This window comes from Diceros bicornis, chromosome 4 (assembly GCF_020826845.1).
Source record: "Diceros bicornis minor isolate mBicDic1 chromosome 4, mDicBic1.mat.cur, whole genome shotgun sequence".
NCBI classification, from domain to species: domain Eukaryota; kingdom Metazoa; phylum Chordata; class Mammalia; order Perissodactyla; family Rhinocerotidae; genus Diceros; species Diceros bicornis.
This window is the reverse complement of record NC_080743.1, coordinates 22,831,658-22,903,746: the sequence shown is the minus strand read 5'-3', so window position 1 is coordinate 22,903,746 and position 72,089 is coordinate 22,831,658. Positions and strand designations below refer to the sequence as shown.

At 35.7% G+C, this 72,089-nt stretch overlaps 1 protein-coding gene across 1 annotated transcript; it reads right to left on the bottom strand.

Moving 5' to 3' along the window:
• Positions 1-20,662: 20,662 nt before the first annotated feature.
• LOC131402265 (calcium-activated chloride channel regulator 1-like) lies at positions 20,663-46,282 on the bottom strand. The gene is given in 14 exon segments (XM_058537120.1): positions 20,663-21,000; positions 24,329-24,569; positions 25,110-25,279; positions 25,845-26,115; positions 26,405-26,629; positions 27,216-27,316; positions 28,289-28,499; positions 30,650-30,841; positions 31,683-31,907; positions 41,532-41,712; positions 43,741-43,843; positions 44,208-44,355; positions 44,554-44,694; positions 46,124-46,282. Coding segments are annotated over 14 exon segments (2,706 nt in total).
• Between the last annotated feature and the right edge of the window lie 25,807 nt (positions 46,283-72,089).

Here is a 72,089-nt window from a genome sequence, read left to right as displayed (position 1 = left end):
TATTTTCTCTGACATAAGTCTAGCTACCCCAGCTTTCTTTTGTTTTCCGTTTGCATAGAATATATTTTTCCATCCCTTCACTTTTAGTCTGTGTTTCCTTACATCTGAAATGAGTCTCTTGTAGGCAGCATATAGATAGGTCTTGTGTTTTTTTTAAATCAATTTAGCCACTCTGTCTTTTGATTGGAGAATTTAGTCCATTTACATTTAAAGTGATTATTGATATGTATATACTTATTGCCATTTTGTTAATTGTTTTCTGGCTGTTTTGTAGTTCCTCTCTGTTTCTTTCTTCTTCTCTGGCTCTCTTCTGTTGTGGTTTGATGACTTTCTTTATTAGTATGCTTAGATTCCTTTCTTTGTCTCTTTTGTGTACCTCCTATAGGATTTTGCTTTGTGGTTACCATGAGGTTTACATATAACAACTTATGTCTATAACTGTCTATTTTAAGTCAATAACAACTTAAATTTGATCACATTCTAAAGCTCTACATTTTTACTCCCCCTCCCAAAGTTTTATGTTTTTGATGTCACATGTTGCATCTTTTTATTTTGTGTATCCCTTAAGTAATTATTATAGTTATAGTTATATTTACTACTTTTGTCTTTAACCTTCATACTAGTGTTATAAGTGATTAATCCACTACCTTTGCTATACGTTTACCTTTCCAGTGAGATTTATTCTTTTATAAAAGAATATATTTTCTTGTCACTAATTAGTGCCCTTTCTTTTCAGCTTAAAGAAGTCCCTTTAACATTTCATGTAAAGCTGGTTTAGTGATGATGAACTCCTTTAGCTTTTGCTTCTCTGGAAAATTCTTTTATCTCTCCTTCAATTCTGAATGATAACTTTGCTGTGTCGAGTGTTCTTGGTTGGAAGTTTTTTCTTTGAGCACTTTGAATAGATCATGCCACTCTCTTCTAGCCTGCAAAGTTTCTATTGAAAAATCTGCTGATGGTCTTATGGGGATTTCCTTGTATGTAACAAGTTGTTTTTCTCCTGCTGCTTTTAAGATTCTCTCCTTATCTTTAACTTTTAACATTTTAATTATAATGTATCTTGGTATGGGTCTCTTTGGGTTCACCTTATTTGGAACTCTCTGGGATTCCTGCAACTTGATGTCTGTCTCCTTCCTCAGGTTAGGGAAATTTTCAGCCATTATTTCTTCAAATAATTTTTCTGCCTTTTTATCTCTCTTTTCTTCTTTTGAGGCCCCTATAGTGCAAATTTAGCCTGCTTGCTGTTTTCCCGTAAGTCCCTCAAGCTATCTTTACTTTTTCAAATTCTTTTTTCTTTTTGCTGCTCTGATTGGGTGAGTTCACTGCCTTGTCTTTGAGTTCACTGATCCTTTCTTCTGCTTCATCTAGTCTGCTGTTGAATCCCTTTGGTGTATTTTTTTCAGTTTAGTTATTGTATTTTTCACCTCTGTGACGTCTGTTTGGTGCTTTCTTATATTTTCTATCTGTTTGTTGAAGTTCTCCCTGTGTTCATCCATTCTTCTCCTAAGTTTGGTGAGCATCTTTATGACCATTACTTTGAACTCCTTATCAGGTAAATTACTTATTTCTGTTTCATTAAAGTTTTTTTTTTTCTGAGGTTTTATCTTGTTCTTTCATTTGGAACATACTTCTTTGTTTTTTCATTTTGCTTGACTCTATGTGTTGGTTTCTGTGTATTCAATGAAACAACCATCTCTCCTAGTCTTGAAGTAGTTGCCTTGTGTAGGAGATGAACCTTGTCATTCAACCCTGTCCTAGCTCTTGGTTGTCTCTCAAACCTTTGTGATTGTCCAAGCAGCCTATTATATTTTTAATACCTCCCAGTAGTTGAGGGTGTGCCAACACCTGTCAGTGTCCCAAAGAGGAGGATCTCATCAGCAGCTGGATTTGGGCTGATTGAAAGCTAGACTTTCAGGCAGAAACTTTTAAAGCAGGCAAATATATACAGTTCTGTGAGACTGCAAGCATCAGCCCTGTTGGCACCAGAGCCAGGTGATCTGGAGGTGTCCCCTGGGTGGCAGTCACAAAAATTGGGGCTTCAGACAAGTGTATAAATTCTTTTCTGGGAGATACCAGCAAGCTGTAGCAAGGCAGAGGGAGAGCATAAAGATGGCTTCCACTGGCCTATGTGCCCTGAGAGGAACTCCATAGGCCCTTTAGGTATGTGCCAAACCTGAAGCCTGCCCCTCCGGCTGAAGCTCCGGAATAAGCAAATAGGCCTCTTTCACAGAAGGGCTGGGGGAGTGTTTCAGTCTGTTGTCTGTGCAGTGCCTTGGGGGTAGTAGCCTGCCAAGAACTGTCTCTCTGGTTGTTATAGTCCTGTGGGACCCAGGAATGTAAGCCCCCCTGGCCACCAGAGCCAGGTGGTCAAGAGGTGTCCCCTAGACAGCAGCTGCAAAAACCAGGGCACCAGATGTAAAAACCAGGGCACCATACGTGTGTAAGAGTTTCCCTCCAGGAGATACTGGCAGTCTGGAGAGCTAAGATAGCACCTGCCCTCTGAGATCTGTGGAAAGGTTTACAGTTAGCCTCAGATGTGTGTTTAATTAGAAGCCTGCCTCTTGGACTACATCTGTGATGATAAGGTAATGGCCTATTTCACAGAGAGACTGAGCTCCTGAGTCTATTGCCTCTTGCTGTGTGCTGGGAGTGGTAGCTGTTTAAGAACTTTTTCTTTGTTGGTTATAGTCTTGTGGGACCTCTGAGTGTAAGCCCCACTGGCCACCAGAATCAGGCCATGTAGAGGTGTCCCCTGGTGGCAGCCACAAAAATCAAGGCACCAGACAGGTTAAGCTCCTTTTTGGAAGATACTGGCAAGCTGGAATGAGGCAGAGGGAGAGTGCAAAGATGGCATCCACTGGCTCTTTTTTCCCTGAGAGCACCTCCATAGGCCCCTATAAATGTGCTAAACCAAAAGCCTGTCCCTCAGACCAAAGCTCCTGGGCCAGCAAATAGGCCTCTTTCGCAGATAGACTGGGAGTGTGTTTCAGTCTGCTGTCTGTGCAGTGCCCTGGGGGTGGTAGCCTGCTAAGAACTGTATCTCCAATTGTTACTGTCCCATGGGACCCAGGAATGCAAGCTTCCCTGGCCTGCAGAGCCAGACAATCAAGGGGTGTTCCCTGGGTGGTAGCTGCACAAATCAGGGCACCAGACATGTGTAGAAACTCCCTTCCAGGAGATACTGGTGCTCTGGAGTGTGGCAGAGGGACAGCATGTAGATGGTGCCTGCTGGCTGTAGTGAGGCAGAGGGGGAGGATAAAGATGGTGCCCAGTGGGAAAAGAAAAAAAAAAAAACAGATTGCACCTGCTGACTAGAGCAAGGCAGAAGGAGAGCGTGAAGGTGGCACCTGCCAGCTCAAGTGAGGCAGAGTTGGAGTGTAAAGATGGCTCCCATAGGAAAATAAAAGAAAGTACCTGCTGGCTAGAGCAAGACAGAGAGAGAGTGTGACGATGGTGCCCACCGGTCTCTGTCCCCAGAGAGTGTTCCAGCAGGCTCTTAGATGTGTGTGTTAAATTAGATGTCTGCCCATCAGTCCAATGCTTTAATATACACAAATGAGCTTCTTTCACTTAAAGTCTCTGAGTGCTATGGGCTGCCTCTGAGCTGGGCCCTGGGGTGGGCGAGTCCAAATACGTGAGCCCTTTAAGAGCTATTTCTCAGATTGCTACAGTGTTGTGGGTCTTGTGGACATGAGCCTGTTGGTTTCCAAAGCTAGATATTTTGGGGGCTTGTCTCTCAGGTGCAGGTCTTAAAAGTTGGGATGCCCAATGTGGGGTTCAACCTTTGCTCCTCAGGGTGAAGCTCAAGGTTTTGAGTTCCTTCTTGATTGCGGGTCACTGCCCTGGGGGTGGGGTTTATAGTGAGATTGTGTCAAGCCTCTCCTACCCTCTTTGATGTGGTTTTCTTCTTGTTTGCTCGATGTATAGTTGTTGCTCAGCCAGCGTTTAGGTTTTTTTCAGAGGTAGTTTTTCCATCTGTAGCTGTAGACTTGGTGTGTCTCGGGGAGGAGGTAAGGTTAGGATCTTCCTATGTCACCATCTTGAACCGAAATCCATCCTCTTCTTTTTATTTATTTATTTATTTTTTATTTTTTTTTGTGAGGAGATCAGCCCTGTGCTAACATCAGCCAATCCTCCTCTTTTTCTGCTGAGGAAGACTGGCCCTGGGCTAATATCTGTGTCCATCTTCCTCCACTTTATATGGGACGCCGCCACAGCATGGCTTGCCAAGCAGTACGGTGTGTGCCCGGGATCCGAACTGGTGAACCCCGGGCCGCAGCAGCGGAGCGTGCACACTTAACCACTTGCGCCACCGGGCTGGCCCCCATTCTCTTCTTTTTAAAAACAATATTTTTATATTGAAACAATTTCAAACTAACAAAAAATTGCAAGAATATTACACAACTTCTGTGTATCCTTTGCCTAGAAACTTCATTCAAGCTGTGCCGATTATTTCAATAATCTCTTTATAGCGAAAGTAACAAAGCCAAGATCAAATGTTGCACCCAAATGTCATGCTGCGCAGTCCTCCTTGAATCAGGATCAGTTCTTCATTCTTTTTTGACACTCTATTCCTTTCTCTTGCTTTCTGAGAGTCAACCACTATTCTTAAGTTGGTATGATCAATTTCTAATATATTTTTGTACTTTCACTGATTATATATGTATCTATAAATGACACTATTTTATATTTTTAAACTACATAGAGGGTATTGTACAATGTATCCTTTTGTGGTTAGGAGTCTAATGCTTTTGTTTGTTGTGTCTCCTCTCTCATTGTGGATTGATTCATTTTGTATTTTGTAGCTTTTTTTTTTTTAAAATGAACTCAGTTTTAGTGATTTTAAAAGAATGTTGCTTCTATCAGAGATCTGTAAGGTTATCACTGACCAGTGACCAATTTTTATGTGAATTTCTTTCTGGGCTTGGAAGTACCAAGATCATTCAGGTATTGTAAATTTGAAACCATAGTCAGCAGGAGCACAAATCATGATTACAAATTCTCTTGGGAGGCCATTTTTTTTTTCCCTTTTCAGAGCTTTATACTTTAGTTAGTGATATTACTTTGTGACTTGAGATGAAGACTAAAAGGAAGAGTAAAAGAACAGGTTGGCCTACATTGTTGTAATTTAGGTTAATATGATTCATACTAGCAATAAACCTTCTATACTCAAAGGTACATATCAGTCATTTACTGATGCTTTGAGGGATGGGAGTAAGGAGACAATATCATCAAAGTGGTATAAGTTTATACTCTTATGTTCTCAAGGAAAATTTCACAAGGACTCACTTATTTATTGGTTACCAATCAGAGCAACTAACAAACACCTATGATAAGCAATCCCTATGATAAACTCGATGGAGGCCACCAACCTATATAAGATTGTCCTTTTCTGTCAAAGGACAGTCACACAAGACATAGTGAAAAGACAAATCTAAGAAAGTCTAGTTTTGAAGTCAAGTGGTTGTGGTGGAGTTAAGGGTATCCAGAATTCTTGCTAAGAAGCACAAAACATGATACTTGTGCTCTGAGGGCATATCTAGTTTTATTCACATGCAAAGAAAGCCTACACTGTGAGGCTGTGTATTGCCAAGTATTAATTGAGCAGAACAGATAAGTGCTATAGAAAGTCACAGAAAGGACACGTTATTACTCCACTACACAGGTAGTCAGGTAAACCTCACAGTGTGAGATATGAGACACTTAATAATGTCTAGAAGGCAAGTAGAAATAGGCAATTAAGGCTTGGGAGAGAACACTGGGTTAAAGATACAGACTTTGAAGTCATTTGCATAGATGCAATAGATAAGATTTCCATTAGCAGATATACAGAGTGAGAAGGAAAAGAAGATTAAAACTTGAAGAAAATAGTAAGACACTGTGAAAATAACAGACCAAAAAAAAAAATAAATAAATAAAAAAGAACATCCACAATTTAAAATATAGTCATTAAAATAAAAATCTAATGGGCTGATTAATAGCTTATTAGCTACAGATGAAGAGATATTAGTAAATGGATAATAGTTCTGAGGAAATTATATGGAAGGCAGCATGAAGAAATAGACAATGAAAAGTATGAATTAAGAAAAATGAGGATAGAGTGAGAAAGTTCAATATATTATCCAACAAGAGTTGGGCAATAGTTCAGTAATATCCAACAATATATTATCCAGAAAGCAAGATAAGAAAGAGAGAAAAATTTGATGAGATAATAGATGATAATTTCCCAGAATTGATGAAATAATGTGTCAAAGTCAATAATCAGGAGTCTAAAGCAGAACAAATAAAAAGTACACCCTAGGCATATCACAGTGAAATTGAAGTACTGCAAAGACAATGATAAAATCTAGAAAGGAATCAGACATAAAAGACAGATTAGACTATTAGATCAGCAACAGAGCAGCAAAAGATTTCTCAAGAACAATAGTAGAAGCCAGAAGTTAATTGAACAATATCTTCAAAAAGCTGAGGAAAAACCATCAAATTAGAATTTAATATGCAACTAAACTACCAAGAGTGCCAAATAATGACACTTTTCAGACAAAGACTGAGAAAGTTTACCTCTCACAGACTGTCACTGAAAGACTAAAATATTCACATCAATATTATCTATACATTGTTTAAAGATATATACATGTGTATTATGCATGTATTCATATATATTATATACATATGATACATATGTGGTAAATGTAAGTGGTAAAATTGTTACTGCCCAAAAAGGGGGTTTATCTGCCTGCTGCAAGACATGCCAATAGTCAAGAGGCAAGGTGGTAGGAGAAAAAGGACTTTTTATTACAGCTTGCTAGCAAGAGGGAAGATGACTGACTAATGTCTGAAAAAAACCATCTTACAGAACAAAGACCACAGGACAGTTATATAGGGGGGCTGGTCTCCAAGTGGGGAAGGCATCCATCTGATTACTGGGTGGAGGCATCTGGTCTCAGGGTGGGGGCATCCATCTGGTTTTAGTTCCTGGCAGTCTTTTGTTTTACTTGATATGCATCAGAGACTGGAGCAACTGCCCTATACCCTGATCTTTCAGTTGTTTTTGATGATGGCTATCAGCATAGACTCTCTGCCTGGGGGTCATCACGTTCCTAAGGGTCTCACAAGAACAAAGTTATCAACTTATCATGGCTGGGAGGGGCCACAAAGTCCAGAGTTAGTTGGATGTCATTCCAAGTCACAATATGGTTTCCCCTCTACAATATGGCTTTCCTTATGTCAGCCCTGTATTGAGCTGGTATGTTACTGCAATAAACAAAAAACTAAAAAAAAAAAAAAAAAAAAGAAAAGACAGAACAATTTTTCCATACCATGGATCAGATATTTAGAACCCTCTAGCAAATCAAGGGTTTTAAAAGTGCGATCTTAGTGAAATATTGTCTGGCATTATTAAGGGAAGTACATATTTCCATCATGTAACTATTGCAGTGTGAGAACTGGAAATAATAAAGTCCTGCTAGTGCCTCAAAAAAAAAAAAAAGTATAAAAACAAGCATGGGATTGAGAAACACCAAATTCAAAATGGTGATAATCTGTGGGAGAAGGGAAGAGAATGAAACTGCAGCTTCCTTTGTATTTCTTAAGCTAGTGTACAAGGGCATTCATATATTGTTTTTTAGACTTTTAAATATATTTAATATATTTTAAATATATTTAAAAAGGGAGGAGACAGTTTTAAGAAAAGAATGATCTACAATATCAAATATTGCACCAGAAAATGAGAACAAGAAATTCCACAGATTTGGATACTAAAAGGCCACTGAATATGTTCCAGAGAATTGTTTTCCTAGAGAAGGGAGAGTAGAAACATCCTTTCCAGCTTGCCTACAACTGTTCCTATCATTTCTCCTTCTCTCATGTTACAATAAAAGAGATGTCTTTCTGCCTATCAAAGATCAGTCCTTTCCCTTTGTGTTCTGGATCCTACCTCTCCCACCTTTTTAGGACCTATATATTTATATCCCTTTTATATCCTATATTTTCATTTTCTTCCTTTCTACAAGTTCCTTACTGTCATTTAAACATGCTTAAGTCTCTCCTATTTTTAAACTCCTCTTCCCCAATTGCTAAAAAACCAAATACTGCCTCTATTCATTCTCACAACCTTATTATGCCTTATTTCTCTCCTTCTCGTGTCAGTCAAACATCTTAAAAGGATTATCTCCAATTACAGTCTCAATGTCTATACCTCCCATTTACCTCTGAAACCACTCTAACGTAGCTCCTTCCCCCTGACTCCAGAAAAATTATCCTCCTTAAGGTCACCAGTGATTTCTCTGTCTTGACCTCTTACCATTACTTGGTATTCAGCACCACTTCCTTCTCATCCTAATAAGTCATAATAAATGCACTATTTATTGAACATTTACTGTATGCCAGGCACTGTGTTAAGTACTTTATGAGCATTATTTCCTTCTTGAAACCTCTCTTCCTTTGGCTTCCATGACATAACACTCCTCTGATTTTCCTGCTACTCTCAAGTAGATATTCTTTGGTTTCTTTGCTCTTCCTCGTGTCTCTGGCCTTTAGTAGATGAAGTTCCTCAAGGCATAATCCTTATTCCTCTACCCATCTCACTTTATACCACAGATAATTGCCTTCATTCATATACATCTATCTATACACAGAGACTCCCAATGTTATTTTCATTTCATCCATTAGTATTTCAGCATGTAAATCTTTAAAAGATAAGAACTCTTTTTTTGGTTAAACATAATCACGATACCATTCTCACACCTAAAACAAAATTAATAATAATTCCTTAATATTGGCAAATATCTAGTCAGTGAGTAACTTTTGAATTGTCTTGTAAATATCACAAAATTTTCTAAATTTTAAAAATTCAGATTCTAATCAAGTTACTCTCTTGGTTTCAAACCTTTAGTGGTTTCTCACTAGTCTTAGAATAAAGAATAAATTCTGTAACCTGTCCTACAGACTTTGCAAGATTTGTCCTGGCTTATCTAGTCAACCAGATCAATAGAATCAAATATGGAGATCTAAAATGTTTCACATCCATTATCTTGAATTGACATCCAACTGGTAATAAATCAAAAAAGGAACCGAAACCCTCATGGTGAAATTTGCATCTTTTGGAGTTTGTTTTGACCAGAAGGAGGGAGTGAGAAATATTGATGAAGGAAATGGTGTAGGCCTGGCTCAGCTAAGGAGGAGGTGCTAATGGAAGAGTCTTGAAAGACATTACCCTTGGTCAGCCCCAGATGAATGCTCTACAGCAAACTCTCAGGTTTGAGGATAATCCAATACAATTGAAATTGTTTTCTTTGTTATTCCTGGACAACCTTGACAAGGATAGACCGCCTAGACTGATCTTTTTGCTGTCAGCTCACTAGTTTACCTCTAAAGATATGCAACCAAGACTCAGTCTTCCCAGACTACCTGCAGTTTTCTTTTTCTCATAAGTGCAGTTTTTGCCCGTGTTCCCTGACAACACTCTAATGACTGTTTCCCTATGAGCGAAACCTATTGTTTGCAGATAAATAACTAAATGTCTCTGAGTTATTCTTTGATAATAAAAGCTTGGTCTTACGCTCCAATCTGTTCTTTCTCCACGCTTTCTCACCTTAATACCTCCACCTGCTCAGTTGTTGAAGATGGAAATCTGGGAGTATTTTCAGTGCTTTCTTGTCCCTCACCCCTAGCTCCCTTCCAATATCCAATTCATCACCAAGATCTGCATCTACTTTCAAAATATGTCTTAACAGCAACCACTGTAATCTGAGCCAGAACCATTTATTGTTTGGACTATTGAAATACTCTCCCAATTGGTCCTAATTGTTCTTCCTACATTCACATTCATCTCCTTCCATTTCATTTCCCACTAGGAGCCAGAGTGTTCTTTTAAAATCATATATTTCATTATATATCTCTCCCTGTTTAAATACTTCAAATGGCTTCCATTGTACCTATGATAAAATGATAAATCCTGAATCCTTAACATGGCCTACTCTTTCACAAGGCCCTGCATGATCTGACCCCCATTAACTTCTCTGAGCTCGTCTGGTACTACTGTCTTCCTTACAACTATAGCCACACTGCCCTTCTTTCAATTCTTTTGGCAGCAAACCTTTTCCCAGCCCAGGACCTTCACACATGCTATTCCCTCTGTCTTAAATTCCCATTGCTACTTATTTAGAAGTTGGCTCACACACCACTTCCTCAGAAAGGCCCTTTCTGAACTCCCTATTAAATTAAGGATTCTCTTCTAAAGTCCTTCATTGCTTTAAACACAATTTATAATTTTATTAATTTATATAATGATTTGTTTAATAACTTATTCTCAACTAATTTATGAACTCCCAAAGGACAGGGATCATATCTGCTTTTTAAAAATGCTGTATAATAAGTGCCTAGCACATAGCAGGCACTAAATACTTATTTTGAACAAATGAATGAGTGATACAAGGTATGTGGAAGCATTTCATACAGCGCCTGAAACATAGACAGTACTCAAGTTGATTTTCCTTTTTTATTTTAAACATTTACATTAGATATTGGTCTTTTATTTAATGGAATGTTATTAGGTTTTAAAAAAAAAGTATGTATTTGAAATCTTTTGGATAGCTACGGTCATTCCACTAGATGTCAGACTAACCTAAAAAATTAACTGCTATAAAATTAAAGTAGTGTATGATTTCACTGTCCAGCTGAGCTGTTAGATGATTCTCATATTTTTAATTTAATGAAGAGATAATGCTTTTGTAGATACCTTTGAAATTATGATTGTGGTTGGTCCATGATTGTATATTGAGTACCAAGGATATAATTCTCTTGTGCTGTAAAAGGTGATAGAGATTTTGGGTTCTTTTTAGAAGAATTGAACTCAATCAATAATAGAATATTTATGAGATATAATAATAAGATAATAGCTGCTAATATTTTTTAGCACTAACTACATGCCAGACACTTTACTAAATGTTTTATCTCATTTAATCTCAATTAATTAATGAATTAGGACAGTAACTAGAAGCATCTCAATTAATAAAATAATTCTGTGAGATAAATAGTGTTATTAACCCCATTTCAAAAACTGTAGTTTAAAGAAGTTAAATAGTTGTTCTTAAAAACTCTGAAAGAGATAGCATAACATATCATAATTACTTATTTATAAAAAATAAGTTAAAGATGTTTTATTAACGGGGGACTTATCAAAATTCATTGCCACTTGGAACTCAGGATTTTGTTCATGTGACAGCTAAATAAATGATGCTGTTTAGTGGAAGAAATTAGGATACTAGTGGAAAGAGCATAGATTTAGAATTAGGCATACCTTGGTTTGCATCTCAGTATCACCATTTACTAGCTTTAGTCTGATTTTGGGCAAATTATTTCATATCTTTGAGCCTCAGGTCCCTTATCAGTTAAGTGGGGATACAATATAATGCCTGCCTTACAGTGCTGAAGTAAAGGTTAAATAGGAAAATATATGGAAACTGCCTACCCCAGTGACCGGCATGTAATAAGTTATAGTTCAATAAATCATAGTTTTTATTACTTTTGTTAGAAATGTCTCAATCTGAGAACAACAGATATTAATTTTGTGGATTCTGTGGGTAAAAAAAAAAAACCCTCATATTTTGGTCATGGTAGATGAATATGCAGAATTGCAATGTCAAGGTCATACCTGAATGACTTAAAATTGATCTGTGGACAGCTTACATACAAAGATTAATTATTTAACTTTCAAAATTATTAAGAATATTTCCATTGAGGATTTAAGAATTAAGATCATATATTTTATACTCAGTCAACATTTTTCAAGTACCTTTGGTGCTTGGGTGTGATAATAAAGGGGATGGAGAAATAAGATTCACTATCTTCTTTCGATGTTTATTACTACTTACCAATAATGTGTTAATACTAACACGTACTAACACATTATTGCCTCTTGCTTAGATTCCTTTAATAGCCTCCAAAATCATCTCCCCATTTCAGTCTCCCTTACACCAGTTTGAAAGATGAATACTGCTAAAAGTACAGCTCAAACCGTATCACAACTTGCTCAAGCATCTTCACTTTCCATTGCCTACCAAAGTAAGTATACTAATCTTGATTAGAGTCATGTTGTAGACTATTTTCCTTATTTTTGCTATATGGTATGCCCCTGTATGCATCCAGAGCTGGATCAAGATATGTAGGTACACAAACTAATGTCCCTAATGCAAGTTTATGTATTAAAAATATTTGTAAATTTGTTTAATGGGGCTGGAGTGAAATTGATCTTTCTTTTATACTTTAAGAAATTTTTAAAATTCAGAAAAATACAAAGAATAGTATAACAACACTCTTATTCCTCTGATATAGAATTAACCATTGTTAAATTTTTTATCATATCTTAGATTTATTTTTAAAGGGCTAAAACCTTACTGTTTATGCTTAAGCCCTAGGGAACTAAACCAACACTCCTAGTCCCATTTATCTTTCTAGCCCTGCTGAAGCTTCCTCTATGAAAAGTGTCTCTTGCCCAAACAATTTTTAAGATACTTTTGCTTATCTATGCTTTCAAACAAATTAGTATGTTTTGGGTGGTTTTAATTTATGTACATGATATCATACTGTACCTATCATTCTCTAGTTTTCCTTAATATTATATATTTGAAATCTGTTTAATATAGATTAGAGATAGATAGATATAATCTATTTCTTTTAGCTGTTGTATAGGCTCATATCATGAATACACCACATTTTATTTGTCTAGTCCCCTACTGCTGGACACTGAGATTGTTTCCTGTTTTCACTCTTAAAAACCATGCTGTAGCGAATGTCTTCATGTATTCTGGAACACAAATATCAAATATGAGAGTTTCTATAAGGGATCTACCTATCAGTGTGTGCATATTTTTTATTTTACTAAATACAACCGAACTGCCTTCAACAGAAAGTCTCAATTTCTCCCATTTTCCCCAAAACTTGATGGATATTATTATTGAGTGGAAATAGTATCTTTTTGGTTTTTGTTTTAAACATGCATTTTTCTGGTTACCTTTGAGATTGAACTCTTTTCCTAAGGTGATTGGCCTTTTAATTGTCCTTCCCTGTAAATTGACTGTTCATGACTTTTGCCCATTTTTTTCTGTTGAGTTGTTGATATTTTTCTTTCTTTTTTCCCCGTCTTTTTTATTGTCTGAAAATATCTGCTTCCAATTTGTCATAAACTTTTAGTGTCTTTAAATTGTTTTTTTCATTAAGCTATCTTAAATTTATATGTAATCCAAATTCAAAGAATTGAAATCTTAATATGGAGTATTTTAATACATGAATGTCATGTATTTTCTTCATTTATTCAGATCTTTTAAGATGTTATTCAGTAATAGGTTACAGTTTTCTGCATAAATTTATGCATTTTGGGTTAGATTTTTTTCTTAGATATTTTATGGTTTTATTCCTATTGTGAATAAGCATTTAAAAAATTACTATTTCTAATTGATTTGTTTATAAATAGGAACATTATTGAATTTCACACGTTGAATTTTCATATTCATATAGTTGTGGTTGCATCTCTTAGGATTTTCTATAAAATGATTATGGTTTTCAGATAATGACAATTTTGTCACTTTATAATACTCATACTTATTCATTATTTTGTCTTTTTGCATTGGTTAGGGCCTCCAGCATAATATTGACTAGTAGCAATGCTAGCAGGTATCTTGGTGCATTCCTGACTATAATGGGAATGCTTCTAATGTTTCCTATAAATTATGATGCTTTGTATACAATTGTCTACATACTCGTTAAAGTTCCTTTCAAATTCCAGTTCTCCAAGTTTTTCTTTTTAAAAAATCATGAATAGGTAGTTGAATATGTCAAATGCCTTTTCTGTATCTATTGAGATACTCGTGATTTTTTTCCTTTAATCTGTTAAAATGAGGAATTGCATCGATAGTTTCTTTTTATTTTAGTTTATTATTATTAGTTTGTTCATTTCACTTGGAACTCAGGTATAGAATTCAATTAGTAATTTTCCTCAATTGATAATACACTATCATCATTGGTCCATGGCTCCTCTATTGTTTGTCTCATTTTACTTATTTTTATTTTCACTATCCACAACCATATTCCATTTCTCCTACCCCCAAAGGCTTGTACTTTAATGTATTTGTTATATATCCCAGTAAAATAAAGTGTTATTTTTGTGTGTGTGTCTTTGTGTTAATTTATATAAATGGCATTGTCTTATAGGTCTTACCTTGTTTCAACTTTTTTCACTCAACACTATATGTTAAAGATCTATTTTGTTGCTGTACATGTATCTACTGTATTGTTTCTAAGTGTGGTATAGTATTTCAGGTTATGTACCCACTGCATTTACTTATCTTTAAAGGATAGACACCTAAAGTAACTTTCAACTTTCTGCAACTACAAAATAACACTGTCATAAACATCCTCATGTAAATTGCATTTTGATTTGTGTGCCAGTTTCTTTGATGTTTATACCCAGGTGTGTGATTGTTGGAGGGTCAGATAATGTGTATGTTGAATTCATTATGTACTATCAGATTATTTTCCATAATACTGCTTCAGTTAGGCTCTTGCCAGTAAAGAATGAGAAATCTTATTTCTCTACTTTCTTACCTACAATTGGTGTTATCTGATTTTTAATTTTTATTCATCTGATGGATGGTAAGCTCCATCTCAATGTTATTGCAATTGGCGTTTCTCTGATTCTAGTGCATTTCTCTGATTTCTAGCCTTATTTGCCACTGGGCTTCCCTTTAAATGATTTGCCTACTTACATTATTTGCCTATTTTTCTATTGAGGTTTCCTGTCTTTTTCTTATTCATTTGCAGCTGTTCCTTATACATGCCATATTTTAATTCCTTAGCAGGTTTTACATTGCAAATATCTTCTCTGATCTGTCAACTGTTTTTGCCTATGATGTCCTTTGTGAACAGAAGTTCTCAATTTTGATGTATATAAACCCATATATATATTTTTTCTTAATGTTTTGTGCTTTTAGGTCTTGCTTAAGAAGTCCTTCCAACCCTAAGGTTACCCAGATATTTTCATCCATTTTCTTCTATTAGCTTTTAAAATTTTCCTTTTACATTTGAGACTTTATTCCGATGGAATTCCCTTATGCATGTGGTGTGAACAAGGGAATACTATTTTATTCTTCCGGATGTATTGAGCTAGTTTTCCTAACATGATCTGGAAAGTAGTCTATCTTTTCTCTATTGATTTATGGTGCTACCTTTGTCAGACAGCAATTTCTGTTTCTGAGCTTTCTATTCTGTTGTATTGTGTATTTGTTTGTTTATGTGCAATTGCACACTACATTTCTTACTATAGCTTTGTAGATTGTATTAATATCTGGGAAGGAAGTTCTTCCATTTTACTTATCTTTTTCAAAATTAGATTAGTTTTTCATGAATCTTTATGTAATATAATGTGGATGATATGCTTGTTAAATTTTCTGGAGTTTTTATTGAAATCTGAATTAGTTATCTATTGCTGTATAACTAATTAGTCCATAACTTAATGGCTTAAAACAACAGTAAACATTTATTATCTCTCAGCTTCTGTGGATCAGGAATTCAGAAGCAGCTTAGTTGAGTGGTTCTGGATTGGGGTCTCTCATGATGTTGTAGTCAAGATGTCAGCTGGTGTCACAGTCATCTAAAGGTTTAACTAGGGCTGGGGAATTTTTCTCTGAGGTGGTTCACTCACATGGCTAGCAAGTTGATGCTAGCATTTGGCAGCACCAGCTCCTGCCATATGAATCGCATGGTAGAGATTCTTGAATATCCTCGCAACATGGAGGCTGGTATCTGCTAGAGCAAGTGATCCAGGAGACTGCAAGGCAGAAGCTGCAATGTTATTTATGACCTAATCTTAGGAGTCACACTCCAACATTCCTGCAATATCCTTTTGATTGCACAAGTCAGCTTTCCTCAGTGTGGGAGGGGACTACACCAGGAAGTGAGTATCGTTGAAGGTCATCTTGGAGACTAACTACCTCAGTCCACCCTCTGGCTGCCAATAATTAATGTCCCTCCCACATGCAAAATACACTCACCCTTCTCACAAGGTTACCTCAAATCTCATCCCACTACAGCGTCAGTTTGGAGTTCAGAATCTCATCTAAATTAGGTCCAGGACTGGATGAGGGTCCTTGGATATAGTTTCTTAAGTACAGTTCTTTGAGTACAGTTTCTTTTGATCTGAAGACCTATGGACTTAAGAGAGGGGGCCACTCGATGCCATGTATACCAGGAAGCAAGAATCATTGTGGGCCAATCTTAAAGGATGGCTACCACAAAATTTCATTTAACATTTTTGAAAGGCAGGTCTATTGGGGGAAAATTCTTTCAATTTTTATTTGTCTGAGGAAGTATTTCTCCTTCACTTTTGAAGGATAATTTTTCTGGGTACAGAATTCTAGGTTAATGGTTTTTCTTTCAACACTTTAAATGTGTCACTCCACCCTCTTCTGGCTTGCATAGTTTCTGAAGAGGACTCTGATGTAATTCTTATCCTTGTTTCTCCATAGCTAAGGTTTTGTAAATTTCTGGCTTCTTTTGAGAATTTTTGTCTTTTTTTTTTTTTTTGTGCGAGGAAGATTAGCCCTGAGCTAACATCTGTTGCGAATCCTCCTCTTTTTTTTTGCTGAGGAAGATGGGCCCTGGGCTAACATCCGTGCCCATCTTCCTCTACTTTATATGGGACACTGCCACAGCATGGCCTGACAAGCAGTGTATCAGTCTGTGCCCAGGATCAGAACTGGCAAACCCCAGGCTGCCAAAATGTAGCATGCAAACTTAATTGCTATGCCATGGGGCCAGCCCCGAGAGTTTTTGTCTTTATTTTCTGCAGTTTGAATATGATATACCTAGGTATAGATTTCTTGGAATTTATTATGCTTGGTGTTCTTTGAACTTCCTGGATCTGTGGCTGATGTCTGTTATTGATTTTGGAAAATTCTCAGCCATTATTCAAATATTTCTTTTTTTTCCTTTCTCTTTCTCCTCCTGCTACTCCCATTGAATGTATATTACACTTTTTATAATTGTCCCACGTTTCTTGGATATTCTATCTCTTCCTTCTTTTTTCTCTTTGTTTTTCAGTTTGGGAAGTTTTTATTGACATATCTTCAAGCTTACTGATTCTTTTCTCGGCAATGTCCAGTCTTCTCACGAGTCCATCAAAGGCATTATTCACTTCTGTTACAGTGTTTTTGATTTTTACCATTTCATTTTGATTCTTTTTTAGGATTTCCATGTCTCTGCTTAAATTACCCACCTGCTCTTGCATCTTGTTCACTTTTTATATTAGAGCCCTTAGGATATTAATCATAGTTACTTTAAAGTTTTGTCCTGATAATTCCAAAAATTCTGCAATATCTTAGTCTAGTCCTGATGCTTTTTTTTGTCTCTTCAGACTGTGTTTTTTTTTCGCTTTTAGCATGCCTTGTAATTTTTGGTTCAAAGCCAGACATGATGTATTAGGTATAAGGATCTGGAGTAAATAGACCTTTAGTCTGAGGTTTTATGTTATCTGGCTAGCAGTTAAAGTATATTTACTGTTTGCTATAGCTTTAGGGGTCAGAGGCAAAATTTCCTCTAGCGTCTTTGTTTCTTCTTTTGTTTTTTCTTCTTGGCTGTCTTTAGGCTTCCCTAGAGACTCCTTTTTAAATTGGGTCTGAGGCTTCCAGTTCTTTCATCTATAATCCCCTATTATGATACAGCAGCCTTATTAATGTGGTGGTAAGGCATCGGGGGAGGGGAAGCATCTTATAGTCCTATGATAGGTCTTAGTCTTTTAGCGTAATTGTTACCCTGGGCTGTGACTTTCGCAAGTGTTTTACAGATTCTTTTCTCCTTTGACAACACAGGAACACTAGAGGGCTCTGGAGCTGGGTATTTCCCTTCCCTCAGGTGGAAGGCTACTGGGGGCTGGAGTTGAGTATTTTTCTCTTTCCACATGGAAGACTAGGGGAGACTGGATTTAGGTATTTCTCTTCCTCAAAGTTGGTTAGGCTCTTGTAAAACTCAAGTTGGTTAGGCTCTGGTAAAATAGCTTCAATTGAGACAGTCTTTTATTAAGGAGAACAAAATGTTCTGGCCATATTTCAAATGATTACCTTTCCCTCTTCCCCTGCTAAAAGTCTGAAGGATATTTTTTCTCCATTCCTCATTCTGAGAACCTGGTGGGACTCCTGGAGGAAAAGCTCGGGAAAGTGTGGAGGCTCCTCCAATGCCCCATGGAGTTTTTAACTCTCAAGCTCAACCACACTGAGCCTCTGGCAATTCATCATTTATAGTTTAAATATTCCTACTGGTACTAGCTTCAGTGACAGGTGTCTGCTCCTGGGCTTCTGCTCCTGGTAAGCTGTGATTCTCTGTATTTGCCTGTCTCTCCAATTTTTGGGGCAGCAGGTTGTGGTGTGACCTTAGTTCTCTGATGGATCTGAGAAGAATTGTTGATTTTCAGTTATTCAGCTTTTTTCTTGTTGTGAGGATGGGAGTGATGACCTCTAAGCTCTTTGCACATCAGAACGGCGCTATTGATTTTTATAAATTGATCTTGTGTCTGGTAACTTTGCAGAACTCTCTTATTGGTTTTAATTATTTGTTAATTCTATTGGATTTTCTGGGTCACCTGCAAGTAATTATAGTTTTGTATCTTTCTTTCCAATTATTGTATCTTCTATTCTGTTTTTTTCTTATTATATAAGAATCTTATTTTCCTCAGTGACTGCTAAAGCTCTATAATTCATTTCTCAGTACAGTGGCCATGTAGATGAGAATAAATTATCTCCTGACCCTTTGAGACTTTCATAATCAACAGTAATTTTTTTTAAGACTTGTAGACTCTTAAGTGATTTATTTTCCCAGAAATTTAGAATTCTCCCTTTCTGGTGTCTAATTTCTCATCCCTACTTGAAGATTTAACGCCCTTCTTTAGTTTTAAATGATCAGGGTTTGGACATTAAGGTTCATAATATCAGATTAATAAAGTTTTCAAAAGTTTCATTTTTAGTGAAGAATGGTAGTTGAATTATAATATACTTTTATGCATGTATTAAGATAATATAATTTTTCTTTTTAATCTGTTAAGGCAATGAATTACATTGATTTTCTGATATTAAACCATCTTTGGATTCCTGGGATAAATTCAACTTGGTCACAATATATTATTATTTTTTTATATATTCTTCTGGATTTGGTTTGCTAATATTTTATGATTTTTTCCCTGACTTTTCCAGATATATCATATAGCTTTCTCCTTTCAGACATTCAAAGATTTTTTGAAAACTTCCTCCCTGTAAACAAAGAATTTGCCCCTAATGTAACTGTGACTCTCTGTCTTTCAGGAAAAAAAATCACACTATTGCTATATTAATAACTTAATTTTCATTTTATTAGATAGTTTATAAATTCTATTGACATGATACAGTTAATTTCCTGAAACGCTATATGTTGATTCAGATCACTATTATTAAGTGGTTAGTTTTCATTATATTAAGTCCTCACAATACCATGTGCATATCATATTTTGTGGATTTTTTTTGACGTAATGGGTCAAATGTGGATTTCTTGGATGGTATGAAAATATTCATTAATTTGTTTAACAAATATTTATTGAATATCTACTGTGTGTCAAGTACTATTCTAGATACTGAGGATACAGCAGTGAAAAAAAAAATCCCTATGCTGATGGAGCATCTTGGTGATACTCTTAGGATCTAGTACTGGTCTCAGAATATAAATAGGACTTTATTGGGATGTTCCATAGTTCATACATAAAAATATTCTTGTTCTCTAATAGTCATTTCATGCTTAGGGTCAAAACTTTGATATACCACATTTTTTTTTTTTTTGTGAGGAAGATCAGCCCTGAGGTAACATCCATGCTAATCCACCTCTTTTTGCTGTTCCAGCTCTGAGCTAACATCTATTGCCAATCCTCCTCCTTTTTTCCCCCAAAGCCCCAATAGATAGCTGTATGTCATAGTTGCACATCCTTCTAGTTGCTATATGTGGGACGTGGCCTCAGCATGGCCGGAGAAGCTGTGCAGCGGTGCGCGCCCGGGATCCGAACCTGGGCCAGCAGTAGCAGAGTGCTCGCACTTAATCACTAAGCCCTAGGCCCTGATATAACACTTTTAATCAATGATAAAAAACAAATTTGACCTCCTTACTGCTTTAGACCATTTCTCATTGAAAAATTATCTTTATAGTCCTTTTTGATTACAGTTTATGTAAACGAAGTATTCATTTGTAATCAAGAATGAAACCTAAATGATTCTACCATAAAATTATTTCTATTGTGGATACACAACATTTTTCAAATGGTTTCGGTAAATTCTGATTTTGTGAATATACCAAATGAATTTGTAGGACACTCTGAAAATGTTTCTTAAAAAACCTATAAGTACAAATATGCAACCTCTGTTTATATTGAGTTAATAAATGGATTTTCCAAAGATATGAAATGGTATACTCATTTTGATTTACATTTGGCAACTAGTTAGTATTAATCAACTCAAGGAATTAGCAAATTTACAAGTTTTATACATTCACTTTTATCTTACAAAGTTTTATAATAGAGAATATTACAAATTAAATTCTAAATAAATGTTTACCAAATATGTATAACATTGAATTTTCCAGTTCTAGTACAATTCCTAGTTTAAAATATAGATAAAATCACAGCTACTCCAAAAATTACCAAATTGGTTGCAGAAATCTTGGTACCCAGACCAGAGGTACTGGGTTCCTGCGGAGGAATAAACTTGGTTGCTTGTGCAATGTTAGAAACCTGCGAGGTGAGATTGGCTTCATGGATGGCTTTGATTGCAATATAGAATTTGGTGCCATTTTCTATTTTGAAAGGTTCTGGTTTAAATTCAAAATTTTCTATTGAGCCAGACTCCTTAGGTATTAGACTAGAAGTATTCACTAAAGCAGCATTGTCAAAATCTTGGAGATCCAGGAAACACTTACTTATTCTTATAACGTAGCTGTTGGCTGGAAAACAAATAGACACTTCATGTATATTAAAATCACTAGGATGCCTTATTGCCACCACACTGCCTTACATTTAGGGGCCTATCAGAAATGCACACTAGGTTTTGGTTATGGAAATCCCAGATATAGTTTTTGTCTGGTTATTCCATCTTCTTTATTTTAAGAACAAATATGTGAACAGTTTTTTTATCTAGTTATCTAATCACAATAAATTTAATTCAAAATCATATAGTACTAAAAAAACAGAATCTTTAGATTTCTTTTTAGAAGCAAAAATATAAAGAGCTGAATCCACTCAATTTAGAACAAGGAACACAATGATGTCTGAGCAAACACATTCAGTACCCCATTTCATATTAGTTCTCATTAAGTAGAGAGAGGGAGTAATAGGAGGGGGCGGTAAGAGAGCAGATAAATAGAGTGGGAGACAGGAGTAAGGAGAAAGAACAATAGGAGGCAGAGAGGCTGGAATGTGTAACTAATTAAAACGTGCTTAGGAGGTAGGCAGACTGATCAGCACCTTAATTCTGCTGCTTTCTAGCTGTATAACAAAAATTTATTTATGCTTTTCTACATTCAATTTTTTTATCTGTAAAACAGAGATTCAGTCATTCAATTCATTCAACAAATATTTATTGAATGCATATTATTCTAATGGTGAGACTGATATATGATAATGCATGAAAAGCGTTTAGCACAATGTCTGGGACTTAATGTTTGAAGTATTAGCTATCATAACTGTTATTTTATCAAGAAAGGAAAGGAAGATGCTGACATAAATATTTCGTTCCAAAATGTTTTAGAAATCTACCAGAACCATCAATAGAAAAATATATTCTCACATTCTGAAATGCCATGAACAATCAAACATCAAATGTCTTTTTTTGAAGTGAAGACTATTTTTTTCATGAAATGTTGAAGGTGTTTTAAGTGTGTGGTAAATAACTTTGATTTAGTGGTTTTTAAAAAAATTCAGGCCCTCTGCCTTAACATTCTAGTCTTTCAGTATATAGGCCTTATCAATCCATTCTACTCCTCTTCACATACACCCTGTGTTCCATTTAGGTGTGTCGGTCTGTCCATCTATCTTTCTTTCTATCTCTCTCTCTCTCTCTCTCTCTCTCTATCCATCCATCTATCCATCCATCCCTTATTTTAATTCAATTATTGCATTGTGAAATTTTGCTTTCTTGACTTTGGTCATATTATTTGGTTCCTTCTCTTTCTGTCATGACTCCCTGGAATGTGCCTTCCTTTCCCTATCTATGCAAATTGTGCTCATTCTTTAAGGCCCAACAGGTGGCCTGCCTTCTTGGGAAGTCTTATCCAGGTATTTCATCCACCCCATGACTCTCTTCCATGAACTCTTATTGCACGGAATAGAGTTTTCCAGATTGTTTTATGGAGGTTCAATTTATCTTTTCAGTTAGATCATATTATTCTTGAGAGCAAAGACTATGTTTTACACTCCTTTTGTATCAACTAGAGTATCTGGAACTGTGTTGGGCATGTATTTGACCTCCTTAATTACGTGTTGGCCAATAATACAGTTTTTAAGTTGATGCCCCAAATGATGGAATTAGAAAATCATAAAATATTAGAATTACATCTACTTGTTTTAGTAATTCTAGGTCATCTAGTCTAATTTGCCTATTTGACAGGTATGGAAATTGGGTCCCAGAGAATTTAAGTAGTTCATTTGAGATTATATAGATATTAATTTATTCTTTGAGATACTGCTACTACCTTTTGCAATACCTGAGGGTAACATCTGATAGCAACTACGTCTTCCTATTTGTCACATGGAAAGAGGCAAATTAGATCCCACCTATTTTAGGCATTCGTGGTTAAGCACAGTGAAGTTCCTTCTCTCCCAGTGTCTCTATGTAATGCATTCCTTCTTTTAGCATGAGGGACATTTATTGTGAACCCATTCTTGAACTGAAGGCTTGGTCTTGACTGAACTGAATTTAGAACTAAACATTTGATCAGGTAGTTTCATTTGTGGCTTTTTCAGTGGAAGTATTGGTATGTTTTTTTTTTGATTCTGCCGTATCTTTGAGGGTCATAGCATGGAAAAATAATGTATTTCAGAAGCTGTCATGATAAGAATTTTCAACATTGAAGTACAAAGGAGCTCTTTGTGGGCATTTTGTTTCCTTTGGCTTTAGAATGATTGTTTCTTGCATAATGATGATAAAAAGAAATATAGTTTTGAAAAAGGCTATATAGAAAATGAAAGACTAGAAAGCATCTTTTCTTTTGAAAGTATACAGTAAGGGGTTTATTGTAGCCCAGGAGAAAGAGTACTGAACACGTGGCTTTTCAGCACTGACAACCCCTGAGATATTGTGTATATCGATATTACATGTTGCTTTCATTTTCCCACCTTTAAGGGAAAATAGCAAGATTGGCTTTATATCATAAGAATCTACTAGTCTAACACAATACTGGAATATGGTAGGCATTCAATAAATACTATTGAATTCAGTTAAATTTAAAGCAAAGATAAAAGTCATTTAAACTTTCTGGATTGAAGGCAATTTATTATAAGGAACTTTGAATAAATGAGATATTTTGGCCTTAAACTTGATTCAAACTCAATGGCTAAATCTCTCCCACTAATGAGTTTCTCTGCGTGTGATCTTCTCTCTCTGTGGGACACCTTCACTTAACTTGGCTAACTTCTCTCATTCTTCAAGGCTTAGGTCAGGAATAGTCTTCCCTGGGAAGCCTTTTAAGATATACCTTGTGGTTTTAATCCCCAACCAGGATTTTGTGGCCTTCCAATGGGCTACCATATCATTCTGTGCTTACAGCAGCATATCTGTTATCACATTCTGTAAAATTATCTGTTTACTTGCAGAAAGTGTCTTCTGTTCTCAACTGACGATTAAGAGTACGGATTATTTCTTAGGAACCTAATAGTGTTAGAAAATTCAACAAAAGGTCAATGAATGAATGAAATTGTGCAAGTACAGAAATACTTACAAAAACTTTTCCCTGTTAGTGAGAAAAGAGTGCAACAGAAAGCTGTTAACTGTCTTCTCAAAGTAATTTCTAAGATGGTTCATATTGTGAGAGGCAGTTTGGCACAACAGAATCTGACAAGAGTGGGTTAGACTTCCAAGTTATTAAATATAGAAATAATTTGGGCCGGTTCATTATCTCTTGGAACTTCAGTTTTCATATCTGAAAATAGGTAACTAATGGCTCATGGTAGACACTCTATGCATGTTATTTATAAATAGGACATTAGAAAATTCTTAGCACATGAAAGCCAATCTGATTTCTTTTAGCGTGTTTTAAAATCTAATATCAAACTTACCTTTTCCTTTATCAAGGACATTGCCAGGGGCAGTCCATGAAAGTTGAATATGATCTTCTTTAAACTTAGCCTGGAGGTCTGTAATTTTACCTGGTGGGAACACATGAGTATGATTTCCAGGAGGCGGAGCTCCTGTTACAGTAAACGGTCCTCCAGAGGTTAGCCTGCTGAAGTCTTCTACTTCAGCTTCTGCCATGTCATCTTTGACTTCAGGTCTGGGTGGGTTCAGTATAATTTTACCTACCAAAAAAAGTAAATTTGTAATGTTTCATGTTACAATGTCTATTCTTTATCTTGTAATCTCATCTTGCACCTATAGAGGGTTAATATTGACTGATAGCAGACATTAAAAAAGTAAAAGCTTTTAGTGAACAAAAGCTTGTTTTATTCGTGTCATTTTAAAATTGAACAGGAGACATTATGCAATGTTAGAACTATTTTTTAAGCTATCTATCTTTACTACTTGACTGGAAATTCTTTGAGGACAAGGATGGTGTCCCACTTATCTTCGTAGCCCAGCATCTAGCACAGTGCTTGCCACACAGGAGTTACTCAGTAAAGTTTTTTTTCAATGTAAATGAAATGAACTGAGGGGGATGTAAACAAAACATATTGGAAACATAGTCTTATGCTAGGTCTATTAATATAAATATGGGTTTGAAACATGCAAATGACTATATAACTATAAACTTAGGTTTTCCATAGTACATTATATTTTCAATGCTTGCCACATGTAGTTTACCTAAATAAATGACACATTTCTATTTTAACATCACTTATCATTTTCAACGTAGCCTGGTATATATAGAGCTTTGTTCTGTCGTTCTCTTAAACTTAGCCTAGCCATGTTTTTTCTTGCCTGGGCATGCACTTTTAAGCTGTATCTACCATTTCCATGGTAATCTGTAAAATATCTCGAGTAGATGCCATCATTCTTGACAGTATCAGCACCTTGATATTGAAATGTAATAATTGTCCATCCAACAGAGTAAAAACGACAATCCCAACTGTTCATGAGCACCACTGATGGCAACCATTTTGGGAGATAGTATAGCACAGTGTTTTAAGTACATGAACCCTGGAATCAGACTGCTTGGGTTCAAAGCCTGGCTTGGCCTCTTGCTAACTCTTGACTTCGGAAAAGCTTAATTCATGGTAAGTATTCAATTAATAATAGTGATTATTATTTCATAAAGGAATCTTAACAAAATAAGAAAAATGTAAGGAAACTGGAGATAGCAATGCAGAACACTGACACTAATGAAAATAGAGAAAAATTAGATTCCTAAGTTCCCTGGGAAAAGTATAATTGTTTACAAAATTTAAAGAAAATAAATGTGCTCATGTCCATGCCTCATGTCAAGATAACTGAGTAAAAAGTTCGAAAAATATTAAAATTAAACTTAATTCAGTTAAAAATATGATTCATTAGTATACATAGGAAATATTGACTTCTAAGTCATGTGACTGTAGTAGGATTTTAAATTCAGTGGAGGTTGATGCAGATTTTTATTACCTGCACCATTGTCCCAGAGCTCCAATATTACTCGATGTCCATCTTCAGTTTCTATAATGGCTGTTATGTTGATTCCCAGAACAGGTAAAAACCCTTGACTGACTTGTGCATTAACAATCATTGGGCTAGGGTAATGTGCTGTATTTTGACTCATGTGAGCAGTTGCAATTACTGGGAGTGTGGTAGGACTTCTTGCTCGAGTAGTCATTATCACTGTTAACATTTGAGAGTTGGCATGATTATTTAGAAGGCTGTAAGTCCAAGTACCTGTCTGAAAATCAAAAATGTCTATTTGAGAGCTTTTGTAATATTTTCCTACTCCTATTTGGAATATAAGATTATTTAGAAATTTAAGCAGAGTAATAGTAATGATTTTTAATGTGCAATTTTATAAACTAGTATAGTAAATGAATATGAATCCCCAATTATTCTATTTGGCTTCTTTTCTATGACAGATGATCTGTTACTGTTTTAATATTGATAACGTATAAGATGTTATCTTCCTTTTTTTCCTCAAAATTGATTGATAAAGCATGGAGAAAATATAAGAATATTCTTACCTCTGCAATACCTGGTATTCAAAGATGAGTAGACCGAATATTTAGTTTATCTTCTTGGAAATCTGAGGTTTTATATTTCTTTCCTTTTGGATCTTGGAGAATAATTTCTGGCTTTTTTATTGTCCATGTGACAACAAAGTAAGTGTCGTTTCCAATTGTACTATCCACAGGCACTGTACCATTTACCCATTTCCTCTCTCTAATATTGATGACTTTACTTTCCAACTGTTACATAAATAAAAACAACAAACACTTGAAACCAATTTGTTATTATAGTTAATAAAATTTCAAAGTTTAGTCAGTTCAGAGTAATTCTAAATTTATTTTTAAGATTTCAAAATAACTAAGAATTATTTTGAATAATTTTGCAAATAAAAAGCACTTATAAAGAACAGAAGAGGGGCCGGCCCTGTGGTGTAGCGGTTAAGTGTGCGCGCTCCGCTGCTGGCGGCACCGAGGCACCGCTTGTCAGGCCATGCTATGGCGGCGTCCCACATAAAGTGGAGGAAGATTGGCCTGGATGTTAGCTCAGGGCCAGTCTTCCTCAGCAAAAAGAGGAAGATTGGCATGGATATTAGCTCAGGGCTGATCTTCCTCACACACACACACACACACAAAAGAATAGAAGAATCAAAAGCAGAAGTGGCTATAAGTGTCACAGAAAAGCAAATTCAGTGAGGGTGTTTTTCTTCTGCACACTTGAAATGTTTTCAGGCAAAAGAATTCTTTATTAGGGAAAGAAATTACTATTTAGGGTAATAGAAATTTATTACAAATGTAAAAAGTCAAGGAATTTTTCTGAGATACTGACCTGAATAGCCTGTTGAGTGATGCTGCCACTTCTAGATGAAATTCTACTGAAAGCATCAATAAGGCCATTTATGTCTTTATTGGCAGAAAAACGAAGTCCTCCTAAAATGGAATTTTATTTACTTTTATAACACTAATTTTAAATGGGAAAATCATATTTGTTATTGTACTTTATAAATTTACTTTAAAATATATTTTAAAATTTCTTTTTGAACTTACAAAATATGACTTTCCCAGAACCTTAGAAACTTTTAGTATATCACTATCCCAGATGTAATCCTACAAAAATTAAAACTTTCCTCAAAATAAGTTAGAATGGAGAAAACTTAAAGAACTGGCCAAATAATATTGTTTTCATATCAGATTAGATGTAAGTGCCTGCCACATTAGTAAAGCTGATCTAATCACTAAGTAACGTTATAAAAATAAAATTTAAGACAATTTTTTTGAACCAACTGCTTATTTTCTAGTTGCATCTAAGATATACCAAGACAATTAGAGAATGACAGTTTAGAATAAAGTAAAAATTGATTAAATGTGGAAAGTAAATGATACAGGAGTTAATGAAGAGAGAGATTACTTAGGTGTGAAGAGTTGGAAAAGAACAGATTGCAGAGGGCAAGAATTGGTAATTAGGACTCTAACTCCAGCTGCTGGCAAATCATTTGACTCTCTAGGTTTCCATTTCTTCCTCTGGGAACTCGGGCTATCTGAATGTCTACTGTAGGGTTGAGCAGAACACATACTAAGAAGAATTTTGGAATTGCAGTTGAGTAAGTCATTAGTAACCATGGAGAAAGAAGTTTCAATTTGGTAGTAGAAAGTGGTGAGAAATGAATGAAGACAACAAATGTTAACTAATAGTAGAAGAAGATAGTATAGGTAGAAATGGAGAGAGGTGGTGGAGGGTGATAGAGGAAAGATATTAACTTGAAGGATAAGGACAAGGAAGGGGCAAAGATTAATTTTTAGGATAGGAAATTTTTGAGCAGTTTTATAGTTTAAGGGGAAAGAGCCCAGAATAGCAGAGACATTTTCAGTAATTTCTATTCAAACTATATTCCAAAGCTTTACCTGTCATATTTGACAAGGTCTCCAGTTCTTCGGCAGCAGAAGGGCCCAGAGCAATGGTATGGATGATCGCACCACTTTGTTTTACCTCCTCAAAGCATGAGCTTACTTCATTATCTTCCCCATCTGTTAGTAATATGATTTCAGAACCAAAAGTACTCTGGTTACTGTAGACAATTGCCTGATAGTGAAAAACCAGATTATTAATTACAGAATATAATATCTAAATAAATTTAAACTAAGAACAAACCTGTTCATTAGTCTTGGAGAAGTCTTTAGGCTTACGTATCAGAGTAGGCAAAAGGAAACTTTTTTGTTTTTCCTGGTGAGGAAGATTGGCCCTGAGCTAACATCTGTTGCCAATCTTCTGCTTTTTGCTTGAGGAAGATTGTCACTGAGATAATATCTGTGCCAATCTTCCTCTATTGTTTTGTATGTGGGATGCTGCCACAGCATGGCTTGATGAGCGGTGTGTAGGTCCACAACCTGAATCCGAACTTGTTAACCCCAGGCTGGGGAAGCAGAGCACAGGAACTCAACCACTACGCTACCGGGCCAGCCGCAAAAGGAAACTTTTTGCATTATCACTCCAGGTTGAGTTGGTGTGGAAATGAGTGTGATGTACAATGTTCTTGTAGGTTTGCAAAGATAGAGTGTTAATAATTCATCTAATCCTTTCAGATATACTCAAGCTGCCCAAGAGAGGAAGAATAAAACACTAAGAACAATGCCTAGCACATAGTACGTACTCAGTGAATGTTAGCTATTATTATTATCCCAGGAGGTACTTGAGGTGGCGTCAAAGGACCGGCCATCTTGGAAGGCTGCAGCCTAGACAGCATTTGAAAAGTCATGACTAAAAGTAGGTGTGCAAGGTTAAATGATGTAGCATGTGTCTTTTCACACATTTTAGTTGATCATTGAAGAATCTCAGGATTTCTTGGATAAAACATTGACCTGCCGTGAAGAAGGAAGTTCATAAATTTATCAAGTATTACAATTTTTTTTGGTCTTTTCCTGACTTCTACCAAGAGTATTGGCTAAGATCTTTAGTCAGACAAATTGAGATTAATTCTGGCTCTGCCATTTGCTAAATAGAATAGCTACTGTTTAGTCTCTCTCTCTCTGTCTTTCTCTCTCTCTCATATATATAATAGACTTCTATAAATAGCTCAGTGTAGTGATTAACTTTTTGGACTTAGGAGTAAGAAAGACCAGGTTTTGAATCCTAGGTTTGCCAATTACTGACTCTGTATTCTTTTTTTCGAGAAAAGCTTTTTTTTTTTATTTTTTTGTGAGGAAGATTAGCCCTGAGCTAACATCTGTTGCCAATCCTCCTCTTTTTGCTGAGAAAGATTGGTCCTGGGCTAACATCCATGCCCATCTTCCTCTATATTATATGGGACGCCACCACAGCACAGCTTGATAAGCGGTGAGTCAGTTCCTGCTGGGGATCTGAACCTGTGAACCCAGGCCACTGAAGCGGAGTGTGTGAAATTAACCGCTGTGCCGTGGGGCCAGCCCCAACTCTGTATTCTTAAGAAAGATATTTAATTACTCTGAACCTCAGTTTCTTTATGTGCAAAATAGGCATAATAATAGTACCTGACTAAAAAAGTAATGGTAGGGACAAAATAAGATTATGCATGTAAAACATTTAACATAGGCAATAATATAGTATATGCTCAATAAATTTTAGCTATTATTATTTTGATTATATAAGTAAAATTCTTATATATTTATATGGTTTCATTGCATAAATAATTAAGAGGTATGTATAGCTTTGAATGTGATTTGACATAATCTATTTAGCAATAGATTCTATGGTCAAAATATCATAAGATATATATCAAAATATATTAAGAAAAACATATAGGAATCAGTATGTGCAAACATTATGATATATTCCCAATATATAGTAGTGTCATATTTTAGAAGTGAACAGACATATATAACAAGAATTACGATTATTATAGTAATAGCAATCCTTTCTTGAGCACTTTTATATAATTCTCACAATTAAATGTGATAGCTACTATCATTTTCCACATTTACTTAGTTGAAGGAACAGACTTTCTGACTTGAATAACTTATCCAATGTTATTTAGCTAATAAATAATAGAGCCAGAATCTCAGGTTTGTCTGAATCCAAAGCCTGAGTCATGCCTTCTTAAACCAATATGCTTCACAACAAATAGACATCACAAGGAGCGCTAGGAGATGGTATTAATTAGTGGTCTGGATAAGAGTAATAGGTTCCACTTTTTAGCTGAGAAAATGAGAGGCTCAGTGACAGAAAGCAGTTTTCTATTTTTGTGACTTAAAGAATGACAATAAATAGGTTTAAATAGAGGCTATCTTAGGTTGGAAGGAACCAGCAGATTGAGGCAGGTTTGCAACGATGTTTTGGTAAGCATTATCATCAGTTATTTCTGTTAGATTATTTCGGATTTCAGCAAAACTGTCAAATGTGACCATTCCAACCAAAGATCCTTTTTCAATAATTTGAATCAAGAATAATTCTGCTGCTTGATTCATTTGAAGGAGACGGTCGTACTGTAAAGAAAAACATGTCTGAACAATTCCTGAGTCTCCTCAAGTCTTGACAGATTGGTGAAAGAAAAAGTTGTTCATGGGCCAGAGATCGTGATAATAATTGATTACTGTATTTTAGAATTTAACTCTTTCATTCTATTAGAAAGAAGTAATATTAAAGAAAATTTAAAAAATTAGTCATCTTATACTTGGAAAAGCCCTCAAGATCAATATCTTTTTATTTAACGGTTTTATATTCAGGAATTTCTGCTAAGGAAATAACTTAAAAATGAATACAAAAATGTTTATGACAACATAATTTTTCATAATAACAAGTTTAAAATTGCCAAAATGTCCAATACAGGAGGGTATTTGACTAAATTATGATATGTGCATATGATTCAACCACTAAAAATTATGTCATGGAATCATTTTTTTCCATCGGGAGTATTTAAGGTCTGGTAAGTAAAAAAATCATATTATAAAACATAAAATATAATCACATTCTTGAGGAGGAAAAACAAATACATGAAGAGAAAAAAGACTGGAATGACATATGCTCAATGGTGGAATTATGGATGATTTTCATTTTTTCTTTTTGTTTGGTTTTATGATTTTTAGTTTGCTAGAACTAAAAGTTAAAGAATAAACATTATCTATAATCCAATACCTTAATATAACAATTATTTTTATTTTAGTATATTATCGTCTAGCACTTGTCCATATAAAATCATTATACTAAAATTTATTAGAATAATAAATATATATTTTAGTTAGCTAAGTAGAACTAAACGTAAGATTAAATTATGTTTCTATTAGCTTAAATACTTAATTTAAGAGAGCTAACAAATAAATATCTTACTGTATTCATGCTTCCAGATTTGTCAAGTACCAAGCAGACTACTCGCTGTTTGGACTTGAGCAATGAAAATGTAGGATGAGGAGGTGGATTTTTTCCTGTCATGGGAGATGCATTCCGAAAATCATGAGAGTCCATGACAACCCACGTGCTTCTGAGATTGCACATTTTATTTTGTAGGTTTGGAGCTTCTCTGTTGTGTGTTTTTGCTGTACAAAATTCAGTCACCTGGAAAATAAATCAATTAGAAAATGATATCATGATAGCTGGTGAGGCATTACATTCCTTTCCAAATATGCAATTGGCTGCCATGTATATCCTTCACAGATTTTATCTCCTGACAATTAAAAATTATTTCATAATCTAACATTCTGACACTCATTTTGCATACTTGGGTGGAGAGGAAGCAAGGTAAAACCATCAATATGCACTGGAAAGTGTTTTGGTGATTCTTTTTTCTTTAATTGATGTTTTAATAGTTTTTAACATTGTGAAATTTTGAGTTGTACATTTTTGTCTTTCCATCACCGTATATATGTCTCCCTTCACCCCTTGTGCCCACTCCCCACCCCCATTGCCCCTGGTAACCACAATACAGTTTTCTCTGTCCACGTGTTGGTTTATATTCCACATATGAGTGAGATCATACAGTGTTTGTCTTTCTCTTTCTGGCTTACTTCACTTAACATAACACCCTCCAGGCCCATCCATGTTGTTGCAAATGGGACGATTTTGTCTTTTTTACGGCTCAGTAGTATTCCATTATATATATATACACCACATTTTCTTGATCCAATCGTCAGTCGAGGGATACTTAGGTTGCTTCCACTTCTTGGCTATAGTGAATAATGCTGCAATGAACATAGGGGTGCATAAGCCTCTTTGGATTGTTGATTTCAGGTTTGTTGGATAGATTCCCAGTAGTGGGATGGCTGGATCATAGGGCATCTCTATTTTTAATTCTTTGAGGACTCTCCATACCATTTTCCATAGAGGCTGCACCAGTTTACATTCCCACCAGCTGTGTATGAGGGTTCCTGTTTCTTCACATCCTCTCCAACATTTGTTGTTTTTTGTCTTGGTGATTATAGCCATTCTAACGGGTGTGAGGTGATATCTTAGTGTTGTTTTGATTTGCATTTCCCTGATGATTAATGATGTTGAGCATCTTTTCTTGTGCCTATTGGCCATCTGTACATCTTCTTTGGAGAAGTGTCTGTTCATTTCCTCTGCCCGTTTTTTGATCGGGTTGTTAGTTTTTTTGTTGTTCAGTTGTGTGAGTTCTTTATATATTATGGAGAGCAACCCCTTGTCAGATGTATGTTTTGTAAATGTTCTCTCCCAGCTGGTGGGTTGTCTGTTCATCTTGATTCTGGTTTCGTTTGTCTTGTAGAAACCCTTTAATCTGATAAAGTCCCACTTGTTTATTTTTTCTTTAGTTTCCCTAGTCTGGGTAGGCATGTCATCCGAAAAGATTCCTTTATGACCAATGTCAAATAGCGTGTTGCCTATATTTTCTTCTATGAGTTTTATAGTATCAGGTCTCACCTTCAGGTCTTTGATCCATTTTGAGTTAATTTTTGTGAATGGCGTTAGCAGATGGTCCACTTTCATTCTTTTGCATGTGGCTGTCCAGTTTTCCCAACACCAATTATTGAAGAGACTTTCCTTTCTCCATTGTATGTTCTTAGCTCCTTTGTTGAAAATTAGCTGTCCGTATATGTGTGGTTTTATTTCTGGGCTTTCAATTCTGTTCCATTGATCTGTGTGTGTCTGTTTTTGTACCAGTACCATGCTGTTTTGATTACTATTGCTTTGTAGTATGTTTTGAAGTCAGGGATTGTGATGCCTCCTGCTTTGTTGTTTTTTCTTAGGATTGCTTCAGCTATTCGGGGTCTTTTGTTGCCCCATATGAATTTTAGTATTCTTTTTTCTATTTCCGTGAAGAATGTCATTGGGATTCTGATTGGGATTGCATTGAATCTGTAGATTGCTTTAGGTAATATAGACATTTTAACTATGTTTATTCTTCCAATCCATGTGCATGGGATATCTTTCCATTTCTCTATGTCATCATTGATTTCTTTCAATAATGTCTTGTAGTTCTCATTGTATAGGTCTTTCACCTCCTTGGTAAGATTTATTCCTAGGTATTTTATTCTTTTTGATGCAATTGTAAATGGTATTATCTTTTTGAGCTCTCTTTCTGTTAGTTCGTTATTAGCATACAGAAATGCAACTGATTTTTGTAGACTGATTTTGTACCCAGCAACTTTGCTGTAGTTGTTGATTATTTCTAATAGTTTTCCAACAGATTCTTTAGGGTTTTCTATATATAAAGTCATGTCATCTGCAAATAGTGAGAGTTTCACTTCTTCATTACCTATTTGACTTCCTTTTATTCCTTTTTCTTGCCTAGTTGCTGTGGCCAAAATCTCCAGTACTATGTTGAACAGGAGTGGTGAGAGTGGGCAGCCCTGCCTCGTTCCTGTTCTCAGAGGAATGGCTTTCAGTCTTTCCCGTTGAGTATGATGTTGGCTGTGGGTTTGTCATAAATAGCCTTTATTATGTTGAGGTACTTTCCTTCTATTCCCATTTTGTTGAGAGTTTTTATCATAAATGGATGTTTTATCTTGTCAAATGCCTTCTATGCATCTATTGAGATGACCATGTAGTTTTTATTCTTTGTTTTGTTGATGTGATGTATCACGTAGATTGATTTGCAGATGTTGAACCATCCCTGCGACCCTGGTATAAATCCCACTTGATCATGGTGTATGATCTTTTTAATGTATTGCTGTATTCGGTTTGACAATATTTTGTTGAGGATTTTTGCATCTGTGTTCATCAGTGATATTGGCCTGTAATTTTCCTTCTTTGTATTGTCTTTGTCTGGCTTTGGTATCAGGGTGATGTTGGCCTCGTAGAATGATTTAGGAAGTGTTCCATCTTCCTCTTTTTTTTGGAATAGTTTGAGAAGGATGAGTATTAAATCTTCTTTGAATGTTTGGTAAAATTCACCGGAGAAGCCATCTGGTCCTGGACTTTTATTTTTTGGGAGATTTTTGATTACTATTTCAATCTCTTTACTTGTGATTGGTCTATTCAGATTCTCCATTTCTTCTTGGTTCAGTTTTGGGAGGTTGTATGAGTCTAAGAATTTATCCATTTCTTCTAGATTGTCCAATTTGTTGGCATATAATTTCTCATAGTATTCTCTTATAATCCTCTGTATTTCCATGGTATCTGTTGTAATTTCTCCTCTTCCATTTCTAATTTTATTTACTTGAGCCTTTTCTCTTTTTTTCTTAGTAAGCCTGGCTAAGAGTTTGTCAATTTTGTTTATCTTCTCAAAGAACCAACTCTTTGTTTCATTAATCCTTTCTACTGTTTTTTTGGTCTCAATTTCCTTTATTTCTGCTCTGATTTTTATTATTTCTCTCCTTCTGCTGACTTTGGGCTTTGTTTGTTCTTCTTTTTCTAGTTCTGTTAGGTGTAATTTAAGGTTGCTTATTTGGGCTTTTTCTTGTTTGTTAATGTGGGCTTGTATCGCTATGACTTTCCCTCTCAGGACAGCTTTTGCTGCATCCCATATGGTTTGGTATGGCATATTTTCATTTTTGTTTGTTTCCAGATATTTTTTGATGTCTCCTTTAATTTCATCAATGATCCATTGGTTGTTCAGTAGCATGTTGTTTAATCTCCACATTTTTGTCACTTTCCCAGTTTTTTTTCATGGTTCATTTCCAGTTTCATAGCATTATGTTCTGAAAAGATGCTTGTTATGATTTCAATCTTCTTGAATTTATCGAGGCTTGCTTTGTTTCCCAACATATGGTCTATCCTTGAGAATGTTCCATGCATGCTTGAGAAGAATGTAGTCAGCTGTTTTTCGATGGAATGCTCTGTATATGTCTACTAGGTCCATGTCGTCCAGTTTTTCATTTAAGTCTACTATTTCTTTATTGACTTTTTGTCTGGATGATCTATCCATTGATGTAAGTGGGGTATTAAGATCCCCTACTATTATTGTGTTGTTGTTAATGTCTCCTTTTAGGTTTGTTAATAGTTGCTTTACGTACATTGGTGCTCCTATGTTGGGTGCATATATATTTATAAGTCATATGTCTTCTTGCTGGAGTGTCCCTTTTATCATTATATATTTCCCTTCTTTGTCTCTCTTAACCTGTTTTATCTTGAAGTCTACTTTGTCTGTTATGAGTATGGCAACACCTGCTTTCTTTTGTTTGCCATTAGCTTGGAGTATTGTCTTCCATCCTTTCACTCTGAGCCTGTGCTTGTCTTTAGAGCTGAGATGTGTTTCCTGGAGGCAGCATATTGTTGGGTCTTGCTTTTTAATCCATCCTGCCACTCTGTATCTTTTGATTGGAGAGTTCAATCCATTTACATTTAGGGTAATTATTGATATATGAGGGCTTAATGTTGCTGTTTCGTCACTTATTTTCTGGTTCTTTTGCATTTCCTTTGTTTCTTGTCCCATTTGTTTTGGACTGCCAGTTCAGTTTGGTTGTTCTGTCTCATGGCTCTTCTAGTTTTCTCTCTGTTTATCGTATGTGATTTTGTTTTGATTATTTGTTTAGTGGTTACCTTGAGGTTTGTGTAAAAAATCTTGTGTATGATATAGTCCATTATCTGATGGCCTCCCATTTCCTTATACTAAGTCAATTCAATCACTTTCCTCTTCCCCTTCTAAGTCGTTCTTGTTATACCTTATTCTATCTTCTGTTGTGGATGTGTGTTTACAGTGATGAGGTTAAATTTATTTTTGGTGAATTCCTTCCTTTGATCTTTGATTTTGGTACTTAAGTGGTTGCTAACCTATTCTGGTAAAGATCTACTATTTTTCTGATTTTGTCTACCTATTTTTCTCCTTGCTCCAAGCTTTGTATTCCCTTTCTCTTCTTTTTATCAGGCCTGAGGGCCTTCTTGAGTATTTCTTGTAGTGGGGTTCTCGTGGCCTTGAACTCCCTTAGCTTTTGTTTATCTGGGAAAGTTACTATTTCTCCATCATATTTGAAGGATATTTTTGCTGGATAGAGTATTCTTGGCTGAAAGTTTTTGTCTTTCAGTATTTTGAATATATCATTCCAGTCTCTCTTAGCCTGTAAAGTTTCTGTTGAGAAATCTGCTGAGAGCCTGATGGGAGTTCCTTTGTATGTTACTTTTTGCTTTTGTCTAGCTGCCCTTAATATTGTTTCTTTGTCATTGACTTTGGCCAGCCTTACCACTAGATGTCGTGGAGTGGGCCTTTGCCTGTTGACGTATTTAGGTGATCTGTTGGCTTTGCTTACTGGTATTTCCTGCTCCTTCCCCAGATTTGGGAAGTTCTCAGCTATTATTTCCTTGACTAGGCTCTCTATTCCTCTTTCCCTCTCTTCTCCCTCAGAAATACCTATAATTCTTACGCTACATTTCCTAATAGAGTCAGATATTTCTCGGAGACTTTCTTCATTTCCTTTTAGCCTTAGTTCTCTCTCCCCTTCCATCTGGAGCATATCTGTATTCCTATCCTCTATAATGCTAAGTCTTTCCTCCATATTGTCAGCTCTGTTCTTTAAAGATTCCAGATTCTCCTTTATCTCCTCCATTGTGTTATTCATCTCCATCAGCACTGATTGGTTTTTCTTTATGATTTCAATCTCTTTTGTGAAGAAACTCCTAATCTCATTGAATTGTTTGTCTGTGTTGTCTCATATTTCATTGAGTGTTTTTATGATAGCTATTTTGAAATATCTGTCATTTAGGTTATGGATTTCTGTGTCTTCAGAGTTGGTTTCTGGGTGCTTGTCATTTTCCTTCTGGTCTGGTGATTTCATGTACCTTTGCATTGTGGTTCCTGTATTGGCTTTGTTTTTCCTCATCCTGGAAATATCTGATTGCAATTTCCACCCACTGCCTCTGTGTGGGGATAAAGGGCTGTGTATTCTGAGCCCCCTGCACTCTGCTGCAGCTGTTCGCTGCGAACTGCAGGTAGCTTGGTCTGGTCTGGTCGGCTGAGCTGCAGGGTCCGGTTTGTAGGGAAGGGGGGGCTCTCTCTTTTGCCTGCTGGGTCCCTGGTGTGGGGGGCTTCTCATTTGCCCCTTGTTATCCGCTCTCTGGGGTGCTCAGATGTTGATGGTACCCCATAGCAGTTCTGAGTCCTCTGTGTGGGAGTTTCCCACTGGCTGAGAAAGCCTGAAGGGCTACGGTTTCCCTGCAGAGGGCTGCCCCTCCCCCCTCTTTGGGAGCTGTGTGGACCGGGATCACTGATCTGATGGGGAGGGAGAGGAGTTCTCCTTACCTCTCCCCGCTTCCTCTGGGGGCCCAGTACGTTCCACTCTCAGATGTGAGGCAGTGTGGATATTTCCGATCTTGCTTTTCACTGTCTATGATTCCATTGTTGGTCTGTGACTGTTCCTTTTATTGTATCTTATGGGGGAAGAGTTTACTGGAAAGCTCACTCTGCCATGATGCTGACATCACTCTCTGGTGATTCTTTAAGGTACAGGTAGATCATGGCAGTGGGGGGTGGTACAACTGCTTGAGTTAACTTCTTACTTTCCTTTCTAGACTCTTGGGGAACTAAAGCCTTGAATTAAGTTTAATGGAAAAAGGGATAGTCTTTGCAGTAATTTCTAGGTGCCGCCTAAAAGTGAGATAAAGAAAACGGCCTTTTTAAATTGCTTAAGTATTTTCTATCTCTTTATTATTGATTGAAAAACTTGAGAATAGATATTCTAACAACCTAGGCTGTTGATTGGCTCTGGTGAACTCCGACATAAATAAAATAATACTCCTGAAAAAAGTAGTGAAAATGTAGGGATAAAATGAGGAAATGTGATTGCTTCTATATCAATTGCAAATAGTGAGTTGTATTCAGTAATTCTGCCAAATGATATTTCATTACTATAAAATCTGTGAAAATACTCCAAGTTTGAAAACTTAGTATTGGAAAAATGCTCCCATAAACTAGTGCAGCATTCAGGAAGGAATTCATCTTGCGGTAAGCCTCAGCTTATGAGAAATACTTTTGTAAATGTCATTTCATTTTAAAAAATGCCCTTCCAATACAGAGTCTCCAGATGTAAACTCAGATTTAGAACTAAATTATTAAATTTGAGTATCTTTTATTTAAGTTTTAAGAGTTTGTTTTCCTTCTGATATGGTTCTGATTTACATTTCCCAGAACTGGTTATATTGGATAAGAGAAAAATACAGTTGTTAATCAAAGCAGTGATTCATAATCAAGTCTTGCTGATATGAAATGCCTATCAAATCTGGTCCCTCTTTGCCCTGCCACTGCCACTGCCTTTATTCAGGGCTTTCAGGTCTCTTATCTGGCTATTGCTATGGCCTTCAAACTGGTCTCCCTGCCTCCACTATCATCTCCCTCCATTTTGTCCTTCACAATGAGTAGGATTATCTTCCTGAAAGAATTAAGCTGATTATATCGCCAGTCTGAAGCTGATAAGATAAAATCCAAACACCTTAGCTCTGTAAGTCCCAGTTTCTTGTTTCAGTCTCTTTTACTGCTTCTTGCTCGCTGTGTGTTCTTTACTTGTACCACACTGAACTTTGTCCTGTCCTTAGAGTATGCCGGAAACTTTCACAAAGGTCTCTGGTAACCCAAATGGAAAGTGGGACAGGAAATTTTGTACAAATTAGAAAAAGGTGCCACTTTCTCAAGTTCTTTTACTGCTATCTACCTGAAAATTTTTGTAATAAATATTAAAATCTTTAGTGTCCATGTTGCAGATAATTTGGGGAGTGCTCAACTTGTACAATCATGCGTGGCTTCTCGTATTTTTCCACTCTTTGCTATTGTAAACCTGTTTCTTCGCCTAGAATATCCTTACCTTTCCTGCTTTGGCAAATTTATACTCATTTTTTTCAAATCCCAGCTCAAAACTCATCTCTTTAGAAACTATTTTCTGACCTCCAGTTGGAGATGTTTGCTGTACTCTCATAGCACTTGGTTTATATCTCTTTCTACTTTGTATTCATATGTGTTTTTCTTATATCTCTACTTCTCTCACTAAACTGAGTTCCTCAAGAACAGTTGTCTTTAATTATTTCTGTATTTCCAACTCCTAACACAGTGTTGGGCATGAAGTGGGAATAATGACATTTAAGGGAAGGAAATCATGGAACTGAACATTCAATATTTCAGACCATATTTTTCCTGGGTCTGAGCTTATGCCCTGGGTACAGATGCTATGCAATATATTTAATCTATATTATAATAATTAGAAGTTAGTGTTAATCTGGACATGATGTATGGTTAAGGTACAATATTTATCTCTGAGCCATGTCTTATATAATTAGTTGCCCTCCATATTTCAGCTACATGATCTTCTTTATTATTTATCTGCCAAGTAGGCAGCATGAGTTGTCTCCTGACAGTCAAATGCTTTTGGAATTTATAGTTTGGTACAGACAGTACATATTCCAATTATCTTCTTGTGTCACATGATCTGATATCTGTTTGGATGCTGAATTCTTTGGCTAGCCTTTGCTGATCCAGGTTCAGCAAGTTAAAGTGAACTTCCTTGACTTATGTTTCAAATATTTCCAGGAGGGAGCTTTATTAGGCTGAAAAACTATTTCTACTTAAATATCAAATTGGGTTCATTTAAGAGTTTTAGAAGAAAATATCAAGTCTAAATTTTTACTCAAGTTCTTCATCATTAATGCTGTAGACGCCAAAACAATTTTAAACCGTATTGGAAACAATAGGCTTTTACATACCTCTACGCATGGAAGTATTTTTTGCTAGTGATTTGCTATATGAAAATTTGCTTCTTTTAAATAGGTTAGTCTTACTATCTAGCGGTAGTATACTTTATTTTCATCTGTTATTTTTGATAACTTTCATGTTTCACATTTAAAAATCTTTTTTACATGTTTAGAAACTTTCATTAGGTAACTGTAATATGTTTAAATTAATTAAGATTGGACTTATCCAGGGAAAGAGACAATTGAGTGTTATGCAAATATTTTATAAATTTTAAAAATTAAAAATTTAAAGTTTATTTTATACTCAGTTTGTGCTAAGCATTGTGATCATACTTTATTGACATTAGCTCTTGTAAATCTAACAACAATGAGTGAGGTGAGTATTATGATTTCCATTTAAAAGATGAGAGAACTACATGTCAGATTTAGCAATTTGCTCATAGTGACACAATCTATCTTGAAAATGACAGACTGGGTTTTGATATCAAGTCTATCTGACTCCAAGGCACATGTTTTTATCCACTGAGCTTTTTGCATTTAAACTAGATATTTCAGGTCAAACATTAGCTTTGGAACTTGAATTATTGTGTCATTATTTTTTAATTGGTCAGATTGGTGATTGTGAACTTTTTCCCTTAAGTCTGTTCTGTAGAGACGGAGCCATTTATGTTTTCACAATATTACTTTGCAATAGCTTGGTGTGCTTTAGTGTGAAGATAATAGAAAATCTAGAATGTCAGTACTTTCCAAAGCTAAGGAATGGATTACTTTGGAAAAGTAATTAACACTTAGAAGACAGAATTAAAAGTAAGGTTGTAGTTCTAGACACAAATCCACAGAAGTCAAATGAGGCAAGGGATGTTATGAGAAATTATGTGACGCCAATGAGAAGGGTACAGTTCTACATCTGAAGAAAAGAAACAGGTTAATAAGAAAGGGTGGAATGATTTCTAGACACACCCTGACACAGGCTGGGGAAAATAGCTGTTAATTAATTGTCTGAGTAATTTCCCTATTTTTATGAGTTATACATAATTTCATAGCAGAAAATCCAGCTTCCCTAATTAATTTTTCCCAAAAGATTCCTTTGTGAAACTAGAAAAAGAAGGTACTTACAGAATCAAGACTTTGCATAAACATTATGGATTCCCTTGCAGTCTGGGATTTTTCTGGGATAAATGTACATTTTGCTTCATACAACCCTGTCTGTGAGTCACGTCTACATGGCCTTGTTATACAGCTGCCTCCCTGGAATTCCTTGAAAACCACGTTAATACCAGTAATATGAGTTGAACATCTATGATGAAAGAATTAGATTACATTTATATACGAAAACCAGACAAATCATGAATACAGACTAAGATCCTAAAATCTTTTCCTCAATGATAATTACTATAGATCACGTACCAAACATTCCATTTTGACAGAAGTAGGCACAATATCCTTTCCCTATTTACCATCGATTTCAACAAGAACAATGATGCCATTGCATATTTATTAACATTCACTGCTCACTAATGTGATCAATAAATCTATTATCCTTGTGACCTTGAGCTAAAGATGATAATTCCTAACTCACAGGGATGTTGTGAAGATTAAATGAGCTAAGAGATATGGAGGAATTGCCTCCTAGTGGGGAGGGGATGGTCAACATTATGCTTAAAACCCTCTTAAATTTCTATGTATGGTACACATATACATATATATACACACACACATATATATTGCTATATAGATGCATACGTATATACACATATGCATGTATACCATACATACAAAATAATCTGTGATTTTGTGTTTATAGCACTTTGCAGTTTGCCTTTTGAAAACCACTGCACTAGATTGAAGGAAGAAATAAAAATAAACCTGTATGGAAATGCTTGTGCATGCAAACCATTTGGTCTTTATGATAAGTGACGTAACTGTTAAGTCCCTGGCAGGGAATAGGGGGGTTGGGGTATGGGTAAAAGACTCTAAAGAGTTTCTGTTTATCTGCAGGATTTACTTCCATTCTGATTTAATATTAAACTTAATAACTTTAATCCATTTTAAGAAATTTATTTGTATTGCAAGGATTAAAGGAGGTGGTGAGTCATATCTTCCAAAAGGGTTAGCTCTAAGGTAAGCCTGAAAGTTAAACAAAATACCTGACACACAGTAGGAGCTCAGTAAATTTTATTTTAGATACTTGTTTTTACTAATATATCTCTTTTAATGACTGATAATGAAACTCATTCATTTTTCATTAATTTATCAAAAGTTTGTTCTTTGATACATTCTTTGTTTAGCTTTTACTTACTTTGTGCCAGGACCAAGGCTAGGGGATTAGAAAAAAAATCAGTTCTCAAGGATCTTAAGGTCTAGTGGGGAAAATAAAATTACACAGACAATTGATGCCCAGTGTGAGAGAAGCCCGTGCATGTTGCTTTGGGAACACTCTCAAAGATATCTAACTCCAAATGAAGGGAGAGGAAAGACACTTAGGGAAGGAACATTTGAACTGTCTTGAAGGATGGACAAGCGTTTTTTGGATAAGGGCGGTGGTGCTGGGTGGAGTTGTGTGGGAGGAGGTAGGAGGATTGAGTGTCCTGGGTTGAGAGCCCAGTCTGTGTGAGAGACTCTAGGCAGCTTAGCAGAGATAAAGCAAACACAAAGGAAGTGGGGAGAGTCATTTTTCTATCTCACCTCTTTCCTCTAATATGTTTTTTATTCCAAAGACTCATTTCCTATTACTCTGATTTCTATTGTTCTTTGATACTCTTTAAATACTCCATGTGCTTGATATTTTTAAGTATCTCATCTATTCATAAATAGGACCTGTCTAAATCTACCCAGAATTATATTTCTTAAAAAATCAATTTACTCACTTATCCTTATGAAAAGTACTTTTCCCCCTTTAAGTTCAAGATTAAATGAAAAGTAAAATAAATTTACCATGACGCTCTAGTAGTTTAATTGATTTCAATAAAACAGATTCACCTTGAAAAGTTATGAATCAAACAGAATAAAACACTTGGCAGGAACCTGAACTCCAATTCTCAGATACCTTGAGGTTTAGGCTACAGCTTTTTCCTTTCTCCTTTGACAATAACGTATTTTAGTACAATTCCCATGAATACTGAAATGCTTCCCAATTTTTATTGATCTTGATTCCAAGATGGACTCCTCAGAAGTAGTTGGACACATACTTAATGGGGCAGGTTGGATGTTGCAATGAACTGTATGAGCACTCAACTACTGAGATAGCTTTTGTTTGCCTAGTATAGAAAATTAAAAAGTCATAAGTAGAAAGTTTTGAAAACAGATTTGTTCAATATAGTGATACCTTGTTGCTTTAATAGTGTTCCTTCTGGAGATATAGAATGGTCGGTCCACATTATACTCATCAAATACTCCCCATCAGAGATGGGCAGAGACAAATACTCTGCCTATGAGAGAATATTGCCACTTAAAGATTTATATTTACAACACTTTAATACAGTTTCCTTATATTTTAAGTCTCCCTGCCCCATATCCTTAACCTAATTGAGTCAAGGAACTCTAGAAATTAACACTTTTTGTTAAACCAAAAAAGTTGGAATGGGTTAGTATCCATAAATGACTATTTTTATTATTAAACACACACACAAAAAGAAATATAGTTAGATTGAACATAACTAGTATGTTTCCAAACAAAGGAATTAATTAATACCTATTTTTCTTTTTAAAAAACCTTTCAAAATACTATTAGTCACAGTGTTATATTTGTTTCCAGTGGAAATAAAAGTAAAAGTATAAAATAGATATCCCTACCTCAGGACCCATAGATAGGCACATTATTAGTCAACAAGAAGTTTGGAGTAAAATGTATATATTGTCCTTTTTCTCCACATTGTCCATATCGAAGTGTATAGCGATCATTTCCGTATTTTAGGTAAAGAGTAGCAACTATGGCTTCTGCCTAAAAAGCAGAACAAACAAACCAAAACAGATCCCAAGAGCAATAGAAGCAAGGAATTTTTTATCTAAATTAAGACAAGTAATATTACTAATTTAATTACTACAGTAGTGATTAATAATTACTAAAACATTATGAGTATTAATTAAAAAAAAACCCAGGAAGAAAGAAGCAGTTTATGAGCTAGATAAAATACCCTACCTGTTCATATGATTCTTGTTTAGGCATTAAGTTCTCAGATTTTGACTTCCAGGTCATTGGAATTAAAATGCTTATATTACTGAAATAAACTCTTCATTTGGTAGCATGAAACAGGTAAGTAGAAGCTTCAGTTACCATTTCCTGACAAAATTAAAAATACCTTGTGTTAACAATTTCACAATGAAATGAGCATAAAAGTGTATATATACAAACAATAGGAAGCAAATCTAAGTTCCCTTTCCCCAGATATTTTGGCAAAGACTAACTGAAAAATAGGTTGAATTTTACTATCACTGTAGTTTGTAAATTCCTCATTTTTAAATGCTCAAAAATCACTTCTCAATTTTTTACCTATCTACACCTGCTTTCAGCATTATGGGTTGGAGAGAGGAGTGAGAGTGATGGGTGGGATATAAAGGAGATTAAGACTGGGAGCCTGTTGGCAAGTTGCTTATTTAATCCAACAGAGGTGCTGGTAATTGGGTTGGGAGTTTAAAGTTTGGTAGATTTTACACTTGTTAATTGAAAAAAATTTTTGTTAGATTTATTTTGAGTTATCTTCTCATGTGGAGTGTGTGCACAAAAGGCAAAATTTTACCAAGCAGGGATGAAAATGAAAATGTATAGGTCTCACTGGCTTCAAGTCCCAGTTTTGCCACTTATTGTATGACTGTACAAATCACAGAACTTCTCTCACTTATGCAACAAGGGAATAATCTCTGTTTTTGACCACCTCATAGGGATATTGGGAAGATCAAAGAAGATAGTATATATTAAAGTGCTATATATAAAGTGTTTTTATTATACTGACTAACCCAAATAAAATTAGGAAGTAAATCAACTTCAAAAATATGTAATACTTTCTTTAAGATCAGATACATAAGAGTTTTGAATTTTTCAGAGTTGAACAAGTATGGGCAACTGAAAAAATGTATAAGATAATGAACCTCTAGGGCTTAAGTGTAGGTTGGTTATTTAAATGTTATAAAAGTAACTGTATAAAGATAAAATCTGAAAATAACCCTCCAATAGCTCTAAAGTCTTTCTGTTAGCTCAATGAATTGAAAAATTATTAGCAGTTTAGCCTTTTAATGATTCATTAAGGGAATGACTAATACTATTAATGTATGATAAATCATACTTAAACTAAGGAGATGTTAATCTTGACGGTTTAGATACATACTGCATAAATGATGAATATTGTCTGAGTAATTTTGGAAACTTATAACTGAGTGCGTATATGTGCCTAGGCAACATAAATTGAAAATATTTACTGAAATAAAAATAAGTGGGTAATAAAATTTTCTCTCTTACTTTTACGTTTTTTTTTTTTCTTTGTGAGGAGATCAGCCCTGAGCTAACATCCGCCAATCCTCCTCCTTTTTTGCTGAGGAAGACGGCCCTGGGCTAACATCGGTGCCTATCTTCCTCCACTTTATATGGGATGCCGCCACAGCCTGGCTTACCAAGCAGTGCGTCGGTGCGCGCCCGGGATCCGAACCGGCGAACCCCGGGCCGCCGCAGCGGAGCACGCGCACTTAACCGCTTGCACCACCGGGCCGGCCCCTACTTTTACGTTTTGAATGGGTTTTTCATCTTCTGGTACACTAGGGTTAATTGCAATGACAATACCATCATACCCATTGTTATTCAAATTTACCATTGAGCTTTTCATTCCAGGCAAGATATGCAAAGCTAGGAACAGAATAACGTTGAGACTGAGCACCATTTTTGCACGTTACAATAAATTTTTTGGAAATGTAAGGAGAATATTTATATCTGCTTAAACCAGGAATTTGAATCTAGACCAAAATATTTGCATAAATATAATACAATAAATTTCTAAAATATCTTGAACTTCCTTATCTTACTCATTCTAAAGATTTAGTTGTTAAGCTGCAATGGGGATTATGCTGAATATGTTTGTCATACTTTCTAAGACAGCTAAGGTGTTAAGTACTCATTGGATTGAGCAGTTTTTTAAGATTGTTTGTGTTGTCATTCTCATTGTGGTGGTCAGCCACCATCATCATCATCATCACCAGCACCAAATAGTATTAGAGATTTTCCAGTCCTAGGATCTGTTTACAGAAAAACACTCTATGGAAGAAGGAGGAAGTCAAATGAAAAGCAACAGGAAACATCACATGAAAAAGGCCTGTTTAAAAAACAAACAAAAGAGAACAACAATAAAGGAAGTGGAATAGGAGTGGTAATGAATCAGGGTTTATATTTTTCCTTTTTTTTTTTTTTTGTGAGGAAGATCAGCCCTGGGCTAACATCTGTGCCCATCTTCCTCTACTTTATATGGGACGCCGCCACAGCACGGCTTGACAAGCAGTGTGTCAGTGTGTGCCCGGGATGTGGGCCTACAAACCCTGGGGGCCGCGGAAGCGGAGCGCGTGCACTTAACCACTGCGCCACCAGACCGGCTCCTATATTCTTCCTTTTGGTGGGAGTGATATAAACATGGTGGTTGGGGACAGCTATGGATCAAGGGGAAAATGGGTTTTTTGGTTATCTTCTATGATGACTACTTCTGTATTTCAGTTGTCAAATAGCATTGAATGCTTAAGTCCGTGTGTAACTTGAAAACTCGATATGCTTCAATTAAAATGTATTTTTTGGATTGAACACAAATCTGCCAATGTTCCTTAGTTTGAAATAGTTGTACACATAGCATTGTGAGCTGGCTTTGAAGTCAGATGAATCTAAACCTGACCCTTACCTCGGTCACTTAACAGTCGTGTGATTCTTAGTAAGAGTTGCATGGCTCTTTTTAGGTCTGGTTTCTCTTCTGTGATATTGGAATAATTATGCATGTTTAAATGAGATAATCTATGGAAAGCACTTTATACAAGACTCCTGGCACCTAATAGGCACTCACTAAGTATTATCCATTATCATTAAACATTATGTATTATATTATGAATACAAAGCTTGCTGTAAATTTTTGCCAATTATTTACTATGTTTTCATTGGCTTCTTTTTTAAAACTTTAAATATAGTCTTCCAGTGTTCAACTGGGGAATGAGTAGTCTCTAAGCCTGTGTGAAAAAGACTAGAGGAGGAACTGTCTGTCAGAAGTGAGACTGTAAGCTCTTTGGAATGCTCTTTGATTATTTCCATCTATTGACATTATCCTGCCCTTACCAGTTGAGTTCAGGTGTGGTCTCACCCATAAAATCTTCTCAAATCATTGACACTAGAAGTATTCTTTCCTTCTTTCAAACTCATTTGAACCACTTATTACATACTACCTGCATTGCATTTGTTATTATTAATATACACAGTATACCTTCCCTACTAGACTATAAACTCCTTGGAAGGAACAGATTATTTTTTTCTGAGTTTAACCTCTCTCAACCTAAATTTCCTTAACTGTAAAATGTGGACAGCAATACCTATCTGGAAGAAATGTGAAGGTTAAATCAAATAACTCTTGTGAAAGCACTTATCGTAACCTGGTACATTGTAGGCCCTCAATTAATGTTTATTTTTTGTTTTTCCTTATTCTTTTTAAATCATATAAAAAAAATATATGAGTGCTTTTATGCTCCAGGCTCAGCGCTCTGCTCTTTAGTAAAACACAGGCACTGCCTCCAAAGAACTTGCAGACTCATTACGTGAATTAGATTAAATAAAAAAGATTAAAATACAAGGTAGAGTAAGAAAACTTCTATGAGAGAGTTGCCAACACAGTGCTAGGGAGCCAAAAGTTGGAGAATAGATTCTATATAATGGATGGAATCAGAAAAGATTTTAGGGGCAGACCATTTTTCAGGAAACTGAGGCATGGAGAAGTTCATTAATTTGCCCTAGATCACACTTTCAGGAAGGGGCAAATTTGGGATTGGAACTCAGGTCATCCAGTTTCAGAGTCTATGTTTTTAAAGTATGTGTGACATATACTTTATGTGAATCAGTGAGTATCATCCTTGAAAATTATTGTGAAAGTAGTTTCTTTTTGTTTCTATTATAGACTAATAGTTGACAGTAGAAGATCTAAGAGAATGTGGATTGCTGTGATTAATTTGTATGAATCAATAGAATTATTATCTTGTTTTGATTTTAGGCTGAATAATGGAATTTTGGCTGTTTTACCGTGAAAACCTAGAGTTAAGTACAAGTCTTCCAGAATTTAATTATTCATTTTTTTTGATAATTTTGAAGACAGAGAACTTTTCAATAAATGATTCTTAAGTTGTGTCTGAAAATGAAATGGACAACAGGAGTAAAAATCGTATTGTCATAAAATTCCAGAAACTTAATCTCTAACCACATTTCTTTAAATGTCTTTACTAAAACTGATTTCTTTATTCTTTTCCTGCTGCCTCTTCCTCCTCAAAGACATTTTTCTGGATGCCTCATGGAAGGATGTAAAGTTGGAAGAGTATAAGTGTTGGGATAATAGCAAATCAGTTTTTATATAGCTACACTACCTTTCAAAGAGTTATGTAAAATAAATTAAAAGCAAATACCATTCTTTGTAATGTGAGATATAAAGAAGGAAATGTTAAGAGTTCACCTATGGATATGGTGCACTGGTTCAGAGGCTTATGAACCATCATAACCCCACACACCCACTCCTGCTCCAGTACGATCATTCTTAGATGTCAAAGTTAATTCCTATAGAGATTATGTTGGAATCAACCAACTGTTACACAAATTTAAAATTAAGAATACAGTGAATTGGTATTTATTTCCATGTAGATACTCCCTCAGAATTTTCTTTTTTAGCTCTTCTTTCTTTGCTTATTCTTTTATACCATCATTTTTGGAACATCATTCTATTTGCTACCAATAGTCATGCTCTGCACTTGTGAATATTCTCTTCATTCATTTAATTTATTAATCTGTTCATTTGTTCATTTATTCAACAAACTTAATGGATACTTGCAATGTGTCAGGCACTCTGCTAGGCAGGGGTATATAATATTGATTAAGTTATGATCCCTACCTTTTTCAAGGTGCTTCTGATCTTATGGGGGTCCTGGACACTAGTCATCATTTTGATTGATATTCTGTTCTTCCTACAACACTGGGTGTTATTTCAATTCAGAGAATGCTCTGATTGATTATTATGCAATTTATTATTGTGATTTTTGTATTTAACATTATCTCAAGCCCACTTTGTTAACTCTTACATTGTTGTAGCACACCCTTTAAGTTGCCTCAATATCCACTTGCCCTTTTCTCCTTGCTAATAGAACTTCAGTTTTGTTCAGGTGTCCTCAGTTCTCATGTGACTGAAGTGAAGGTCACTCCCATCTCAAGCTCAAGGGTAAATCCTGGTTGATCTAAGCCCATGGTCCTCAAAGTGTGGTTTGCAGACCCCTAAAGGTCTCCAAGATCCTTTCAGAAGATCTGAAAGGTCAAAACTATTTTGATGACAATATTAAGAAGTTATTTGTATTTTTTAATGTGTTGATATTTGATGATGATACAAAAGATGTGAAGGATAAACTGTTGGGATCTTAGCATGAATATAAGCAGTGACACGAAACCGTACTTATAATCATTGAATTCTTCACTGCCAAGCACTTCCAGTATAAAATAATGCCTGTTTCACTTAAGAATGGAATTGGTGAGGCAGTAAAAATTAATTTTATTAAATTTCTAATCTTGAGAAAACCACTTGGGCAAAAGGTGTGTGCTGAATTAGTCACCTCTTTCATAAGCACCATTTTTACTTGAAAGAACTACTGAAAAACAAACTATGGTTATTCAGACTTTAAACTATGGTTATTTGGCAGATATTTTCGCAAAAATGTCACGTGGAGGAAGACAACCAACAGTATTTGTTGCCAATGATAAAATTTGACCTTCTAAAAATTAGAATTTTGGAAACCTTGTATCTGTTATTGTAAGCTTGACTGCTTCCCAATAGTCAAAGACTTCTCTGATGAGGTTGTTGGTAGTATTAATTAATGTGAGTTTTTGATATTGTATAATGAAATGTGTCAATATCTGGAAGATCTGCATAATTTGGTGAACCAATATTTTCCAAATCACCAAAGCATGATATTAAACAATTATGCAGAACCAGTCCTGATGGCCTAGTGTTAAAGTTCAGTACTCACTGCTTTGGCAGCCCAGGTTTGCTTCCTCGTTGTGGAACCACACCACCTGTCTGTCAGTTGCCATGCTGTGGCAGTGGCTCACGTAGAAGAACTAGAATGACTTACAACTAGGATATACTACCATGTACTGGGGCTTTGGGGTGAGGGGAAAAAAAGAGGAAGATTGGCCACAAATGTTAGCTCAGAAAACAGAAAAACATAAAAACAGAACAAAACAAAATTATGCAAGGGTAAAAGATCCATTTAAAATATAAGATACATCAATTGATATTTATTTGACAGAGTATCAATTTACTTGATTTGTGATATATTTTCTAAATCAGTGGATATTTAAAAATACTTATTTCTAAAATTTCAGTAAAACTAGTATCACTTAAAATTTAAATACCAATTAATAAGTATTTGATTTTAGTAGTGTCTTTTCATTAAAATACTCAAGAAATTCTATTAATTAGTAAACTGTTTCTAAGAAGCCATACTTGGCGTGCATCTTAATCATTCATTCTTCAATGGCTAGGAAACAATTTTTTGTTGCTGTTATATTTGTTAATCAAACTTATGGATGACATGTGAGGAGCAGTTTAAAAACTTTGGCAGAAGAGGAAAACCAGGGGAAGAATACCGTATTTAATTACTTATAGTTATTTATCAGGAATCAATATTTGCTCCTTCCCTGAAATTAACATATTTGGGTAGTTTGAAATGTATACACACATACATATAGACACATACAGTAAAGTATTATTGGCATGATGGGTTAGGAAGACAATTTATGGAAAGGAAACATTTTGAAAATTAAATATTTTGTAATGCATTATGATTAATTTCTTTTGGAGAAAGAAATTTAGTAAAATGGCAATGTGGGAATATTTTAAAGAGTTTTCTATAGGCAGCAAGGAGACCAATGTTTGAGGTCTATTTTACTTTGTACAAACTATTTCAACTTGTATAGCCTCTATTTTCTCATTTATAGCATAAATTAATATCTACATCTAAGAGTTTCCGTGGAAATTGAACGAGATCATGTAAGTACTGTTGGTATATACAAAGTGCTATTCAAACAGGAAGTATTATTATGTAGGATATTAATACCACAAGTTTATCCCATACAGTAAGCCTAAGAAGTCAGGTGTGGCCCTTGATCTATGAAGAGAACTCACTGTTGGGAAGTCAGGTGGTTTGAGTAGTTTTTGAAATAGTGATGATACATTTGTGCTGGAAGTAACACACTGTTTTCTGATATTTACTCCAATAATAATTTATAACACATGCTTAACAGATATTTTACCAGAGTTTAAGGTCCAAAGTCTCCAGCCACAAAACAAAGTGTTCTTTGTGTGAAACTAATGGTTCTATATACACATAAAACCTACAGGAGCAGTCTTTCTTGTGGTGGGCCTTCACCAGCTGAGCTAACTGGCTGGGCTCAAGACCATCAGGCAGTTCTCATGCCACTTTTCTCCTCTAATAGTTTGGAATTTATACACCCTATTTTTATTTGTTTAGTGATCACCCTAGAAATTTTAATGTGCATATTTGTCTTAACAAAGTCTAAATTTAATCAAATTATATTTTATTTTTCAAATTAAGGACCTTAGAAAACATGAATTCCAATCCCCCTTCTCAATTTATATTATCCTTTTCGTGTATCTTAATTCCACATATTTAAAACCATAAGACTTTATTTTTGTTGTATAAATAATCAGTTTGTTTATATTTGCTCACATTTTTGGCCAACTTTGCTGTTTATTCCTTTTTATCTCTCAGATCTTCTAACTAGGGTCATTTTCCTTACCCTAAAGTCTGCTAGAAGAGTATGATAAAGCAAGATGATGTCACTAGGTAATAGGAATTTTTCAGATGCGTTATAATCTTAAGGAACCACCATCATATATGCCTTCTGTCATTGACTGAAACGTCATTATGCAGTGCATGACTGTAATAGGAAGATGGTTGAGCAAATTATTTTACATCCATCAAGAATATTATGGGGTAAATACAAAATGTGTTTCTAAAGAATGTTTATGAAAACTGAACATAGAATTTGATTCCAATTTTGTTTATACATAGATAGAAAAAGTCTGGAAGAAAATAAAATAAAAACTTTAAAATTTTCTCCTTGTTTATTGGTATTACAGTTGACTATTATTTTCTTCTTTATACTTTCCTGTACATATGGAGGTAGGTTAAGAAATTTATGGCGGAAAATGAGGTAGTTATTTTGTCGCCAGGAGGCAGATATCAAGAAGTTTTCTACTCTCAGATGATATCTTATTCTGCCTGTTTTTCAATCTGTTGCCTGTGATATCTGCTTTCATAATTTTCTGTCTGATGTGTGCCGGCCTATAAGTTCAAGAGATTCTCAAAAGTGATTTCTTCTTTGCTGGGCTTTATGTTTTATAAGTGAAAGATAATGTTTCCCAGCTATAAACCTGTTAATTCTAAGGGGAAAAAGAGCTGGATCCAATATACATATGTAACACAGGTTTCTTTAGGCCTATATAAAAATGAGATCACATTAATGATAATGACTCAAATTGAAATTATTTTTGTTCAAACTTGACCTCCAATCTTTCTTAAAGTCGAACCAAGTTTTCCCTGAGAGATTTTGGGTATATCTTGCAGAGCAGATCCAAAATGGTATAAACTAAGTCCTTCTCCTCGATTTACTTTATCCTCGGTTACTAGGGCAAGTTACATCATGATCACTGTAGCATTCCTGCCAAGGTGTTGTCTCCTAAAGTTGTCAACTCTTGAAGTGACAGGAGTGTATGTAGCCTAAGACCAAGCTTTGACTTCTCCTGTCTCTTCATCCCATTTATGAAAAGTGGGCTGTGCTTTGAGAGATTTTTTAGAGATTCCATTTCTCTGTTGAAATTCTCCACTTTTTCATTCATTTCTTTAACATATTTGTATTTTTTCTCTTAATTATGGTTCACATTTTCCTGATTCTTTGCATGTCTCACAATTTTTATTATTGTATACTTGACATTGTGCTTAAAAGTACTATAGAGATGGAAAAAGTATTGTTTTCCCCTAGAAAAGGTATGCCCTTTCTTTTGTCGGGAGTCCTGCTGAATCAGGGCTGGATTATAGCTTTAGGTAGTTTCAATTTACCTATAGTTTCAGTATCTTGAGAATGAGATCTATTCTGTATGTATTACAGGCCTCTCCCTTTAAAAGGATTTTGGAATCTAAGCATCGTGAGACTTTTTGCTTTTCTAGCCCAGCCATCAGCGTTTTGCGCTGCTGCATACTCAACAAAAGTTCCATGGGGGAGAACTGGTAGGTGAGGCGAATTACCTCTGTCTTTGGGGCTCCTTCAGATTTCAGTCTATCATACCAGCGTGCATGGTTGTTAAAAGCTCTGCTGACTTCTCCTTTGCCCCAACAGAGTCCCCTGGCTGAAACAGACTCTATCCTTGTGCCCATGCTCCTAGGAAGAAGTTTTCTCTTTGGAATTTAGTTCCTTTATACTTTTTTGTATATATAGGTCTCTGAATTCTGAGATTTTTGTGTCTGTGTATCTCTCTCTCTCTCTCTCTCTCTCTCTGTTGTATATTTAAATGCTAAAATGTGTGATTCAGACAGTAAGTGACTTGGTGTTCAGAGAAGGGAAAGAGATGAATTTGGACTCAGAGAAGAGTTAAGAAGATATGACTGAAATTAAGGCTTGAAAGATGGATACCTAATTTTGTGCTATAGCTTGAGGAGGGAATGGAGGTAAATATGATGGGCACATAGTGAGGAGTTTGAATTTTATTCTATAGAAAGGGGAAGCCATTGACTGCATTCAAGCAGAGATGTGACATGTTAAAAATTACATTTTAGGAAAGATACATGAACTCTAATATAAATGGGGAGTATTTGGAGATGGGAACATCAGCCATGGGCTATTGCAGTCAGTCAGGTGTGAATGGACGAGAGTAATGAGAAAGGAAAGCAAGACATAGATATGGGAGAATTTGAGGAAGAATCAACAGAAATGATGAAAGAAAAACCATGATATTATTAGACTTTGGTATAAAAAACATTAAATAATTGGGTTTGCATGGTAAAGAATTTGTTTAAGTACCATATAAGACTCTATAAGATTCCAGTGAGGCTAACCTCAAGAGCAGTTTGAGGTCACTTAACAAAGAGTTTGAGGGCCAGCGCCAGTGGCCTAGGTTAAGTTCGACACTCTCTGCTTCAGTGGCACCGGTTCGATTCTGGGCTGCAGACCTACACCACTTGTCTGTCAGTGGCCATGCTGTGGCGGCAGCCCACATACAAAAAGAGGAAGATTGGCAACAGATGTTAGCTCAGGGTGGGTCTTTCTCAGCAAAAAAACAAAAAAAACTACAAAGAGTTTGACAAATTTTTCAGTCTTATATCCATATCTGATTACTCATGCCAAATATGCAGTGATTACTGGAATCATTAAAAAAACCCAACTAATCTTAGGACTCAGCAGTTAACTGTTAATTATTGTTGTCTGGTTTATGTAACTTTATCAAGATTTATGTAACTTTCTTAGTCATAAGGTTAATGAACTCGATTTAAAACTGGATGACTTGGCTAACTTCCCATAAAGATATGGTAATAGTTAGACTGGTAAGTATAAATAAAGGCCTGTATGAAAGTAAATTTGCCATATATACCTATACTGCACAGCCTCTCATTCACCTTATTTTGAATACGAAAATATGTAGAGAGGAGAACATATAACATATGTAGTCATATAATAGTTTGTTAGCATGGTTTATAACTTTTAAATATTTAAACATATGGTATTTTTTCCATATTGTAACATTTGTGCATAAACATTAGGGACGTGCCTCTTAGCCTTATTTTCTGCTGTTCACTCCACTTTCTGCTGTAGTCCTTCAGGTCTGCTTCCTGTTCTCCAGCATGCCCAGCTCTGTTTATATACTGGTGCCTTTCCCCTGGTTGTTCTCTTTTTCTTTTTTTTTATTTTGTGAGGAAGATCAGCCCTGAGCTAACATCTAGCAATCCTCCTCTTTTTGCTGAGGAAGACTGGCCCTGGGCTAACATCCGTGCCCATCTTCCTCCACTTTATATGGGACGCCGCTACAGCATGGCTTGACAAGCGGTGCGTCGGTGCACGCTGTGGATCCGAACCGGCGAACCCCGGGCCGCAGCAGCGGAGCACGCGCACTTAACCACTTGCACCACCGGGCTGGCCTCCTCCTTTTTTTTGAAATGCCCTTTCTCTTTTGCTGCTTTGGTAGAATATCTCCCATTCTTCAAAGCTCAACTCAAATGTTTCTTCTCTGGGAAGCCTCCCTGATCAGTTGATCTTTCCCTCTTCTGTGATCCCATAGACACTTTTAACTATATATATTATATCACCTACAGTAGTGAGCTTTTGAAAATAAGTTCTGATTGGGTTATTTCCAGTTACCTTATGATAAAGTCCAAAATCCTTAGTAAGACTTGCAAGGCCCCCACCCCATTAAAACCTATGTACTTAATTCTTCAGGCTCCTCTCCCACTCTGATAAGACTAGTTTTTCTGTTTCTCAGTGCCTGAGGCTCTTTTCTTAAACTTTTTGCAAGTCTTGTTCCCTTTGCCTTGGACACTATTTTCTACTCTTTTGGTGAATCTCTACTCACCTCTTAAGTTTTAGCTAAAATTTTACTTTCTCAGAGAGACTTTCTATGACCCTTAGATTAGGTTGGTTCTCCCTGATATAAGTACCCAAAGCACTCTATACACTAAAATGGTGTATTCAATGCTATCTTTTCCATTAGACTTCATGAGTATGTCTGTCTTGTTCACAGTTGTATCTCTATTAATTAAGCATGTTTCAGGTACCTCAAAGGCATTTGCTAGTATTTCTTGATAGAATGAATGGAACAATAAGTTGAAAACTTCATTTTAAGAGAAACTTTCTCACTCACCTCACTCTCCCAGTGCTGACATAATGCCAGACATGGAGCAGGCACTCAATGATATCATTACATTTCGTTTTTGTAAACATGTTTTCTTTATTTATGACTTATTTGCAATTGAATATTTGGAAATTAAGTAAAATTGTGTTCCAATTCTACCCTTTTAAGTACTTGAATATATTCTGTAAGAACCTTGTATAATATTTAGGATTCTTTTTCAGACCTCCTGTCCAATCTTTCTCAAACACCTTTGTTGTCTCCTACTCTACCTAATCCCCAAAGTTTGGAGACCCCTCCCTACCCAGGGCTGTCTAGCTACATTCTGTCCCTAAGGTGACTTCATCTAGTCTTTTAGGTTTAGATACCATTTATGGGCTGGTGACTCTAGGACTTAATGTGTATGTACTGGAAATTCCAGATTGATGTACTCTAATATCTTCTTGACATCTTTATTGGGATGGCTATGTATCTCAAACTTGACATGTCCTAAATAGAGTTTTAAAATTTTCTTTCTTGACAATAACAAATTCTTATTCCCTTAGGAAGAGATGGAATGATCTTTGGTCACAGTAAAAAGTAGCAATAGAACAGATTTTACAGTCATTCCAATAGATCAATGACAGCTTCCTACTAGGACATGTACATCTAAAAGCCAACCAAGCAGCCACAAGCTCACTCCAATGACCACACTTCTGTGGCTGTAGGTCAATAAGTTCTTAAACACTCCCACTTATGATATTCCACCATTTCCCGAGCTCCATACTCCCATAAACCCAAAATGATATCAGTGGTTTGTTTTCTTCAGAGGCTTCACCTGGAAACAAAGTTCTCCTTTGCTTAACACACACAAAAGTCAGATTTTGCTTTCAGTTACTTAATGGAGGCCTCTTCCTTTAACATCCTCCAAACATGATCCTGTTCCAATTTTCCTCATCCCATTATGGCATCATCATCTTTGATTCTTGTCTTTACCTTGCATAGCACATCTTATGTATCAGTAACATCTGGCAACTGTACCTTCAAAATTTGTTCTGAATCTGTGCAGTAGAGCATAACAGTTAAGTGTGTGGAGTGAAGCCAGAATACCAGCTTTTTCACTTACTATACAAGTCATTTAAGCTTTTTGTGCTTTAGAGTAATAATAGTACCTACTTCACAGGATTGTTGGGAGGATGAAATATATCAATACACATAAAGTACATAGAACAATGCCTGGCACATACTAAATGATATATACACATTAACTATTATCATTGTGATTACCACCCTAATCCAAGCTACTATTATTCTGCAATAACCTCTTAATTAGTGTACCTTCTCCACCCTTGTCTGGCCAAAATCTAATTTCCACATAGTAGCCAGAATGATTTTTTTAGAAAATCAACTTTATTGAAGTATAATTTACATACAAAAATGTGTACATTTTAAGCATACATTTCTGTAAATTTTGAAAACTTATACACCCATGTAACTATAATCACAGCCAAGATATAGAATTTCCATTATGCTAAATAGTTATTGTACCCCTTTTTAGTCAATCCTCCTCTCCCAACTCCAGCCCAAGGCAACAACTACTCTAATTTCTGCCACTACGGACTAGTTTATACTTACTAGAATTTCATATAAGTGGAATTGTACGTTATGCTTTTTGGTGTCTGGCTCCTTTCATTCAGTGTAATGTTTTTGAGATTCATCCATGTTGTTGCATGTATCAGTAGTTCATTACTATTTATTGTTGAATAGTATGAATCCACTGTATGAATCCACTATAGTTTGCTTATCCATTTGCCAGTTGATGAACATTTGATTTTTTCTCCTACATTTTTGGTTATTTTTTGTTATTGTCCTATTTATTTGTTTTTTTTTGATGTGTTTATGAATAAAGCTACAATGAACGTTTTTGTAGAACTCTTTGAGTGGACATGTGTTTTTATTTTTCTCAGGTGATTCTAGGAGTGGAATTATAGGATAGAATAGTAAGTATATGTATAACTTTACAAGAAACTGCCAAACTGTTTTCCATGGTAGTTTTACTATTTTACATTCTTATCGGAAATGTATGAGTTCCAGTTGCTTCAGATCTTTGCCTACTTTTGATATTGCTGGTTTTTAAAATTTTAGCCATTGTAAAGGTTATAGAGCAGTATCAGATTGTGGTTTTAATTTGCATTTCTCTGATGACAAATGATTTTGAGCATCTTTTCATTTATGTATTAGCTATTACTATGTCTTCTTTTATGTAGTATCTCTTCAAATACTTTGCCATTTTTAATTGCATTTTCTGTCATCTTATCATTGAGTTGAAAGAGTTATTTGTATATTCTAGAAACAAGTCCTTAGTTGTGTGTATGTAATGAATATATGTGTGTTTATATATTACTTATTAATTAATTGTTAATTTATATAATGTAAATATAATATATATAATTAAATAATACATATATAATTTTTATATATACACTATATATAAATTTCATTTTCTTAATGATGTCTTTTGAAGAGCAGAAGGTTTAAATTTTGATGAAGTACAGTTAATCTAATTTTTATGGTTTGTACTCCTTACGTTCTATCTAAAAGATTTACCTACCTCAAGGTCATGAAGACCTCCAAGTTTTCTTACAGAAGTTTTATAATTTTAGATTGTATATTTAAGTATGTGATCATTTGAGGCTGATATTTTTTTCTGTATGGCATGAGATAAGGGGCAATATTCATTTGTTTCCGTGTGGATGTCCAGTTGTTCCAGTATAATTTGTTGAAAAGACTATCTTTTCCAATTGATTTATCTTGGTACTTTTTTCAAAAGTCAGTATATGTGTAGGTTTACTTCTGAACTCTCAATTTGTTTCATAGATCTATATGTTTGTCCTTACACCATTACCATTTATGATCTTGATTACTGTAACTTTATAGTGAGTCCTGAGATCTGGTAGTCTAAGTCCTCCAACTTAGATTTTCTTCATGATAGTTTCAGCTATTCTAGGTCATTTCTTTTCATATAAATTTTAGAGTCAACTTGTATCTACAAAAAGCCTGCTACAATTTTGACTTTGCATTCAATCTATAGATCAATTTGAGAGAATTGATTGAGTCTTCTAATCCATGAACATGGTATATCTCTTCACTTATTTAATCTTTAATTTCTCTTAGCAATGTTTCATAATTTTTATTGTGCAGATCTTGCATATTTTTAGTTGTTTATCCCTATTTCATGTTTTTTGAAGCTATTATAAATGATATGACTATACCAGAATTTACTTATCCATTCTACTGTGGATGATATTAAAATTGTCTAAAGTTTTTGGCTTTCATTAATAACATAACTATGTACATTTTTTACAAGTCTTTTAGTGCCTATGTGAACACGTTATTTTGTAATATATCATTAGGAGTGGAATTTCTGCGTCACTGAGTATGCATATATTCAACGAGAGTAGATAATGCTCAACGGTTTCCAAAGTTTGGTTCCCAAATTTGATGAAAGACATGAATCTACATATTTGAGAAGTTCAATGAACCTCAAATAGGATAAATTCAAAGAGATTCACAAAGACACATTATAAGCAAATAGTTGAAAATCAAAGGCAAAAAGAGAATTCTGAAAGCAGCAAGAGACAAGTGACTCAACATACACAAGGGATTTTCAATAAGATTAACAGCCAATTTTTCATCAGAAACCATGGAGGCCAGAAGGCAATTGGATGACGTATTTAAAGTGCTGAAACAACAACAAAAAAACCCTGTCAACCAAGAACTCTATATAGGGCAAAACTATCCTGAAGAAGTGGAAACAACCCAAATGTCCATCAAGTGATGAATGGATAAACAAAATGTGGTATATCCATACAAGGGAATGTTATTCAGCCATAAAAAATAATGAAATCCTGGTATATGCTACAACATGGTTGAACCTGGACAATATTATGCCAAGTGAAAGAAGCTAGACACCAAAGGTCACATACCACATGATTCCATTTATTTGAAATGTCCAGAATAGGCAAATCCATGGTGACAGAAAGCAGTTTAGTCATTACCAGAGGCTGGGGGGCAGGGGGAATAGGAAGTGACTGCTTAATGAGTATAAGATTTCTTTCTAGGGTGATGAAAATATTCTAGAATTAGATAGTGGTGATGATTACACAACATTGTGAATGTAATAAAATGCACTAAATTGGATTATTTACGTTCTAGATTGTCATAAAAAATAAACTGAAAATAATGTATCCTTAATGGTAGTTTTTAAAGACACTGTGGCACAGGGAATTAATTCTTGCAACAAAGTTTTCCTAATCTCAAATCTTACCTCATGGCTGCCTACCCAATGTATAGTTAAGGCTTTATACTTTAAAATGGTTAAAAGGTAAATTTTATGTCATGTGAATTTTACCTCATTAAAAAAAATGATAGTATTGAATTATAAAAGAAAGAATAAAATAAGTAACTTTGAGCCCATATGATGTGAATAAAAATGAGGAGAAAGGATAAATATTACTTAAAGCTTTGCAATTAATAAATATAGAAGGAATGAGGAAATAGAAATTACCATTAGAACATCATGGTAATATTATTGCAGGCACATAATATTTTATTTTTATTTTAATCTTTTCTTGTGCTTATTTGCCACCTGTATATCTTTTTTGGTGAAGATCCGTTCAGATTTTATTGCTCACTTTTTTGCTAGTTTATATTTTTATTGTTGAGTTACAAGTTATTTTTCAGATATGTGATTTGAAAATATTGTTTTTTCATTTTTTCTTAACAGTCTTTTTTGCAGAGCATAAGTTTTTAATTTTTATAAAGTCAATTATCAAATTTTTCCTTTATAGATTATGCTTTTGATGTCATATCTAAAAAATCATCTCCAAACCTAAAGCACACAGATTTTTCTCATCTGTTTTCTTCTAGAAATTTTATAGTTTTATATTTAGATCTATGATTAATTTTTTAGTTAATTTTTCTGTAAGGTTAGCACCCTATCTAAGGATATGTATCAGGAATATTATTCCTTTTTTTGTATACGGATGTCCAATTTTTCCAGCACTGTTTGTAGACATGGTGCTTTCTCCTTCTAATTGTCTTTGCACATTTGTTAAAAATCAGTTGACTATAGGGCTGGCCTGGTGGCATAGCAGTTAAGTTCACATGCTCTGCTTCGGTGGCCTGGGGCTCACAGGTTCAGATCCCAGGCAGGGACCAAAGCACCACTTGTCAAGCCATGCTGTGGCGGCATCCCATATAAAGTAGAGGAAGATGGGCATGGATGTTAGCCCAGGGCCAATCTTCCTCAGCAAAAAGAGGAGGATTGGCAACGGATGTTAGCTCAGAGCTAACCTTCCTCACACACACACAAAAAAAGTTGACTATATTTATGTGGGTCTATTTCTGAGCTCCCTATTCTGTTACATTGATATATGTGTCTATCCTTTTGCCAATACTACACTCTTTTGATTACTGTAGTTTTATTTATCTATCTGTCTATCTATCTGTCTGTTGATTATGGATGAATTCCTTTCCCCCCACAGCTTTATTAATATATAATTGACAAATAAAATTGTAAGATATTTAAAGTGTCCATCATGATGGTTTCATATACATATACATTGTGAAAAGATTATCCCTATCTAGTTAATTAACCATCTACCACCTCACATACTTTTCTTTTTTTTGTAAGAACATTTAAATTCTACTCTCTTAGCAAATTTCAATTATACAATACAGTGTTGTCAACTATAGTCACCATGTTATACATTACATCCTCAGACCTTATTCATCTTATAGCTGAAAGTTTGTACCCTTTTACCGACGTCTCCCTATTTTCCCCATCCCCTATCCCCTGGCAACTGCTTTTCTACTCTCTGTTTCTTTGAATTTTTCTTTTTCTTTTTTTTTAAGATTCCACATATAAGTGATACCATGCAGTATTTGTCTTTCTTTGTCTGGCTTATTTCACTTAGTATAATTCCCTGAAGGTCCATCTTTGTTCTTACAAATGGCAGGATTTCCCTCTTTCTCATGGCTGAATAATATTCCATTGTGTGTATATATATACCACATCTTCTTTATCCATTCATCTGTTGACATGCACTTAAACTGTTTCCATGTCTTGGCTATAGTGAATAATGTTGCAGTGAACAAGGGAGTGTAGATATCTCTTAGATCTTGTTTTCATTTCCTTTGGATATATACCCAGAAGTGGGATTACTGGATCATGTGGTAGTTCTATTTTTAATTTTTTGAGGAACTTCCATACAAAACCAAATTGTATGTGGCTTTCCAATTTTGTGTAGTGGCTGAACTGACTTACATTCCTACCAACAGGGCTCAAGAATTCGCTTTTCTCCATATCCTTACCAACACTTGTTATCTCTTATCTTTTTGATGATAACCATTCTAACAGGTGTGAGGTGATATCTCATTGTGGTTTTGATTTACATTTCCCTGATGATTAGTGGTGTTGAGTGTCTTTTCATGTACCTGTTGGCCATTTGTGTATCTTCTTTGGAAAAATGTCTATTCAGTTCCTCTGTTCATTTTTTAATTGGATAGTTTGTTTTTTTCTTATTGAGTTGTGGGAGTTTAACCCCTTATCAGACATAAGATTTGCAAATATTTTCTCCCATTCTGTAGGTTGCCTTTTCATTTCTTTGCTTTCTTTTGCTGTGCAGAGGTTTTTAAGTTTGATGTAGTCTCACTTATTTATTTTTGCTTTTGTTGCCTTTGCTTTTGGTGTCAAATGCAAAACATCATTGCTAAGACCAATGTCAAGGAATTTACCCTTATATTTTCTTCTAGGTTTATGGTTTCAGGTCTTTAATCCATGTTGAATTAGTTTTTGTGTATGGTGTAAGACAGACGTTCAGTTACATTCTTTTGCATTTGGCTTTCTAGTTTTCTCAATACCATTTATTGAAGAGACTATCTTTTCTTCGTTGTATATTCTTAATTCCTTTGTAGTAAATTAATTGACCATATATGCATGAGTTCATTTCTGGGTTCTCTATTCTTTTCCTTTGATTTATGTATCTGTTTTTATGCCAATGCCATACTGTTTTGATTGCTATGGCCTTGTGATTTAGTTTGAAGTCAGGAAGTGTGATGCTTCCAAATTTGTTGTTCTTTCTCAAGATTGCTTTGGCTAGTCAGGGTCTTTCGTGCTTCCACACAAATTTTAGGATTGTTTTCTCTATTTATGTGAAAAATGACATTAGAATTTTGATAGACATTGCATTGAATTGCTTTGGGTAGTGTGAACATTTTAACTATATTAATTCTTCCAATCCATGAGCATGGAATATCTTTCTGTTTATTTTTGTCTTCTTTGCTTTCTTTCATCAATGTCTTACAGTTTTCAGCATACTGTAGTTTTGTAGTAAGTCTTGAAATCATAAAGTGTAAGTCTTCCAATCTGTTCTTCTTTTTTCAAAAAAATTTTGATTATTCTACTTCCTAGGAATTTCCGTATAAGTCAACATAAATTTTAGAATTGTCTTCTCACTTTCTATCAAAAAAACCTGCTGAGATTTTGATTAGGACTTTGTCAAATTTAAAGATCAATTTTGGGAAAATTACCATCTTAACAATATTGTGTCTTCTGGCCCATAAACGTGATATATCTCTCCATTTATTTAGGTCTTATTGAATTTCTCTCAGAAATGTTTTATAGTTTGCAGTGTATACGTTTTTTGTTTTCTTTTATTTTTTACAATTCTTATCATATAATCTCTAAATATTTCATTATAAATTATATTTTTATAAAATTTCAATTTCTACTTGGTCTTTGCTAGTGTATAGAAATACAGCTGATTTTTTTGTAGATTGTTCTTGTATACTGCAACCTTGCTAAACTCACATATTAGTTTTAGTAGCCATTTTGTAGAATCAGTTGGATTTTCTACATAGATGATCAAGTCATCTGCAAACAAGGAGAGTTTTACTTCTTTTCCAATCTGGATTACTTTTATTTCTTGTCTTATCTTAATGTACTGCTAGAATCTCCGGTAGAATGTTGAATAGAAGAAGGAAGGTTGATATTAATCACCAAATCCACCATTACTATAAATGAAAGTCCATAGTGATGGTTTTAGAAACCTTCCAAGTGATTTTAATATTAAGCTGGTATTGAGATCTATTAAACTAACTGATGGATGAGTGATGTGGTTCTGTGCCCAGGAACTGAACCCAGGCCACTGAAGCAGAGCGTGCCAGACTTTAACCACTGGGCTGTCAAGGCTGCCTCATCTCTGTTTCTTGCTTTTGTTTCTTTCATCAGGTCAGTATCCATTCCGGACTGACTTTCTCCACAAAGCGGGAAACTTGGCTACTGATAGTTCCAGGCTCGCATCTTCCCAGCTTCACCACCTGAGAAAAAAGAGCTTGTATTTCCTACCTCAGCTTAAACAAGCCTGGTGAGGTCCTCTGGTTGCATTGGCTTAGGTCATGTGCCTACCTTCAGGACCGATCTCTTTGGCCAAGGTGTTAGTTTTCTGTGACTGGCATGTCCAGAGTTAGGTGTACACCACGGCAAGGGAGGCAAAGTCCTAAATCACCCATTTAGGCTACATGTCAGAGTAGGGAATGAGGCAACGGGAGCAATGGTGCTCCATAAGGAAAGTGAGTGGTATCTACATGGCCACGGGATAAAGTGCTGGGAGCTTAGGCATTCTCTGTTTTTTGCCTTCTACAGTTCCTAAGATATTCTTTCATGATATTTTACTACTTCTTATTTTAAAGATATGAAGTGGAGTAAAGCTCTAAAGAAGTGTTATCTTGCTGGGCACTGCCATATTCCCTGGGACTCAGTTATGCCATTCCCTACCAGACCTATCTCATCTGCTTAATGCACCCTCCTTGGTTTAGTGCACTGACATTGCCAAACCTCTGCTGATGCTCTCCCCTTCAGCGTCTGTTATAGGGTTCCCCTACCTCAAAGAGCCCTTTCCCTCGACTGCTGCCTGCCAGCCCTTCCCATCCTACCACATCACACACAGGTGTGCAGTGATCATTCTCCTTCCTTGATCATAAAAGTTTGCCAATCAGACAGCTCATCCAAGAGGGAACTCTCAAAAATTATGTTAAATCTGTGCTCATAGACTAATGTGAGAGGGCTAAGAACTTTGCTCCCATGCAAGGAACACTTGAACTGTTAAATTTCTGAGAATAGGCACACAATAGATGCTCAATTAATATTTGTCACATTGAATTGAACCTGAAGAAATGAATTTACTGATGGGAAGTAGGTAAGGTAGAAAGGGAAGAGGGAGTCCAAGGTAAGCCATAGGGGAGCTTTACACCGGCAGGTAAGCTTGAACACAACAATGCAAAAATCACTGTAACTAAATAGCTGCTTTACACTTGCATGAACCTGCAAGAGATTTTCTATGACAATAACAAGATGAAGAGTTTATTAATGCTTCCTTTTCACTGAGTCATATTCTATTGCCAAGAATGTTAATGTTACCCTCTACTTGAACTATAGTAAACAACCACTTAACCATTCAGACTTTGGGAATGTGAATGTTGCTACAGCAAAATAGTTACTGACAGACATTTATCTCTTTCTGACCAAGAAGGATAAAAACTACACAAGAACAATGGAACCCAATGACAGATGGGGCTGAGGGTGGTCAGGACCCCATTGAGATACCTGTGAACATGCTGTAAATGGGCTTCCTTGATTAATTTCTCAAAGTAAATTAAAGCAAGCATAAACAACATTTGTATTCCCAGTGCCTAGCAATGCATTGGCAGAGTTAAAAGCTGAATTGATAGTGAAGGCTTTCTTCCTCACCTCCTCTTACAATTCAATTGTAATTAATTGATTAATGTGTCTTCCCCTCAACATAAGGTTATAAATTCTGTGATGGCAGGGGTCACATTTGTCTTGTTTACCCCCATTGCTCAGGACCCAATACACATAGTAAATACTTAACAAATATTGTTGATATGGACATGAAATGATAGGAAATCAGGAGAGAATGGAAGAATGATTGAGCTCCTACTTTGTGCCAGGCATTTTGATAGGTGCTTATACATTACAGTAGGTACTTCACTTTTATTCTCCATGACGACTCTGGAAGATATGTATTATTATTGTAATTTTACAGTTAAGAAAACTGGGAATGACACCTTATATTGTTGATTATCTACTATTTGCTGGGTCCTATGCTAGGAAATTTACATACATTATCTATATGTGGATCTTCAAAGTACCATGGAGTATTTTTCTCCATATTTTACACATGTACAGAAAAAGCTGGTATATAGTTAATAAGAATTGATGCTACGATTTAAAACCGTATCTTCTGATCACAAATTAAGTGCAAATGGTTAAATGTTCACTGAATGAATCAGTGGATCAATGGTTCTTATTAATTAATTTATTGATTTATAGGTATTTATTTGCTTATAAAACTCTTGTGAAAAGCAACTTTGCCAGTAGCACTTATCCTAAACAAAAATAACCTCAAGATTGTTTTTTCCCTGAAAAATAAATTTTTGTCCTTGAAAATTTCTTCTAAAACTTACCCTGGCCTGTACATGCAACTTGTATCACATTTAAATTATCTCTGACATAATTTTTCAATCATAATTCAAGAAAATTCTTCATGAGATCTTTAAGTAATACATTGCAGTATTTAAGAAGCCAAATTTTTAGTAAATACATCCTCAATGAAATCCATTTCCTCTCCTTTTCTTAATGGGAAATGCAATGATAATAGATTTTAAAAATCTTATCCTTTATTTTACAGAATAGAATCTTGCCTCTATGTTCAATGTTATTCTGTAAATAAAACAGAACTTATAAAGAATAATTTTTATTTTTATTTTTATTTTTTATTTATTTTTTTTTTGTGAGGAGATCAGCCCTGTGCTAACATCCGCCAATCCTCCTCTTTTTTTGCTGAGGAAGACGGCCCTGGGCTAACATCTGTGCCCATCTTCCTCCACTTTATATGGGACGCCGCCACAGCATGGCTTGCCAAGCAGTGCGTCGGTGCGCGCCCGGGATCCGAACCAGCGAACGCCGGGCCGCCGCAGCGGAGCGCGCGCACTTAACCGCTTGCGCCACCGGGCCAGCCCCTAAAGAATAATTTTAATAGCAACAGTACTATTTGTAACATTTTTTCATCTCTTGGTCTTAGGAAAATATTCTAATAATTTAGCTTTCTGAAATTACACACCCTTCCGTGTCCTGAACCCAGGCTCTAAAGCCTTCCTCACTTTTTATTTATCCTGCCAGTTAGCCTCCTTTACTGGCACTTACCGACAGCTCATTTCTTTTCCTACAACAGTCCTCTATTAGAAGGTCTTCCTTTTCAATGGAGCTCACAGTTTTGGAAGCTGTGGGCACAAAATGCTTTTAAGTTCCTTTGGATGAGCTAAACCAAAAAGGGCAATCAAAGTGACACATTTTGCAACCAGGTTGCTCTCTAATCCATATTTCATTTTCTAAATTCTGCATGAAAATTTGAAAGGTAAAATTTGATTACAAAATGTATTTCACTTAGGGCCAGCCCAGTGGTGTAGTGGTTAAATTTGTGCATTCTGCTTGAGGTTCACTGGTTCCGGTCCTTGGCGTGGATCTACTCGCCGCTCATCAAGCCATGCTGAGGTGGTGTCCCATGTAGAAGAGCCACAACCCTACAACTATGATACACAACTACGTACTGGGGCTTTGGGAAGAAAAAAGAAAAAAAAAGGAAGATTGACAATGTTAGTACAGGCCAATCTTCCTCAAAAAAAACAAACCAAACAAACAAACAATACAAAACAAAAAATCCTCAGTTTGACATCTATTGTAGCTTGTCATTTAAGAAAAACATATATAAATTAAGATTTTTCTATAAGAATGTTCATCATAGAGGACATTATTTTAAAAGAGTAAAAAATTGGAAAGATTCTAGATTTTCTTGTGTAAATTTTGTTACATGCATATATGATCATTAAAAAAGAATATATACTCATTCATATTTCAATATGTTAATGACAGAGTGTTGAATTTTAAAAGCTCGTATTGTACTGCAATGGATTCAACAAAATACAACTATACACAACAATATGGATGAATCTCACATATATATTTGAGTAAAAGAAGTCAGTCACACAAATGTACTATATGATTTCACTTATATAAAGTATATAAACGGAAAAAACATCTATGCTGTTAAAAGTCAAGCTAATGTTTACCTTTTGGGGAGATAATGACTGGAAGAGAGCAGAAAGGGGGCATCTGAGATGCTGGTAATATTACTTTCTTGATTACATGGGTGTGTTTGTGAAAATTCATTTAACAAATGTCAGAAGCAAAGGTTTGCATATACTAAGCTCTAGAGAGGAGTAAGACAAGATAAACAAGATATTGTGTAACATAAATACTTTAAATAATTCTCTTTGGCCTGATTCTATGTCCTCATGCAAGAGAAAATACGTAAAATAACCAGTTCATTCATTCAACAGTTAGTTATTGAGAAATTGCTATGTGCCAAGTCCAATTGTAGTTCACGAAGTGAGCAAAACCAAGAGGTCACTGCTCTCATGGAATTTATAGTCCAGCAAGGAAGAGAAACAATAACCATTGTAACATTTCATTAAAAATTAAAATATATCAGCTAGTGTCAAAAGCTATCCAGAGAATTTTGTCAAGAAAGACGTGTTGGTGACTGAGTTGCTGCTTAAGACTGGGTTGACAGAGACGGCCTAGCTGAAGAAATATTGAAATGGAGATGTGATAAGAAGGAGTCATCCATGAAAAAACAGGTGGAGGGAACAGCAATTTCAAAGAAAACTGACTTCTGGGTTTGGACGCGTGGATCAGTTTGCTGTTTATGAAGGAGTTCAGGAAGAAAGGTAGGGTGGCGGGGGTGGGGGGGCGCTGCATTTATCCAGTGTGAAATAAGTCTTTAGCTGTTTTTAATGAATCTGGCCTTGATATATTTGAAACTGATTTGAAGGACTCAAGTCAAGTCCTGGGCAGGTGTAAACAGGGTCATAGAAGGAATTGGGATTGGAGGAGTATATTAGTTAGAAGTAAATTCGTATAAAATTTGAATTAACCTAAATAGAGGCTGAAGGCTAGTTGGAAGGTTAAGTAAGAGGAAATAATGTTAAACCAAAGTTTGTTGTTGCAGTAACAATGAGGATATAGTTCAAGATACTTTTTCCTCAGTTAAATGGGGTGACTCAACATGCTTATCTAAAGGGATAATATTGTCTTTCTGTGGCTTAAACCCATACAGTAAGGTTATTACTGGTTCCTTTTTGTGGTCCTTTTGTTGGCTCTGGGATTGACTCATTACAACTGATACTCCCGAGAAGACAGCTTCCATGCTTTCATTTAACAGTGTTTACTGAGCAGGGTGATAGGCACTGGGAATATAATGATTTTAAGAGATTGTCTCCTGCCCTCAAGAAGCTCACCATCTGAAGGGAAATAAGGACAAGCAAATGGTCAGTTAAAACACAGAGGGTTTAAGTGATACCCCAGGGGTGAGAATGAAGTGGTGTGAGAGGAACCTAACCCAGTCTGGAGGATTGGAGGAGTTAGGGAATGCTTCCCAGGTGAGTCCCAGGTCCCAAGACCTGAAGAATGAGCATGAGTCATCCATGTGACTGCAGGATGTGGAAGTGGAGAGGTGGTGGCAAGGAGCTTTCCAGAAGAATGAAAAACACCTCACAGCCTGGTGTTGAGAAAGCCTGTGATACATTGAGAGAGGGTGCATGGAGCCCAGTATAAACAATGTGAGAAGTTGTAAGACCTGAGATGGGAGTGATAAGCAGGAGGTGGAATGTAAACAGAATTATTAATCATATCATGTGGCTCGAACTTCCCACCGAGTGCAAAAGAAAGTCATTAGAAGACTTTAAAGAGGAGAATGACAAGATCAGATTTGTATTTTAGAATGACTTTGGCCACAAGGTGAAGAGTGTTTGAAAACAGGGCTGCATTACTAGCACATATGTATTGCGTGAATTAGAAAAACAACTTGTGAATTAGAAAAATGTGTCCACTCTGAGTAGACAACTGATCAAACAGTGCCCCTTCAACCCTGATCTTGGAGCTGAGTTTGGACTGTATTTTGCCTCTGCTCTCCTTACTTCCATGTGGCTGGGTGCCTTCGGCAGGACAACAACCTGCAAAACAGTTCACAATAGCTCTGTTTGGAAAAGGGTTATGTAGGAATCCAGGTGAGAGATGTTGGGGACATGAGTTAAGGATAGAGACAAGTGGAGGGCTTTTTAAGGTATTCAGAGTTGACAGGATGTGGTGACTGACCGGATGTAGAGGGTAAGGAAAGGGAATGGGACAGTTTTTGTATTTGAATGTGTGTGATTGACTATTCAACACTTCATCCTTCCCTCTCTCCTCTTTTTGCTCTCTCCCCAGGACAGAGTCCTGTTCTCCAAAGAGCTCACTGTATAGTTGTAGGGGCTAGGAAGGGCTTACGTCAGATATGTAAACAAGTAAATGCACTTAGGAGTTAGAATACTACGTGAAGAATGGAGAGTGGGGCACAAAAGAAGGAGTGGTCCATTCTGCCTGACAGTAGGGAAGGCAGCCAGGAGAGGCAATAGGAGGGAATTTTAAGAGGGGCATGTGGCCAGAAGGCAGACAAGGGAGACTGAAGAGGGTGGTGTTAGAAGTGGAGAAGGATGACGGGAGTATGATGTTCCTGACAAAGGCCCATATATAAAACAGATATATGAAATATACAACAGTGTAGACTTTTGGGGAAACTGAAAGTCTTTGTTTGACTGACTTAAGTTTGTGGGACCAGCGAGTATGGTGCAATAACAGATGGGGAAGTGGAGGCAATGGCCAAATGATGGTAAGTGTAGTGCTCATTCATTTGACAAATATTTGGATGTCCACTAGCTATGTGCCTGGCAAACAATGATGAGTAAAACAGGCAAGGTCTCTGCCTTAGAGGCATTTAGAGGCATTTTTGATTTTATCTTCAAAGCAGTTTGGGAGCTATTGAGTGGTTTTCCTCAGGTTACTTTGCAGGCAATGTGATAGACATGTTCGGGAGGACAGACTGAAGACAGAGAGACCAGGTGGGGACCATTTTTATTTAGAAGATGATAGTGGAGGCCAAACTGAGGCAGTGTCACTGAAGATGAAGCAAGGAGAGATAAAGGCTAAGGAGATGTCACTAACAGAACTTGTTGACTGATTGGATATAAGGGGTGAGGAAATTGGAGAGTCAAGGGATGGACTTCTGGTCTCTGGTTTGAGTGACTTGGTGATGAGAAACTTGTCTCTCACTGAGATAGGAAATTCAGAAAACGGTATAAGTGAAGAGAATGAATTCATATTTTTAGAGTTACACTACTTCCCCACCAAAATTGACAAACCTACATTCAAACAGCTCTTCAAACCATATTTCTAAACCCATATTTGTAGGTTTGGTTCAAATTGTGTGTGTGTGTGTGTGTGTGTGTGTGTGATGTTCATGGTGATGGATATTAATTTAAGTGGATAAGTGGGCAGTGCCATGTGATTCCACATAGTTTCCCATAGGGTGGGCAAAAGTTCCTGTAGTCAATGCAGCCAATG